The following is a 69861-nucleotide window of genomic DNA, read 5'->3' as shown; positions in this document are numbered from 1 at the left end:
CCCCCCCCCCGCCGTTAATTGGATCCGAGCTCGCAGACCCGGCTTTACGAGGGCCAATCGTGCCGAATTATCCGACCTGCATTTCCCGATCGCCTGCAAGCAGCGGCGCACACCGCTGCGGATGCACCACTCGAAAGTTAAAGCGCCGACCGCGAGCAACTTCCGACTCGAGACAAGGAGAGCTCGAGAGTAGCCTAACGGAGGATTAAGTTGGTCCGTTTCACGGAATGCAGAGGCCGGTCAATAATAGCAACGGCTTGAAATTGAAATCAGATGTAATATCAAAGGTATAAATTAAACATCGACCGTGTCTATATACCTATGTTTATACATAACCAAAAATTATTACTTGAAATAATTGCATAAAATCAATATAAGTCTTTCCGGTTTTATATACACAAATATTCTTGGATGTTTAAATATCTATCTATGGAATATCTTCTGAATTCATTGTAACATAATTATAATTTCATGATTATTCTTGGTTAATCATTAAGAAAAAAAGATAATTGACTATTATATAAATATTATAATAAACACAAAAAATCATTATTTCTTATTTTCTTTAATAGTTATGATTTTTGTTCAACATCAAACAAATATATTTGTGTGATTTTTATATATTTTACAGAAAAAAAATAGAATATTTTCATAAAGCAAAATTTTTTAATTAAAAAATCTGCTGCTTTTTATACCTATACACTTCCTCTGATTTTTTTATCATTGCTTTAAAGCTGTTATTGTATTTACTTTTATTTAGTTTATTAATATAATAAATTTATATTTATTTTTCACTTCCTATCAGCTTCTTTTGACTGTTTCAAATTCGTGAAATTGTATTACCTATACTAAACAAAAATAAAATTTCTAATAAAATTACATAATTAAGAAGATATAAAGATACATATATGATATTTTATATACGGAACTACATACAAGCAAAGATAGTTCCCTTTAAAGTAAGAACAAACTGATCTCTTTGCGCAGACATTTCACATACTTGAAATAATGATTAATCTTTAAAATCTCTAATAACTTAGGATACGATCATGTGGAAGATATAGCGGACTAGCATTACAAGTTGTGCGGATAGTCAGATAGGCAAATATTCCGTAAAAACCACGGAAATCGAACGGGAGTCCAAATTTCCGGTACAGTCTAAGCTAGTCGAAGGGGACGAAGTCTCATTTTATTTCTTCCGTAACGTATACGTATACATATACAACCCATTTCTATCCCGCCATCATCGTCCCCCGTAAAAATGCTTCCATCGTGCGAAGTATCCTTTTTGCAACGACCCTCCATTTCCGAAAACCTATAGAGCGACCTCTTCACCTTGACGAGCCGGGAGGGTACCAAGAAAAACGAGATACTACTCGAACGTCGTCGCTACCCTTTATTTGCCACTTAGCTTAAACCCTTTTACCCACCCAACAAACGTTCACACTGAAACACTAAACCTTCGGCGAACACACACAACGTCGTATGCGTGTGCATAAAAATCACGTATACTAACTTTGCAATTGCAAGCAACGTGTTTGCATAAATACATACTAAACTGAGAGATTACTTTCAAATCTGATTTTAAATATTTTAATGTACTAATAAACAATTTGAGTAAAAAATATGCATGCTTACACGTTCACGCAAAAGTCTATTGCTGTACAGTAAATAATAATAGAAAACTGTACACACGCCATATATGTATATTCTATGCATCCATAAGCGCAGACGTAATTTTATGGTTTCCGTATTGTATTCATCAAGAGAGGCGCGCACGCTAAGCTCGGCAATCTTGATTCAATTTACGATAGTAAGTATAGTGGATTCTGTAATAGAAGTACGATGAACACAATGCGTTCTGCGATCTCCGCGAAATGACGGCACAGTCGTTAAAAGTGACTTACAATTACAATTTGGAATCCTCTTGTGAGGAAAACTCCATAAATTCTGCAAAGACAATCTTAATCACGCGCATAATTATTTATTATATACATATACATATGTAATTTACGTGATTGAAAATTGTAGTTTTATAGTCATGTTTGCTAACCGACGTAACTTTTGGGAGAAAACATGAAAATAAAGAGATTTTTCTATTTATTGATATTGTTTTTTGGCTCCTTCGTCGTTTTTGTATTTTTCCAAAAATTCAATTTTTATAACGGAACTATAATTTTCATTACATGAAAATTTAATTCTCTCTTGTTTTTTTGTGACATATATAGGTAAATAACGTAAGAATATTAGTATTGATATCAGAATGATGAAAAATACAAATTAAAAAAAAAATAATTATAAATTATTAAAAGTATCATATACAAATTTTAAACTTCCAAATTAACTATGTTTCTATGTTTGCATCATTTTTTAATAAAGTGTTTCTTCTCTCTCTCTCTCTCTCTCCCCTGTCCCCTACTCATTCTTCCTCTCTCTCAATTAATACACAAATACAATCTAATTCTTCGTAAAGATTCATTGGCATATTGAATTAATCAGATCGGAAACTTTTATAAACATACAATATAGCAACTGCTAACGAGATTTTAAAAGAAATCGAATGAAATAAAAATGCAAAGCAGGTAAGGAAAAAGAGAAATATTTAAAAGCGGCAAAAGAAAAAAATATTAAAAAGCATAAAAAGGGATTAAATCTCAATAATAAGCTGAAAGCGGATTTCTTTCTACTGTTGCAATTATTGATTTATTTTCTACCTAGCAATATTTTATGAATTTCGCAGATTATCGGAATCGGCAAATCAAAGCTATTCATATAGATAACATCAAAATAGGATCAGTATTTTCTATATTCAAAAACTTCTTTTAATGATGTCACTATCAAGATCCTTTAGGGTAGCGATCATATAACTTTTTCCCTAGGGCGGAAACGTGAAAAGTGAAAATTCTTTGTACGTATGTGTGTATATGTACAAACATCATACATAAAAATTTGCACTCTTCACGTTTCCGCTTTAGTGAAAAAGTTACATGATCGCTATCCTGTTCTATAATAAAGACGACAAAATTACACAGAATAATCTCTTATTAAAATAATGAAAATATCTAGTTCTTAAAAAACTTATGATCGATAATATCGTAAAGAACCGAGTACTGCATGAAGGTGCAGGTTTTTCATGCGGAATTACTAATGATCATTCGTACAGGTTGCACGATGTCACAGATCCACAAACGCAAACTTCTTCGTAAAAGGTAAGGATGTTCCAAGAGCAGTCAGGGAGAGATTGCGAAGGTGGATCTCGGAGCAGAAGGGTGACAAATCAATGGCGGATGGTAGGGTAGGTAGCGGCATATGAGCGCTGGTCTCCTATCTTATCAACGCATTATTCAACGGCGGAGGCTGCTCGGGACTCTAACTGCCTGCATTTGCATAAATCCATAGATCTCCCGGACCTGCTCGGCTGCCCGGCCGTGTCTATCCATCTCTGGATGCATGCATACAGCAAATTACAGTGCCCGCAAGCGGAATTGTGGGTGGCGAATCAGTGTGTGTATGTGTATGTCTCTTTCTCTCTCTCTCTCTCCCTCCCTCCCCCCTCTCTCTCACCCTCTCTCTCCCTCCCTCTCGGTTACACCTCTTACCGATCTCCTCTCATCCCTTTCACGGAAGGGCTGAAGGGTGCACTACGGCGGTTGGGGTGACATCCACTCTAGTTACGGCTTTGTATTGGATCGTTAACGACATCCCTAGCTTTCTCTTATTGCCTTGCCTTGTCTTGCCTTGCTGAAGAACGTTAGCATAACAAAGAACATTTCATAGCTCTCAAAAAGTCAACAAATGGTAACGTCACAACGTAACGGAAACTTTACAACAGAACAGATTGCAGTGCACGATTTAGTACTTTTATATTGTTCTGAATTGATATAATTCGAAAAATATGAAATAGTACTACTAATAAGGAATATTAAAATAAATTAACATCTTATAACTTTCATGTTACAAAATATTTTTTAGCACACACACACACAATACGTGTCAACATAATATAATTAAAATATTATTTAGATCATTTTAAAAATGCATAAATATAATTTCCAAAAATAATTTTCACAAAACAATATGACAAATCTATGTTAACTAGAAAATAGTGATAAGATTTACTATAATAAATAAAAATTTCATCATTTATGAAGTTCACCATATGTAATTTCAAATTCAGATCTTGCTTTGGTGTGACGTATTCGAAGCACAATCGTTGTCAAATCACTAATCAGTAAGAGAAACAAAAGGATTGCTCCATTGTATTAAGGTACCACAGGGAAACCCGTTTCACCGTGTCAGGATTGCAGTTGAGCCTCTTGCCATAGCGGTTCGTTAGCAAAAGGAGACGAAACTATGAGTTCTGGTGCAAATACCGTCGATTACGTGCCAAGCAATAGTCTCGATCCTTAGTGGATTTTCGTGCACGGCGGATTATTGATTGTTACGTGAGCTCCATGAAATCAGAATCTACTGACTTATCATGTGTTATGTTCAGCTAACTCATTAAATAATTTCTCATACAATTACATAATTAATTTGTGCCGAGCTTTCCGGAGAACGCGACCCTTTGAAATGCGCCTCTTCGGAATATAAATTAATACATAACTTCACATGCATACACCTCTATCAATGTTTTGGTCGCCGTTAATTAGTAAATTTATACTCGATGAAAATTTTAATTATGTATCATTCTTGCATATAAAATTGTCGTAATTTTATTATTACGTTTACTAGAACGCTTTTTGTCTTCTAACGTGTTTAATAATGTTTTTAAAAAATTAGAAAAATGTTTATTAAAGATTAAAAATTAATATATATTAAAAACAGTAAAATTTTGAATTATTAAAAAATCAGCAAAACTTAATTCGGCGTTAAAACGCAGCAAAAGTTGCACTTCCTGATATACATATATAGAATCCGTTTCAACCGATTAAAAGTTCTCATTTTGTTATTCGACCATTGGATGATCACGCAGGTTTCGAGCACGGCTGAAACCGATTCCCGAGATTCTCGCGAGTAGGGTGCAACGGACGCGTAATAAATTCCAGGTTTACCTATTCTGCTTGCGACAGGAATTATTCGGTGAGCTCGTAGGTGTACGATCGATTAAACCAGGAGAGATGAAATACGGGGGACGCACCAATTCGTTGTGCCGGTTCAGTAGTTCTACGGTAATCTACGATTATCTCTCAATCCTCTCCTGATTGTTTCAACGGACCTTCTCCGTTCCGGCTTTACGCTTCGTCCGTTATGATTATACAATCAATTCAATCTCATAAGTTAAACGTGATATTTACTATGTATAACATTCTGTTTATGTTTATTGCAATGAAAGAATAAAAAATAATTTAGTTTTTATACTGAATAAAAGAAGAATCTAAACATTTCATCTTCAAATAGCTAGCTAACTAAATCAGATGATTGCTATCTAGAGTTATGCTACTCTACTGAAAAAAAAAAAATTTACTAAATCTTAATAAATATTTCTTTGAATAATCCTAGCAAAATATTTACTAAATATAAATATTTATTAAATACAAAATTATTAATTTGATTTAACTATTATTTTTTTTTTTATTTATCTTACGGTAAATATTTATTTACCGTAAGTAAATATTCAAAGAAATTATTTATTAAAATTTAATGAATTTTTTCTCAATGTAATAAAAATAATTAAATGGAATATATTTAATAAAATCTTGTAACATGTATCATGCCTATTTTTGAAAAAAATATTTCGAATTATCTTTTTCCTTTCGCGCAGTTGCATCGTTTCTCAAACGGCCAGGTGCAACACGGAAGATGATGAAATGGGCCGAGCAAGTAGTTCGCACTCTAATTTAACGCAGCACGCTTGAACTCGCTAGCAACTCGCGGGGAAAGCCGCATCGCGTTTTACCGAGCCCACGTATGCTACATCGCGCTCGAGGGAGCACTTCCACAGAGGGAAAACGTGGAAAGGGCCGACGGCGGAAGTTACGCTCCGTTGCTTAGCCTTAAAAACTTCGTTCAGCTTCATCCCCCCTATCTTTCTCTTTCCTCTCTCCCTCTCTCTCTCTCTCGTCGGTATCATCAACATGCTATCTTACGAGCATTTCAACGAGCGGCGAAATGACTGCGGAGTGGCCAACTTAAGTCGAGTCCTTCTCTCGAATGTCCCTGACGGCGGCGGGACGAGTAGTTAATTAACACCTCCGCTCCCTTCGGTGGCAGCCGCAGCAGACTGCCGGCGTTTTCCTCTCCTGGAGTGTACCGCCAGCCCTTCCCACTCTCCTGGAAAAGCTTCCTCCTTCCAGGGAAAAGCTCTACTCGACTCCTTCTCCACTCCCTTCGTCTATGCGCCCTTTTCTGGCAGCACTTATCGAGTCTCTCTTCCCTCAGCGGTATTTTCTTCGTCGCCTTCGCAAGATCGGTTGGTAATTAAGATGCTTCCACAGAGTAGAAAAAGTCACCGGCAAGCACGAGACAGGATCTCATGTATTTTTAATTTAGGTAGTGCCGTCTCCTCGCACCGCTGTTCGTGGCATAAAAACCAAGTAAGAGACCACTTATATCGCAGACAGATGACTCAGTACGAGAACGTACTCTCTGTTAATTTGACTTTTACGTGTATTCGGTGCCCTGGCAATTCTCCGCATTTATATAGTTTCTTATAATTTTACGACTTATTCGATAATAGATCCCTTCTTCTTAAATATACTTAAAGGATAATCTATTTTTTATGTAGAATGGCTTAATTAAACGATTTCTATTGCCGAAATATTTGTTTCGATATTATTCTTTCCAAGATAAAAAAAACGAAATTAATGCAAATGTCGCGTCCTTAAAAATGCTAATGTAACCGCTAGCCAGCGGCAAGAACTTACGCTTCTACATGTAATATCGACAAATAATCCGACGAAGCCGGATCCCTTCGTGGCGAATTTTAGATGTTCATGGCATAAATATTTCCAAGAGTATCCGTGCGCGGTTGGGCGCAAACAGACGTGACAAGAACGGTAATATTCGACGCCATGGCGTTGCCGCAGCTCGTTATCCGTGCGATGTTAATGGTTTTATAATATCGAGACGCCAGAGGCGCGCCAATGGCGAAGACCGGCATCGGATGTATTTAGCAAGAGACGGCGCAAAATCGCAAGAAGAGATCGGTAAGCTGCTAGAAGGGGATGGACGGGGGACACGGACTGTTCCTTTAATCCAGTAGCGACGCTAGACATCGTGGCGCTGAATAGCTCCTCGCCGCTATATCCAAACCGGTTATCGGTTTTCGATCTGTGCGACGAAGCATGAGAAACGTTGAGTGATAATGCGGCGGCTAATATCGTAAACGATAATTTAACGGCGTTCCGCCTGACGCCGACGCGGTCGGACCGATTCTTTCAACGTTAAAACATGACGCGAAGTGCGTCGTTGGTATTGGCTGGTGTTACACATTTTCAAAAAAAAAAAGAGTAAAGAAAAAAATATAAAAGTAGATTGAAACTATTCGAAAAAATAAAATTTTTATATGATGAGAATTAGGCACAAACAAGAAAATATGTTTAACAATATCTGTAATACATTTGGTAATAGGTATATACTGTCTTTTATGTTTTTATGCTCAACGATCTTACGGGTATTAATCTTCGATTAAGAATTTTTTTTTCAATGAAAAAGAAATTTTATTTAACAAATAAGAATTTAATAAAGCCTACAACGGGCGAAGCTGGATCTTAGATAATTTATATTTCTAAAATAATTTCCATGTGAATTTATGTACCACATATGTAGTCATTTGAACGCACCGAATTGATTTTTTAGACACATAAACACAATTAAATTACTATAGTACTATCACAAATTAAATTGATACATTGAAAAAAAAATCTTAAAGAAATATTTCTTTGAAATTAAAATTTTTTTTTTCAGTGCAAGTAAATTATTCTTAAAGAAATATTTCTTTGAAATTAAAATTTTATTTTTTTGTACAAGTAATTTAATAATATAATTCAATATAATTAAATTTTATTTAATTGTATAGTATTAATTATTATTTTCATTTTATTAAATATTATTTAATTAAATAAAATGTGCACAAAAAATGTCTAATCAATGTCTATGTCTAAAAAAAATATACATATATGAATATATGCAGATGGAATATAATGAGCAAACAGAGAGAGAGAAAGAGAGAGAGAGAAAAAAGGACGGATAATTCTCTTTAATTTAATATAGTAACGATGCATAAAAATATGTTTCTCTTTTTATTTATTTTTTAATATAACTTCATATCTCAGTTCCTTTGATGTATTCTCGATATTCCAACGCAATGGTACTTCTCTTAATCGCTGACGGACCTACAAAGCGTAAAGCCATTTATGCCAAATCGCTAATTGATGCAAACGGAAATCGTACGTAGGGTTTATATACACGAGTAACAAGCGACATCGCCATAAATAAACCATTGCGGTGCGCTTGCGCGTTATAATTATGTGTTAACTACTCGGTAAACAGCACTTCGTCCTAATGACGTCATATAGGTCCTGCTAACGACGGGACAGTAATATGCGCGTTGTGCACAATACCAAAACCAGAATGTTACAGATCACTTGCATTACCCTGTATCACGCTCAATCTAATCTTGGATTATCGTCCATAGTTCAAACTTAATTGCTTTCAAACAAGCGGATCAGATTTATAATTTGTCTATATTTGTTGTATTACACAAATATATATGTACATCATTTAATATTCTTTATCAATATGTCTTCCTATTACTTTAAATTTTACATCTCTCTAACTGTCTAATATCAAAGAACAAATTTCAATCAATTTTCAATATAACAAAAAAAATCATTAAACAAAGAATTTATTTTTAGCTAAATATATTAATAATGTATATAATTGTTTATTACTTTTAATCAAACAATATGATAAAATCTCAACTCATTAATAATTTAACTGAGACACCTGCGGTGATCACGTTACGAAAACGCATATTAAATGGCTCGAATCAACGTCCACTGAATGTAGAGACATTTAAATATACGACAACAAATATTAGTATTTACTGAATAAAAGTTTCACGTAAATAGCTTAATTCACCTTTTTTTGTTATCTGCCACGACAACAGAATGTAAACTGCAAGTTTCAAGTTTTACGAATCAGTCGATCCATTAGTCAATCGCGTATTCGGAGTACTTTTAAATACAACGTTCCCTTCACTCTCAAAATTGACATATCTCGACGTAAAGAATTTTCGCGTGACGTACTGCGAAATGCAATTTCCGCGTATACATGGCACGTCGATTTCCTACACTGCAACGCGCTTAAGTAATTACTACGCGCGCAACGTGCAACCCTCAAATCGGATTCGACGCAGCCGCTTTCGCGTCGCGTTTACGTCCCTTCGCAATCCTCTACCACCTTCATGTCTGTCTAACGAGGTACACAATGAAATTCTCCACTCAAATCTCTTAAATATAACAATTTTTTGGTCATCCAGGAAAGAACTTGCCGAAGATGTCGACAATCGCCAGATTGTCGATCGTAATCGCGGGTTAGTTGAATCGCGTTATTCTGCGGTGGTCAAGTATTTCACGTTTGCCCGATGCAATCATCCTTCCACAGCCTACCCACTGCTACCCTGTATAGCAGGGCCGGCGTTAATTGATCAAATTACAGGGCCGTGAGCCGCCATCGAAATTGCAGAACTGACGGACGCCACGTTTTCGGACCGCTCTACCCCGAAAGGGGGCCGTCATGGGGGTGCCCCGTGATACTACGTGAATTTCAACCCCTGCCTCTCCGGATACCCTTCTAACCGCCCTCGAACGACCCTTCGTCCATTGGCGGAAGGGGAAGGGGAAGGTTGGGGAGAGGATAGAGAATCACTTCAAACCGATCGGGATGATGTTCCGCGAGGCTGCTCGACCGGTCAAGTGTTCATTGCCGGTTCATTCGTGCGAATTCCGCTTTTAATTAATGACTACCCAAACTCGATGATTGATCGACAGTATCGCTGATTGGCAGCGTTGCCGTGTCGATCAGAATTTATCTCCTATTCGATAAACAATCTTATTATTGAAGTCTCTCTTGAAACGTGTCTTATCATTTATTGTATATTTTGTCAACGGAAAGAACGGTTTTGCTGAAATATCCAAAAATTTAGCTAGACATAGATCTGAAAATAATTGTGTTAGATCATCAAAAATTTATGTAAAACATTTAAGTATTGATGACAACATATGCAATAAAAAGTTTTAACATTTTAGCAATTAGTTTGTAGAATGTCCTACAATCTACATAATTATTTTGATGATGCCAACAAAATTATTTTCAGATCTGTATCTATCTAAACTTTCAGACACTTCAACAAAACTGTTCTTTTCGAGTAAGATAAAAAAATGTGTTCCTTCTTCTTCCTTCCCTTCTTCTCACTAATTCTTTAAAATTGCGCACACAAGCAAAATTTCGATATAGAACTGGATTAATAAATCGCTGTTGCAAAATAACAGACAAATTATATTTCTCAATACATATTCAAAAACTCCATTCTCCAAATTATGTACATTACAAGTATATATGTTTATTAATTGAATATAATAATATATATGAGATATAAATATCTTTTCTGAATAATTACACATGCAATTGCATATCTGCAATGTAACTGAATAAATTAAGAAACGTAATTTTTTCCGTAAAAATGTTTATAAAAGCCATCATCAATATTTATTGTTATTTATTTTCCATGCGAAAAAGATGCGTTGGCGCATCATTCATAATAAAATTATTGTATTTAGATTAATTAATATTGTGCCATCATGTTTAAAAAATATATACAATAAATATAAATTAACAAGTTTAGAACAAAATTCTAAAACCTTAAATTTCAATTTGTCTGGTATTTTGCAAATGGTAAGCAATTAGCCATATCAAAAGGTTTGACATGTCTCGGAGTACATTCGCTGCCGATCCTTCGGTCCGACAGGCCACCGGTCAACAACGACCGAAATTTGTTGTAACAGTGACGAGGGTCGACGTAGTTAAATATGATCGACGTGGAACGAGTGCCAACGCCCGTGCTTAGTTTGCTTTGTTTATGGTTGTTTTCAACCTGCCATGGCGAAGAGAGCGCGTAGGAGAAGCTTAAAGCGGATTATTATGCAACGGATTGTGTAATACTCGAATGCAGATTTAATAAAATATGATTCAACACCCCCCCAACGTCGGGCATTATTATTTTTATCTATCGCAATATAAAATTAACCTGAAACTGTACGAGAAATTTAATATGAGTTACATATAAAGCTTAGAATATATTTACGTACCACACACACAGAATTACAAGCGCGAGCATTGGGTTTTGCAGCGTTACATTTTGCGTAGTATAAAATAAATTTATAAATAGAAGTTGCAGTAGAAAAACAGTCACATACAATTTGCTATATGTTTTACAAAGCATTCAGATTTCAATAGAATTGAAGCTACAGTTCTCTCTAATATTATACTTTATAAATCGCAAGTTTCAACTGCATATTTTTCAAAAGATTAATGTTCCATATACGCGAATATTTACAATACGGGAACAGAGATCGAATGCATTTTCAAACTAAACTAGAAATTTTATTTTATTTTAAAAGCTTATTATGTTTTCTCGTCCTTTGTTTTTTAATTCCCCTCGCGTGATTTTATTCTCCTATACGAAATTGATCAAATACTCGTGCAAATCGATTCGCACCGTAAGGTGGTTTGCAAATTTCGTGAGGGTTGGACGCTCGAAACATTGATTCGTACTACTCGAAACTTCACGAAACCGTGAGATATAACTTCCGCGGATGTTCGGTGCACGCGCTTAGACGGTCAATAACGCTGAAAACTGGTCGAACGAAGGGAACGAAGGGAACGAGGGGAAAATTGACGTAATGAAATATGATCGACGTAGAACGCGCGAGTGCCATCGCGATGAAGTTATCCAGCTTGGTTTTCACACAATGGATGACTTCGTTGAAATCCGTACACGCGCCATACTGGCATACGGTGCGTATAACACGTCAAATGTGAAAATATTGATTCGGCCATTGTCGAACTTTTCGGCACGATATAGATTCGCGCGTGTGACACACGTTTTGCGAGCTGGATTGTTACGCCCGTATCAATGTAATCGATGATATCCAGATGACCCTCTCAAGTATAACAAGCCGGTGACAATTCCGAGGTCATCCGTGCAAATAGCTCGATCAAAGCAACAGCATTTAATTTCTTTTTAACAAAGCTTTGCTTTTGTAGTATTGTAAAATTGCGTTCGAAACTAAAAAAATTGCTTGGCCCATGGCGCATTGCATGCAATTGAATGTGACACCAGTGCGAATGTTATCGAACAATAAATAATTTTTGTATAAAATTCGACATGGCAATATAAGCAAGCCTGTTCATTTTTTATACACTATAGTTATTAATTCTCTACTTAATTATAAATGGTTACTTTTTTTTAACAGTATACATCGATACTTATTTGCAAAAAGAAAAAATAAAAAAACATATTCTTGTATAAACAACATTAAAAAAAATATTGAACATTTAACGTAGGCATATAGTCGATATTTCCAGCTGCATCGAATCGCGTTAAACAATTTACATGGCAAGCGGCCGAGGAATATACGAGTTCCATAACTCGATTCCTCGATTGCGATACAAACGAAATCATTCGCTTTTCGAAGTTTCCCAGGCCAATGCGACCGGAAGATCGCGCAATTCCGCGCCCGTTTATCTTCGCGAATGTACATAGAGAAACGCGGACGATTGAAGTCGAGGGGAAGAGCAAAGAGTAACAGGGCTCGTCAAGAACTAAATCGATTTACCGGCACGTAGAAGCCGCCGGCGCATCCATCCTCTTACCATCGTGCTACCGACTTTTATTTGCCGGTTTAAGTCAGTCGTTCTGTGCACATTCGTCGTCGTCGTCGTCATCGTCGTATGTACGCAAGTTTCTAAATTCAATGCACTGCACGCAGAGCGCAACGCGAAAAGGGCCACGCAAGAAAGGACGGCTGTGCGCGAAAAACGGTGAGCGAAGGGAAAACCGTAGACGCACAGGAACCGTGAGGCAAAAGGAATCAAAAGGGGAAAGGAAAAGGTTGCGGGGAAAAGAAGGGGCTAGCTGAAGGTAGAATTCTTGGGGAGAAATCGAAATTGCAGGTTTTCGTCGAAACGCTGGACTGGTCAGACGTGACCAAAGTGACGAAATAAGGGACACAGGCCGTGTCCCTCCGCACCCAGATAAATAGGATATTTTGAGATAAATGCTTACCTACGTGCTTTCAAATGGTATCGAGTGCTACCCTAAAGTTGCTGTACCCGAAGTACTCTCGATCATCCCCCTTCCCTTTTCCCTATACGGCAGAAATTTACTTACAGGAGAACCTGGAGACGCACGCACACATATACACACACACACACACACACATACATATATACCTTTACATCGTCACCGTCGTTCTCGCTGCAACGCGAACATTACTCAGTCGGCGTTCCGAGAATTAAATGAACCGAATAATTGCATAGAGCACCTCGACGCTCATGGTGCCCCGAATCTCTTTTGCCTCCCTTCCGCGCCTTTTCACCCTTTCATAGTTACTAAAGTAACCATTTTATCTCGCACGACCGACTTGCTCCGAATATCGATTCTCGAGGACGCGAACGTTTTCTTGAATAGAAGACTTTATTAATCTCTCTTGAAGTCTTGTAGATGTGTTTAATCAATTAACACTTCGTTCTCGAAATTTAAGAATAAAATTATTTGATTATTAAATGCAAGAATAAAGTTATGCAGTAAATGCTAAATTACGCGAATCTTTGATTATTCACTGTGAGAAAAGAACTTCAACCATAACAATTAATCAATGCAATAGCACATTGTGTGGCAGCAGAATCGATAATAAAATCTCTTGTAAATATCTGCGTTATTAAATGTATTACAGAGGTCGATGATAAACATTTTCACAAATAATTTCGAATATTTTCTATTATAAATACCGAACGTAAACTTGTCGAAGCGGCGGAACGCGCGTTGTTAAAGCTTACTCAAACATGAAGTATTGTATCTCCGTTAATGAATAAAATTTCAATACCGCAAAGCGATAGAATTTTTTGTTGACCCGGCGGGCGAATTGTCCCGAAGTTGACACCTACGTACACCAAGCCAATTCCCATCACTTAATCCAAAAATAACCAACGAGCTTGTAAGTAAAACTTTATATCTTTTATTTCAATACGCGTTATCATCTTTCAATAACGTACATAAGAATTATTAAAAACTCGCAAAGATTCTGGTATCTCTGATAAAATAATTTCTAATAAAATAGTTTAGGGAACGTAAAACACGTCAAACAAGAAATTTCGTGAATGCATTGTATGAAAAAATAATAGAATATTAATCTGATGAATACTTAAAAATATTCATAATCAATTTCTGAACGTAGCGAACAAAGCTCAAATTTCTCTGCAAACTTGACGTAAAGATCAGATATTAATCATCAGTTGAGTGTAACGATCGTATTGAATATCCGATAAAAAGTAAAACTTCTCTCGTTTATCATTTGACAATTACGCGTGAAGTTGACAGAAAATTTTCAGAGAATGTTCTAAAGCAATTAGTGCAGACTTGACAAAAAATTGAATAAAACTTAATAAAATCGTGGATTTCTTAATACCATATATTACAATATTTCCAAACAAAATTGCATTATTCTTTTCTTGAGATCTTTTAATTGCCATTGTCTTGTCATTCTTTTGCCAAGCAAAGGAGAGTACTCTTTTCGCGACCGTTCGTGAAGGATTGTTTCATTTTGATATTTTCTTATTTATTTTTTTCATAGAGACCGAATACTATCATAATGACGCTATACTAAAAAAATTGATACACTATGTGTGAGAAATAAAGTTAATAAAATCCTTATTGACATCATCATAAAATCGCTGTTCATCAGTTACATACACTTCAATCGTATAGTCGAAATGCATATATTAAATTATAGAATTAACATTAACTGCATTATAACATAAGTAATTATCTCAGGATTGTATGTTTAATTGCAAAAAAAAATACATAAAAGTTATGGAATATTTTAAATTCTCTCTGTTCCAATTTTATATAATATATAATAAAACACATTGAGTATATACATGTGTGCATGCACGTAAACAATTTTCTATGTTAAGAGCGTTTGAATATCTATATTACTTGCACATCCTATTGACGAGAATTACGATCTATTCGAAATGAGTTTGTAGAAGGGGTATGGGAGGAGGAGGAAGGCTAATTGCTTGATCGACAGCGACGTCGCTCGGACCGGAGGAGGAAAATTTCTCCCTCGATCCTTCAACGTCGTCGTCAACGTCACGTCAACAACATTCCATTACGAGGCTCGCGACGGCGACAATGTTGGTGTTCCCCTCGATCGATCTTCTTCCTAAAACGGTGCACTTTTAGTGTCGCGCCAAGCTGACGGGTAAATATGGATACCGCCAAAAATTCGGGCGAAGTACTCGAACGTAAGACGCGACGGACACATGATACAATCGAATGATCCGCGAACTTTTTACGGTCTTCAGTGGCAGTTCAAACGAAGAAAAGTCCATCTCGCGATCATTACGAACTACCATCGTACTTTACGCGCGTAACAGAACACTTTCCTTAGCGAAGCATCTGTAAACGCGACGTGCAGGCAGCTTGAAGAGGAATAAAAGTCGTACAAACACATTGAAAACTCCAAAGAGCATTTTCGGCGAATAGGTACTAGTATGGGTAGGAATTCTCGAGTATGATCGCGTTGCAATTTACGTTCGAGAGCGTCATGAGAAATCGCAAAATCATATAACTACATTTGAAGTCGGTGCGAAAATCAATATTTACGCGAATAACTTTCGATAGACGGATCTTAAATTTTACAGCTGCATCAATGCGAAATGACATACCACGCCGATTCTTTCGCGATGTACTTGAGACCTGATGTAGTCTAATAAAGTTTTGAATAACGATAAACGAATGACCGCTTTATTTCCTTTTTCTAATATAACTCTGTTATTACTATTTATATTTATTATGAATATTTCAATCTCTTCTAAGTATACACAAATACAAATAATATTCTACATTTTTATAATAATTCAGCAAATAACTTGTATCTGACCTCTGGTATATTAATTACACTAACAATAGTAATGAATAGTTTCGGAAATAATTGTTTGCTTCCATACTTTTTCCCCACCCTGTATATTATAATACGCACGTAATAAAATAATTTTACATACATCTTGCAAATATATTAATCCATATACATAATATTATTTTCATAATATTAATATTAAATTAACGAAAGGTCTGTTTTTTAGAATTTTTCTGAAAACTTTTTGTGATCAATAAGATTTTTGTAGAAAAAATGTTAAGATCCTTGAATATCTAATAGCACTTGCAACATATGGAGAATGTAGGTTAAATATGCTGCTGGAGTGGAAAGTTAAAATTTGAATATGATTGCCTGAAAAAGACCACGAGCTTTTATATGACATACATTTAATACTCATATATATGCATATGTATTTTATTTAATAATTAAAATAAAATGGTATTTGTTATGTTACTTATTCAAAGGAAATTATATATGAATAGAGAAAATTAAATTAAAACTAAATATAAATAGAGATGTATATAAAATTTAACAACTTTGATTTCATGATATTTAACAATTTTTATGCCACGATATTTTTTACAGCTACAGTAATTATATTGAAAATTAAGTTTTAAACAAAATAATAAAAAATGTATAATACGTTTAGACAAAAATAGTATACAAAAAGAAAAGAAAAATAATTGTTATAAATAGCAACATTAATAAAGATATTTTATCATCGAGAATAAATCATTGTAATTATATTCTCCATTGATTTACGGGCAATATTGATTTAAATCAACGCGCAAACTAATTACGCGACGTCATTCAAAAATCAAATCCATGCATGCTATGATCTCGCGCTGTCAATTTTATCGTTTATTTAAAGCACATTCGCATTATCTACCGCATTGTCGGTTCTATAGTTCTTTTATTTTTCATTATTATTATCATCTCGCTGCTCTCTCGACACATAGCGAGCAATTTCACCGAACGATTTAACGATACCTTAATTTGGTATTCATTCAAGCGCGCTCCATCAAACTTCACATCTTCCCAGAGCGAAACACTTTACGCCATCGTGGCCACGTCTTCGCCCGTCTTCGCCCGTCTTCGCTCTCGATCGTGATTTCGCGGGGGAATATTTGCAATTTAGATAGGGCCGCGTATATAGCGACGAGGACGACGCGGCATCCGGTGCATCCTCTGGTGTTCCGGGTGTGGACGAGGCGCGAAGGGGCACCAGGAGACAAATGTTTCGAGGGGAGAGGGTGGCCGGTCGTCGCTTGCTTGCTAGCATCGCGATGTTAAATAATCGCGTCGCCGGCACGTTTTCGCGTAACGAGGACGTTTATCAGGATCCAGCAACCGGGAACTGATTTACAAATAGGCCCCGAGAGAGGCAGCTCCTCCATCCTCCCCTTCGTCCCCTTTCTCCTCACCTACCGACACCTTCCCCGTTCGCTCACCCCCGCTTACTCTACAAACTTCTCCACATCCCTATCCTCAGCCTCCCTCTTCCTCACGCCATTTTCTACTCTACCTTCCTCTGACGGCAGAGACGAATCAACCTGAATTTTTGGTGCATCGTCGAAAAATATTTCTTATCTCAAGCTTACAATTAACCACGAGGATCAAATAAAAACAAAAAGTTTTTCGCCAATATTAATTTATGTATGATTCCATTGTCAAATGATGGAATACTTTAAAAATAATGCATATTGTAAAAATATTATTTTAAAATCTAATTATTTTATAGCACTAACTTCTATTATTAACATTTATTTAGATTTCAATATAAATGTGCAGGAAGAAACTTTTAAAATTGATTCCATTTACACTGAAAGAAAAGATTGGTTGCTGCAACAAATTAGATGGTTAAATATGGCATAGCATTTTTAATTGGCTGTAGACACCAATTTTTGGTTGCGTTAGCCAATCGAAATCCTATACTGACATTGCGGATAGGCTAACACAACCAACAATTGGCTGCAGCATCCAAAAATTGGCTGTTGCAACCAATTAAAAATGCTATGCCATATTTTACCATCTAATTTGCTGCAGCAGCCAATCTTTTCTTTCAGTGTAGGTAATAATAAAAGGAAGAAACGGTGCGTCATAGAACATAATTAATATTTGATCTAAAGTATCGTAGATATAAATATTATACATTTAAACGCTATTTTATTGTATAGTGATAAGTAATATGACCTATGCTGCTTAGACTGTTTCAAAATATCTCGTAAATTAATTCATGAAGAAGATACAAAAGCAATTTCTTCGAAATGAGACTTGAAGCGAAGGTCCATCAGACTCTTCCATCAAGAAATGAAATGGTATGAGTTCGTTTCACGGATAACCGCAAGTAGAATAGCATTAATTCGTAAGAGTTTATATTCCTCTCGTATTTTCGAAGAGAGATGAATGATAAAGTGGATGCGGTTCTTTCGGGATCTAGGGGTTAACCTAAGACGTTCTCCCTTCCCTAGCTCTCTCCTGTCCCTTCGTCGCGCGGCCCTTCCCAGCTTTTCCTCTCCAGGGAAATCATTTTCATTTAAGATCGTACACTACGACACCATCCACAACCAACCGCCACAGATGAGCTCTCTCACTCTCGCTTGGAATAAATTATTTGCCGCGCTCGTCCTTAGAAGTGCGAACACTTTCTTCCTTCCACAGTTTGCAAAGAATACTCGCGCCGCGATAAAAATAAACGTCGGAGCTGTCTAGTCAAACGTGAATCGCTTTCAACATCGTCGAATGTTGCAGTTGTTCAATGTTCACGTTCAATGGAACGTCAAACAAAAGTCTCTTCTTCTCTTTCATAAATTTATTATTACATGTTCCCTTATAAATGATAGTAATCGAAACTAAACATACACAATAACGGATAATATGCGCTCGTTTATACATAGACGACACATCAAGCAAACGTATTTCAATTATATTCTGAGGCATCGAATAACAATAGTATAAGAGTTAAATAGTGCAAATAAAAATAAAACTATTAAACTTGTTTAATCTCAGAAGCAAACAGCCTACACACGATATGCATTGGAGTCCTCTCTGTCTATTGTGATTAGAATACATCACAAAAAATTTAACGGTGTTCTCGTGAGCGAAAATTCAGTTTGACACAATCGGACGGCGCGGCGTTTCGTTTTAACGAAGTCATGTTGCATAGAATGAAGCGAGGTGGCGCGGTTTTGTACGAAGGATCAAAAAATACACCTGTCATGGTGTGAAATCGGAAAAAAATCGGCACAATGATCCGAAACAACAGAAAACAGTAAGCCTGCGTGACTGAATGCCACAGATTGCCAACAAATCCCTGCAAAACTGTGTCATGTAAAACTTTTGCAGTTTCGTCATTGTCCAGAAAATATACGATGTACGAAGACGCATTGGTGCGTTACGATATGTAACCATTCGGACAAAACTGCATTTAAATAAGCTTCCTGTAATAGTCTGTAAATAAAGAAACTTCAACGAAGTTTTTCAAATATATAAATCAATCTTTTAAATATCACACCGAAATAATAAAAATAAGTTAGTTTTATCTACGTTACATTATAAGAAAATCAATCAAATTTTAAAAATAATATAACACTATATATATATATATATATACATATACATACATATATATACACACATAATAAAATGTTTTGCTGAATCTAAAAAATTGTGTACAGATCTGAAAATAATCATGTTGGGCCAAATAATTATGTAGAACATGCAAAGCATGATAACAAAGTTACAACAAATTTTGACATTTAACAATTAATTTAAGTGTCCAATATAATTATTTAATATGTCCAACATAATTATTTTCAAATCTGTACCTAAATTTTTAGATGCTTCAGCAAACAATTCTTTCTGTGTTCATATATCTATATAATTATTATTAAATGTCAAATTATGTAAATGATGACTCACTTCTAAAATATTTTTCATACAAACTATTTTTAAATTGCATGTATATATTTTAAATTATGCAGAATATATTCTTACATATAAGTCTTCATTGACAGTTTCTTTATTTTTATGTGGTACCAGCAACAAGCAACGTTATAGTTTTACTATATTATTTCTTATATCACGTTTTTTCTTGTTGAGAGAATTCACAGTCTTTTTCGCTCTTTGAAGATGAACCAAGATAGGCAACATAACTATTGAAACGATCAATATTCCCGAATAATAATTCGCTTGTCCCCGAAGATTCAACGGTTTCCCGACGTACAGTTCCGACAAATCGGTGCGGTTGAGCCTCCGGGAGTACTGGGACGACCATAAAGCTCCTTGCCACGGGGTGAATCGAAGCGCGGCGCGGCGTCCGCGATGTAAATCTATGCATAGCTTTTGTTCCCCCATCTACGCACATTGCCCCGTTCGCAAAAGTTTTCTTATTGCTGTATTCGAATACGCCAAAGGTGTATAACGAAAGAGATAGTATGCTTTATCGCTTTGCTTTTCACTTCCGTATAATTTGGGAATCATTCAATTTAGATAAGATAGAGTTCTCGAAATAAGTGAAGTTGTCATTCAAATAGACAACTTTGATTTAATTTCTATTAATTTTTGTATTTTCTTCAAGAATCAGATACAATTTTCCATAATTTTACTTTAACGAGTGAAATATTTTGTAATGTTGCTAATTATTTAAATATTTAAAGTTTGTATTTCGTCCACTTCATCAATTATTACTGCTATATGAATTAACGGTAAACAAATTCAGTATGCAATAACATTCATATTTTGCATGAATGTATATATATAGTTACCTTTTTTCATCTATAATTTCGGTATTGTTACATTATTTTTAATATAATATCAAACATAAGTTTTTAACTACTGATAAATACAAATTCGTAATTTATAAATACATACATTATACTCTATTTAAGATTTTTTATTAAGTTTATTATATAGAGAGACCAGTCAATAAACCCATTTATAAACAAAATGTGATGTGTGAAAAAGTAAAATCGGGATATTTTATAAATTTATAAATTTGAACGGATAGAATAACTCGATGCCTATTGATCATGCATACGAACTATGAACGCAACTTTTCTCTCAACACGATAAAATAACAGATCATAGCACCTTTTTGAAGCGTGAATGAATTACCGGTTAAATCATCGAGCGCTTTCCAATTGCCACGCTGACTGCAGTCTGACCGCCGTTTAGTGGAGCGGGAACATTTAACGCATAAAAATACGCTTCACTTTTGACATCGTAATGAGATTGAGCGTCATTACAAGCGCATAAACACGTTCGACGCTCAAAAGGATAAAACGCGGCTTAATTATATGCAATTAAACCTGGATGGCACCAATAGATAACAGAGTCCCAATGAAAACGATTTAACGTACCCGCTAATGGATTAAAGTCCAATTTTCTTTTGGTACAAACGACCTAACAATTACTGCCGAGAGTATCATTGACAAATACATTGACGATACAATCATCATCATTGAAAAATGAATGGGAGAGGCTTTAAAGCCATTAATATCACAAAGAAATAATTGGGATTATTTTGCGCATATTCACGCGTAAAATTAATAAAAAGCTAATAATCTGATAAAAACGCAATGTAACAAATTATAATTGCATGATGTAATGTTGATAATGCATTGTCATCATATTATCAGAAAATATAATATATTTCTACAAACTGATGAAAAGCAAAATATTATCTCTTAATACTTTTGTACGGTTAATATCTATATGGAACGCGAAATAAATAAATGTCTCTCAGGAGATCGTTCTGAATATCCAATACAATTATAAAATATTTCATTGCGTGGAACTTTTTTTACAAGACTCTTTTGCAATGATCTTGTTGTAAAAGCTTCAACCGGTATTTGAAATTACGTGTGCAGTTCCTGAAGACTCAACTGAAGAAACACCGAGGCGGAGTCGTTAAACTTATCGTCGCCGTTAATGAGTAGGGACTTGTAAAGAGACAGCCAACAGCATTTATCTCTCGTCGCGGGTCTTTGTGACGCGGACTGCAATCAACGGTGTAAAGGAGTTCGGTCTACAAACCCCTTACACGACTAACTTCGTTGCATCGAGACTTTCCTCCTTTATCTCCCACGCGCAAGAAATCCCGAAAGACATTCGGCATTCCGCGCTTAAGAAACTTACGTCTTCTTCTATACAGGCCACGTATTCTCTTTTGTTCTTTCATGCATTTCGTTCATTGCTTCAGTCACGTCACGTCTTTAATCATCGAGCGTGTACCGGGCAGCCGAGGAGAACAAACTTTAGTTCTTCGGTTAAAACCTTCGAAGGACGGTGTGGAATTGTCTAAAAGACGATTATTGCACAATTGTGCTTTTGATTGACAAAGTTGATATTGGAGAAAGAGAGGCTTCAGTTCATATATAATTAAACGAATAGACAAAAACAGGATTTAATCATTTACGTACGAGACATCATATATTTTATAATGTATTATGGAGATTAATTATAAAACCGAAAACCCTAATGCGAAAGTGTCTAGAGTGCAGTTTTCTAGTTATAAATGATCAAAGTTATCGAATGGTATCAAAAGTTTGCAAACTCAGATTCGTATCTACGTTTAAATTCACCGTAATCTATTAAATGCTATAAATTCTCATAATACAGGTGATACCCAACTAATTTTATCATTTGACTTACACGCAAATACTATATGCTATGTATACAACTAGCAGCAATTAGATGATAATGATTATTGACAATGAGTTTTAACTTTAACATAAACTGCTAATTCTATATATCACATATCTATCGCAGAAAAATGCTTTTTTACTGTTCCTGTATCTTTTAAAATAAATTTAATGAAAATGTAATTATTTTTAATATCTTATAAAAATTTTTGGATTTTAGTAACAAGTTGAATTATGATTCAATTTATTATCAAAATTTAAGAATTTATACAATAAAGATAATCGAAGATACCGAATATTGTTTATATTGCCTCTCGCATAAAATATATAGGAAATATAAGTTCAAATCCTGATCGAGGTAATATTTTTCGCAATAAGTTTTTTACAGATTTTAAGTTAATAATAAAAAATCAACGATCTAATTAAATTTGGGTAATTAGAAATATTAAATATTTTAAATTGATTAGTCAAAAGTCCGAAATCAGCGTGGTCATTTTTCTGAGATAAATTTAATTAAAAAACATATCTATCACGGAGAGAATTTTTTCTTAGAATTTACCCTGAAAATATGACAATCGTGGGACAACATTGTATTTCGAAGAATTTTGATATAAATCTCTCTCATTCATTAATAAAACTACAATAAAGTATAAAATAAGTTTGATCAATTTTACTGAAGTGCATGGTAAAAATCTTTAAAACATTGTATTGTACCACAATCACCATATTTTCAGGGTAAATTTTAAAAGAAAATTCTCTCCGTGTATGTATTAATCTAACATACAACTTTCACCATAATTAGCTCTTTTCGTATTTAGTTTATATATTCATATAAACGGTCTTGTTTCTAATCTTAATATTATTATATTTAATTTTTTTTTTTTTTCTTTAAGTGACATATAAAGTCATAAATCTATGATGTAGGGGAGACCGGGACCGATTGTCACAGTTTTTGATTATTGATTTTTAGAAAAAAGTGGATGCCTGATTTTGAAATATTATATACGTTACAATATACCTATATCCTTTAAGTATTAAAAAAAATATTACTCGTGAATTCATTATAACATAAAAATAAGTTATTTAATTTTTTAAAAAATTTACTTACCAACTTTATTTTCTCAAAAATCGCTATAAATAATATATACAATGCTTGTGGTGCAAACCATTTTACACAACAAATTAATATTATATCAATTATCTAAAGTCAAAAAAAGAGATTTTTCTGCCGTGTCTTGTTTGAGTTATAAGCATTTTGACAATCAACCCTGGTCTCCCCTATTATGTTTATCCGTAATAATTTTATGCTCTAAACCTGATTTTTTAATTATATACATATTGTTCATTATTTTCTTTCATAAATTTTATTACCTCAAATAAAAATCAATTTAACACTCACCGATACGATGCGCAGCAGCGGAGTTTTAACTACGTTGATCTGTAAAATACAAATATACCTGGATTATTTCAAAGCGGCCCCAAAATAATTAATATTTCAAAATATAGCCTTGCAAATATTTATTTTTTTATTGAATTTTTTTTTATTTTTTTTTAAATGGAATTATTCAATAAAATATCATTTAAAAAAATTAATTCCATATATTTACAAATAACAAATAATTAATTAAGTTAATAAAATAAATTATTTAAATAAATAATAAACTCACCCATGGGTTGCTCCGCTGACGCCCGATGCCTCCCTAGCCTCCTCCTCCTCTCAGTTTCTTCGTCTTGCATAGGGTAAACTAAGGTATTATGGCCATACGAAAAAGATGGCCATACGCCATAATTTCTCCAATAATTGATAAATAGTGCATTTTTATAGTCATTCTTAAAGATAATCAGTATTTACAGTGGTTCATGTGAGTACACTTTAAAATAACAATATTATAAATATTATCTAATATTTTTTCTTTCGACTATCTGCAAAGTTTTGCATGTGTCTGCTAAAAACTGTTATAATGTCTAATAAATTACAGTTAAGCTGCCATAATCATTACATATACAATAAAGATACGTAAATTGCAACGTGACCTATTATTTTATTAATACTTAATTAATACTTTTATTTTCACTATATATTTATAAATACTATGGCTATCTTTCTTAATGTCATGGCCATCTTTTCCCTAAAAATCAGATAAGATGGCCAATAAATACTTTGTAATATTTTGATAAAATTAAAGTTCTGTTAAGTATTTTCTCTTTAATTTCGATAGTATTTGTTACTTTAAGCTTCAGTGAAAGTAATATCACAAATATTATTAAAAAGTAACAGAATAAATATATGTTTTTTGCATTTTAAAAAACTATGGCCATCATACCCGAGTTTACCCTAATCACTTGTGAAAACACTAAATCACGTGACACTTCTGAAATAAATCATAAAGTCTATATCATTATATTGCCACGAATGAAAATTACATAAGACTATATTAATTGTCCATAGTATAATCTGAATTTTGGCAAATCTCAAAACGGGGGACAGTTTTAACAATTAAGTCATTAGCATACAAGCGCCAAGTGCTATGTAATTTATGAATATTAAAATGCGAACATAATTGCAATTGTAGTTACTAATTAAACTAAACTCGCGTTGCAATATCGATAAACTTAGAGTCAATCCGTTCCATGATCGTAATATTAAAGTTGATAAATAAAAAATTTGTAAATAGTGTCAATAATTTCACATCCTATATAATGTACAATTAATGAAATCAAGTTAATGGCTAATTAAAACCCGATAGACTGTACAAAAATATACAATCAAAATTCAGTATTATGCAACACATTTAAAACGCGTAAATCTCACTAAATAAATGTATTACTATAACAAATGGTCAATGTATCATGGCTTTCTGACGCTTGACTCATTCGATCTGATGATTCGCTTTCAATCTAAAAACGATTACGTTTTCAATCTAAAAACGAAGAACAAATTACATTTATAATTTAAAAAAATTTAATGTGCGAGAATGAGATACAATCGAATGCAAATATTATTAAAGAAATAATTATTGACCGTAAATATCGCAACAAAGCCATAATTTCCATCTTCCATCGCTTTGATTCTCGTGCTATAAATAATTAACTTCAAACAACTCGTAAAATATTTACCTCGACATTATTTTCGTCATCTTAATACGCTTATGTGTTGTTAATTATAAGTACTAGTTAATTAGCGCAAGTGGATAAACGTAAAATATTCAGAGAGAATAATCGGATATTCCTGTCGCCCGTCGCAATCGCTTTTAAAAAGTAATATAACGATACGCAGAGCAACACGTACCGCTACCCGCCTGCTCGACTGTTACCGCATGAATGATAGCGTGACGACCTTGTTTACGCAGCACGAACTGTGTGCCGCGACGCACCGTAAACATCTGGGTGTAACGGCCATCCGAAAATATTCTCGGAAATATTGTAACGTTTCACAAAATACTCGTGCCAAATATTCTATTTCTTCTTGCGAACCAATTATATTATTAATACATGCTCGATGTTCCATGGCTATTAATTATTTTGAAATTACTTGATACGATATTCTCTGCGATAATTTGAAAGGCCGATAAACAAATTATATTGAAATTTACCGAAAGTTCACAGATTTTGTATACACAATGTATACCAAATTCGATATACCGTTTGCAAAAACAAGTCGAAAATTGTGTAGCAGCCGTTACAAAATACCTATATGACGTGATACAAAATAAATCCAAAATAAATATTCGGTTTCTTATATTAAATTAATTGTACGGTTTTACAATTATCAGTTGATCACGTTTTAATTTAAGAAATGATAACGAAATTGTAGATCAGAGCTTTCACGCATCAGTACCTTTCCACTCGCGCGTCTCTGCCTGAATGATCGCTCGGAATCCTTGCGGCTTGCGGGTTCCGCACGACACAATGACGCGCGAGCGCGGTATGGTGGGGCGTGCTATACGTTACGATTCATACGACAAACGATTATTTTTTGCGATTTTTAAGACGAATGTGATCTCTCTTGTATCCGCGAATATTATCACAACTGGGTATCAAAATTTTGATACAGTGTGTAGTTTTTTAAAAGACAATACAAAAAAGTAGGGCATATAAAAGAGTCAACGTAATTAATTATAAAGTGTGTTCGAATCGAATGAACTAGCGAGCCTATTATTTTGAGCAATTAAATGTGATTGAATTTATAAGTAAGAATTGTAATTAAACAAGAATAAATTTATAAAGTTTTAAATTTTTAAGTAATTCCTTTTTTTCTAATTATTATTTTTAAATCATTGTAAAATAAAATAATTTAAGAATATGTAAAAAAAAAGTTAATTTTACATAAGTAAAAAATGATATTTACCACAAGGTTGCTCCACCGGTGCCCGATGTCTCTCCCAGACCTCCTCCTCCTCTCAGAATTAGGTTATCTTCTCGCGAACAGGACACTCGCGTAAAACACTCGCGAATAATACATTATAAACGCGCGCGGACTATTCATTTACAAAAGTCTTTCGCGCAACACTGCGGCACTCCACGTTTACAAAACCCATGATAAGATTTCCATTTCGATCAGTGGAATCAATATCACATGTCGACGAGTACTTGCGAAACACACGATAAGTGCCGAACAAGGGTTAAGCCCCACACGAAAGAAGAAAATCGATCGTATCGAGTCCGTCACCTCTGTTTTACGCAAAATCACGTTTAAAATTGACTCAAACATACGCCCTAACTGCTAGTTCAAGTGGGCCACAAGTGGTGCTGTACCACGAGCTCCCAAGAGACTGGTAGACGTGACAAGCGTCTCTAATAAGAGAAATGTTGGTACCATTGCCGATTGTCTAACAATCTAGACAATGCAGGAAATGGGATCCAACCCCTCGTCGAGCTAGTCCTTTTACAGACTACTAGAGCTAGGCTCTGACCAAGTCAGATTAAACGCGATTTAGGCTGGTAGATAATGACAGAGAAATGAGCGCCCTGACCAGAGTTATACAACTCCTTTTTGGGCGACCCACCAGGACGTAATTCTGTAACTCGTTATGCAATCGTTACGTGCTCATAACGACTGCATAACTCGAGTTACCGAATATAGGCCCAGAGAATAATCCGAGTGGATCGATTGTTTCTTATCGCTAAGGACCGAACCATTGGCCGACAGACAGAGGCGTCCTCAATTAGCCGACAGCAACAGTAGTTGCTAAACCGTGCGAACACGCACTACGAAGTGCGTGACATTATGCGGTCGGCATCACCTCGTGCCCGGAGCACTTAGCGTGAGAGCGTTGCAGTGACCGTGACCACCTAAGCAACGTCCCAAAGAGAGTTCCGCCTTCCTGTCGAAACATCGAAGATATGATTTCATTGTCGAAATAGAATTCAATCGAATGGGTTTTGTTAAAAGTTCATTAGTCCGATAACTAGCGGCACTCCCGAAGCAAACGCGCGACGCGACGAACCGGCTGCGGTTCGTTTATTTTCAAATAAATCGGCGACGAGGGTACGTTAGCTTCCCCATCATTGGATTTTTACACGAAGAGAACGATTTTACTCAATATCTAAAAATTTATCTAGATATATCATTCAGATAGATAGAAAAATTTTTAGATATTTAAGAAAAACCGTTCTTTTCGTGCATCCTCCGGGTACTGAGCCCTCCCACCACGTCAAGGTGTACCCGTGAGAGGGGGAAAATATCATCTGAAAAATGTAAGATACAGCTATTATCTATATTACTTTGCAATTATAGGTATCAGTTTTAGAAATGAATATCAAGCACATGTCAATTCATCACTATTGCGAAATAAATTCAGTGCAGATAAAAGGGCTGAATCTCTTATTACGATGTCTGTAAGATATGATTAGAGATGGAATGAGCTAGAGATTAATAAAAAAAGAGGAATATTTCTTTTATTATCGACAAATAGTTCTAAAGTTACGCTTAATTGTTTATACGGATAAAGATGCACAAAACGAAAAATTAATTAAATTATTAATTACATAAAATATATTGATTGTAAAAGTAAAAATCGCATAAATTACGTTATTTGCATGAAAGTATTTATTAACATTGCTTTTTTATGACTCGTGTTATACCGTTCGAAGAATAATCGAGAGTTACATTAGACAAAAATTTTACGTTAAACAAAAATAATTATTGTCCGTAATTATCGCGAAATAGTAATAAATTTTCCATCGCGTTTTGATACCAAATGATTTTTTTCCTTACGAAATATCTGTTCCGTGATACATGATTGTCATCTCAATTCTTTTATAAATAATTAAAATTTAACGTGCAAGGTATAGTAATCGTATACTCAGTATTCATAAAGTACAACGTTTCATATTATATTTGGTATTTTCTGCAATAAGATTTCAAAAAGAAAATACGAAGAAGAACACGCGACACGGCTACCTGCCTGTACGAGCATCGGGAGAAGAATGACTGCGTGATAACTATACGCGTAAACGTGACGCGCCGCCGCCCCGTGCCACCCCATACCGCCCGACCACCCTTCCGCGCCAAAACAAACCCCAAGGCCGCGCGCCAACCGTCTAAATGTTAACGCATATTACGAAATAGATCAAATAATTTATTCGTTACATTTTTAACATTCTCTGATGAGTAGTCTGTATTGCACCGCTTTTACTTTATTTCTTAGATTCGTTACGCACACAACTCATCTATATCGTAGATATTTCAATTGTGTTAAATATTAATTCTACTCATGATTCTATCATTCACGTCTTATCTTGCGTTCTTAATCCGGGAAAAGTAATAGGTAAATTATATTCAAATTTGCAATGCAATGCGAGATTTGTTGAATTCTAAACACCAAGTTAAGAAAATAATTTTGATCGTAATAAAACGATGCGAAATGTTTGCTTTAATACATTATCGTTGTTGCCTCGACAGCTAGCTTATATGCAGTGAGTGCAAAAAATATTCACACAGAGAAAATGTTTTTTAAAAAAATTTTATTTTTAGAAAGTAAACATTATCCGGCAAGAAATCAATCATCGAATTGATGTCGAATGAATATCGATACGATGATTTCAACATCAATTTGATGTCGATTCGACATTTAATTGACGACCATTTCTTGTTGGATAATTAACAATTTATTCATAAAGAATAAAATAGATTGTATGTTTCTCGAAATTATATATACCAAAAAGATGTGTATTAATTTTATAGAAAATATATCACCTGAAAAATAAACGAAAATTAAAATTGTATTGTTTGGATCAAAAAGTATTCGTATTACAGTCGAGAAATTTAGCTTCTGAAATCAGAAATACATGCGAAGCTCGGTCGTTTATGTTAGAACAGAATGTATTCATTGTATAAAATTGCTAATTAATGTTTATTTTCTACAAATAAAATTTTTTTTATAAAAAATTTTCTTATACGAATACTTTTTACTCTCACTGTATATATATATCGTTAATTTCAAAAATTAATTAATTAGAAAGAATACGGGCGTTAGGAGTCAGGCGCAGAAGACGTCGCGCAAATAATACACTTCTGAAGCTTCTTTATTTAACTTCTTGAAACTTCTTTATTTAACAAACGCGCTTACATGTTTCGACTCATTTTTTAGCCTTCCTCAGAGCAAACGCAACTAACATATATAAAGTAAAAGTTATCCTGTCATGGTGAACTCCCCTACATCGAGAATTTAAATGCCAGAATTAAATAAAAAGAAAGAAAAGAAAAATGAAAAAGAAGGGAAATATTAAAAATGTCGAATTAAAGAATATAGAAACTAATTTATCAAAAAACTTTAATAATATAATTAATCATCCCGAAAATAAGGACGCTCACCACGATTACAAAGCACTGTATCGCAAACATTATCATGAATAATTCAAGAACCGGTTCCTGATATGTTGGCCAGTCAGTATCAGACACAATGAGTCACTTTTTAGTTATTAGCTAGTATTAATGTGAAAATTGTAAAGTAATAAAAAATCTCGTCAGAAGGACTTATTACTGTGTACGAACAACACCGATTCAAAAATTAATTACACATGCAGGCTGCTAAATATTAATTATTAGCAATCGTATTTCTAAAGAAAAATCCGAATTGATTGTAGGTTGCTCGCCGTAGTGCGTATGGCTGCGTTCAGCAAGGGAATGCAGCTTTGTAACTGTTGTACTTCAATATAGTTGGTTCTTGCATAAAGTCTCTTTGTATAAATCAATCATACTAAAAAATTTTACATTTGCAAAGCTGCTTTCTCTGCTGAACGCTGCAAGACAAAAATAACAGTAGGCAACATCGATAGTGGTCGATTGTTTAATTTATTAACACCTTTCTTTTACAAAATTATTTTGAAAATTTAAAGATTTATTGTGTATCTTAAAACAAAGTTAAAATTATACAAAAGTGAATACGCACAAGTTTACCGGAATATTTATAATTATATTAGTACCTAATAAACAATATAAAAATATAAATAAAGTAGGCTAATGAGAGTCAGCAATGATAAACGGCGTAATTATTTAGTTAGCCTACTTTATTTATATTTTTATATTGTTTAAAATTTGAGAGTCCTAATATAATTATTGTTATTGAGTACCTAATAAATTTACTCGTTTCTGTAACTTTCATACGTTTCAAGATACACAAAACCGAGCACAAAACTAAGATGTGTACTAAGAGTTAAATAAAGTTATATTTAAAAGTCAATTAATACTAACTAAAATATTCAATCGCTCGGCAAGAAGGCTAACACGGATTTATCAGTATTTAAACCAGATAAAGTAACTATAGTCTACTTTGATTTTTAGTTAGCATTAATTAACTTTTAATTATAATTCTTACTTTTAAATCCAATTACGTTCAACTGTTCGAAATAGCACACTAGCTATTTGGTTTGATTTGAACACGGCCACTGTATCAGAATTTTAAGTGTGATAATACGATATATACGCATGCAGATACAAGTGAGAAGTCCATTATATATCCGTCCTAAATTTGAAAACATCATTTTGTGCTTTGGCTCGTAAACTTTGTTAGTAGTGTGTAGAAAAATGATTAATTTCGGACAATTGTGAACCTTTTATTTAAAAGAATTAAATGATTTTTGCACATATAACAGCTAATGTTCTAATATAAATTATATATCATGTAACATGGATTTAATTGATTTTAAGAACACGCTATTGAAAGATTGTACAGGCATTCTCTGTAAACTATAAGTTCCATAGACAGTGAAGGGACCAAATGTCGCGATTCGTCACAAAACCCAATAACAACGTCGATACGTTGCAACCGAATACTTTCCGCCATTGCGACGTTTTTTAACCACGGAGACGGAAACAAAATCTTTTTATTTCTTTCATAAACTGGTGCGCCGACGTGGTGAAGTATAAAAGGGCGAAGTAACGGAAGAAGCCGTCGTTGAAGACGAAGAAAGACAAACCACTCGGTCGTGACGACTCGTAAGTTTCCGCAGCCGGTAGTACCGGGACTCGGGAACGAAACTAATCGAAGAGCATGACGCAGAAGCCTCTTATCCGTAGAGGGTCGCCGCTATTGACTTAGCAAAGTTTGGATTGCTGTGCGGATAAGACGCACAGCAGAGTCAGCAGGCGAGCCGCGAAAGCTTTAGCGAGCTTCAGCCTCGTCTTCACGCGTATTCGGTACTGAAACTTTTAGTCGCACAGTCTAAGCGGTCCGCGGCGAATCGCGACGATGGTCAGACATGAACCTGCATTAAATCGACTTTAATACTTGTTCTGTCGAGGCTCGCGAAAATACCGGAGAGATTCGTTGTATACAAGCATTTGCTTTGGAACGGCCGAACGTCTTGTGTGTTCAAACATGGTAAAACATTCGTAGTACATTAAAAGATTAAATTTGAAAAAGTAATTATCGATAAAATGCACAAGTATTTTTTAAAGTACTCATAGAAGAATTTAATATATATTTATTTCTCATTGCGTGTATAATAAAAAATAATTATTTTATAAAAATATATATTTTTTTTATTGACGTAACGTTTTCTTTTATTAATAATTTTATATATCGTATCGTATAATATGAAAGTCAATTTTAGATTGTATTATAAACAGTATTATCTAGAAAATTGAGGTGTTGAAAATACAAATTTATATAGAATAGACGAAGCAGTTTATTGTAAACAATTTAAGTAGCAATAAGTTGTTATAAATACACTAATATTATACGTTTTATCATTTTCCTTAACTTATAGAAACAATATATTATAGAAATATCAAATAAAATATACACTTTGTAATGCTCATGGAAATTCGAAAGGAGCAAATTAATCATCTGCGTGCTTCGCCCGAGGAAAGAGTTCCTGGCAAATGTCAGGAAAAGTCAAGTTAAAGACGGAATCGAAGAATGCGTTATATCGTTCGCGAAAGACAACGCGGTGCTCGTTGTCTCGTTAAGTCGACAGAGATCGAGCGTTCGTTCCTTTGGTCTGCGAGAAAGAGCATCGCCCCTTTTCAATACGTCAACCCCATTCAACCTCCGGGGACCCTGGAATCTTTTCTCTGAGCTAGGTAACTCACGACGACGTCCTTTGCATAAGGGAACACGGTCTTTGATAAAAGAGAAAAAGACAAGGATCTGAGAAATAACGATGCTGTGGTACGCATAGATAATTCTCATACGTGAAAAATATTCTTCGAACGTGATTAACGATTTCCAAGTATGCGATACCGATACAAAACATGAAACAGCTTCCACTGTTTTTTATCAGATTTAATTCATAAGAATAAATTCGATAAATTAATCGTTCGATAAATTAATATTATAGATAATATAGATATAATTATACAAAATTCGTATCTCAGGTCTTATTAGATTATTTACTTTTATAAATATCTATTTAGCTACAAATAGATAAAGAGAGAGCGAGTGAGAGAGAGGAAGAGAGATACATTGAAAAAAATTAGATTAACAAATCTATTAAGTGAAACGTAGATAGTAATAAGATACAAAGAAAATAATACTTAGATATACAAAATTTTATATTTGTTTAAAAAATACAAAACAATATGAAAGCTTAGTAACTTGTAAGCCTCAAATATCTCACTTTATTAGTATAAAGTTTCTTGGAAAGTTGTTGATGCATTAATAGACTTCTTACTAAAGATAATCTTCATGGTAACTCCCCGGTATGCTGGATAGTAATCTGCGTAATCTGCAATTAAGTAATGCGTAAAATAATTGTTCTATTTATTAAGAAGAAAGTACATTAACTATCATTTGAACCTGAACTTCTGGTCGTGTTCCCAGAGCATAAATGAGCGCATCCGCTATGTCTTTCGATTGAAGACTTGGTGCTTTCTCCAAAAAGTCATTTACTGCATCCATAGCTATGTTCGTGCTTACAATACCAGGACTAATGCCCTGAAAAGATTAGATAAGTAAGAATTATATGCATTAATAAAAAGAAGAGTGTCTAGCAACGTTTTATACAAAAATAATATTATAAACTTCATGATAACATCTGACATTACACTGTTATACAGAAACAATAATCACTGTTTATGTCCAGTCACATGAGTATTTTTGGTATTTTATTGTTACCAAGTGTCTATTATTAGAAATAAGTTTCGTCTGCAGTTTTTATTCTCTTATCGCAGAACTTCGTCGTCAATATATCAATATTATAAATATATAATAATACTGCTCAATAAATAGTCTCTTCTAACATATTTTGACTACTGAATATGAATCTGTTATTCAAAATTGGATATATATATACACACATATATGTATACACATGTGGACCGAATCTGAGAAAAATAATCGATAAGGCCAAAAACAATGGTTTTTATAACATTACAATTGCAGCAAATTTTTTTTTAATTTCATTAATGTTACACAAAAGTATCAATTTTTAACTTCAAAATGCATTAAATAGTTATTTTTCATATTGTTTATATTTCATATCGTTTTTTTTATTTAGTATGATTCGATTATATGTGAACAAAAAAAAAGAACACTTACTTTCTATATATTGCAGTGAATAAAATGCCTTTCCCACATATTACACAGAAAAAGAGCTATTTTTTCAAATTGCTATATTTTTAAAATATACCATCATTCCGAAATAAAACAAAATGTATTTTAAAGTTAAAAGTTGACAATAAATGGCATTAACAAAATTCAGAAAAAAAAATGTGTATAACTCTCAACTTTGCTGTTTTTTTCCTCCTTTAATGACATTTTTCTCAAAATTCTGTCTTGATAGCTAGATTTGAATAACGGATTCGTGTTCAGCGAGCAAAAATACATCGAAATGAGTATTCATACCCTAGGAAAAAAGTTAAATTTTGTCGCACGACGTAGTACATTAAGGGGATGCTGGAGTGACGGTCGAAGTTAATCAAGGTCGATAGTACAGACTTTTTTAAATTCCAAATTTGACAGTAGTGACATCTTTCATTCACTTCTTATACTTATTATATATCGTTGTGTTTCGCTCAAACGCATTCATGTCCTTATCTAACATATTACAATCTCTTAGAAAGAGATCAACTAAAATACTGCTCGGTTTCATGGCTAAACAGTCTAAACTGTCGTACACACACACACATCGTCGATTTCTCACGCGCTAGATACACAATTTCGTAGAATGCAATTATCTTTTTATTTAATCGTCAAACTCAATTCTAAAGATATGACTGTATTCGTCTTTTTATTCTACATATGCTCCTGCCCTAATTTCGAGTATATAACGTGCATATAATTTTTTCACGAAGTAAATGTTTGGTGAGCTAATAGCACATGGATACAGAAATCTGTAATTTATTATTTTTCTCAGCTTTGGACACAAAACACACCAGGAGCAGGTACATTAGTACGGATATTTTAATCGTGGAGAAGGAATTTTTATTTTGTGCAACTAATTCGTAGAATATTGCATTTAACATAAACGCTTGCTTTATCGATAAAAAAGAAGACTCCAGCATCCCCTTAATGCGTTTGTTATTAATTAAAAGTTATAATTTACATAACACAAAAAAAATAACAAGAAAAAAGCTCAAAATATAATTGCATCTTACGGTAATTCGAATAGGAGCCTTAATTTTCGCTATTTCTCCTCGTACTGTATTAGTCAGAGCAAGAGATGCATGCTTAGTAGTGGGATATAAATTAAAGTCAGGCATATCATCCAGTGGTAAATAATGGCTCAAAACACTATACATCAAAGATATCAATATTAAACATAAATTGCACATTAAGTAAGAATTACTTATAATAATAATATATATAATATTACTTATAAGCTTTCTAAAAAAGTTTTTTGCAATTTTTGTCGTATGATTTATGGAAAATTTGAAAAATGTTTGTTTTTCACAAACTTATTTATTCTAGAAATTTATGGCGATTTATTCAATCATTGTTAACGTAAGAATCGGTACCTGTTGATATTGAAAATATGTCCTTCAACGTTTCGTTTGAGCATCAAATGCACTGCTTTGTTCGTACACACGGCGACTGCGAGGACATTAATATTTAACAGTCTTTCAAATGTCTTCCTGTTACTCTCTGCAAATGTAATTTATGGAATTTTTTTTAATAAACCAACATAATAGAGGAGATCGAAGGCTTTTATAATGCTGTCAGTGAAAGTCCCAATTCGCTGTCGAGAGACGCATGCAGTGTTAAATAAAAGTGAAAATATCTTTTTTTTCTAGCGCAATAATTAATATCTTTAGCTTAAAAAGCTGCCATGTTTTGAGTGAACTTATATAATAGCACTTGATGCACGTATATTTATCTATCCTTTAAACAAAAATTACCATATTTGTTATTTTCTTAAACGTTATTTTTGTAAACGTATGTATACTGATTGCGTAATATTATGATAAAATGTATAACACATATTATATTTCTGTAGCTAGCCATAAAATACTCATCACTGATAAGAACATACAAACAATGTTTATTTAAACGATTCTTTGTGTGATAAATAATATATGTATAATACGTGATATCAATCATCATACCTATTACTCGTGATAATGCAACGATGCCAGCATTGTTAACCATAATATCCACACCACCCAACGTCTCGATATGCGAGAATGCTGCATCGATTTCATCCTCGTGAGTTATATCACAGCATATGGTATATAACTTGCCCGGGAAACCTTCCCGCTTACATTCCGCATCGAGTTTTGCTAATCTTCCTTTCTGGACTTCCAGAGCAACCACGTTTATTCCGTTTTGCAGAAGAGCATGTGTAATTGCTTCACCGATGCCGGATCCAGCACCAGTAACGACTGCGGTTTTACCAAGCCAACGATCCATAATTGCCTGTCTGCAAGTACGACCCCATGTAACATCAATTGTTGCAAAAAGAGAGCTTTCAGAAAAGCTTAAAATATTTCGATCTTTCATATTTCGTGTGCAACAACTCTGAAAAAATTCTGCAATATGTTATATGAAATGTCGCAATAGAAATATTTCTGAATCATGTAATAAACTTGAAGATTATAGTACTTATCTGTACTTATAGATACACTATCGTTAGATGGACTGAGTTTTTTTCTCGTAAATAAAAAACCGTACAAGATAGAATAAAAACGCAACATGAGATTTTTTATCAGTGTTCGAGTGAGATAATTTTTTTTAGAGCGAGTCTCCAAGACAGTCCAAAATAAAAGTAAATAAAATATTTTTTTGAAAATACAGTTTCGTTCAGCTTAGTGTAAAAATTTATTTAAGTATCATTCCGATATTCCTGGGATTTCAAAATTATTTTAATAAACTTTTAGCAACATTTCTGATATATTTTAGAAATATTTCAGATCTTTAATAATTTTTTAGCAATCTATCCATAAGATTTTAAATGCAAGAATAACATTTTGTTATTTCAGAATTATCTCAATGTCAGAGCTATCACAAAATTTTTTGTAATATTTATGAGATATTTTAATCTAACAGATAAAATATTTCTCAAACATCTCTGAAAAATTTTTGTGCTGCGTTGAACATAACTGGCGGTTGTCACTAATAGTTGCTAAGCCAAAAATAATATCAAGCCTCTAAAAAGCGTAAAGCATTAGCATGCACAATCGCGGCGACATTAAACTCAATCATGAATTTGTAGAAATAACATTTCGATTAACACAATACTAACGTATATACTTACTTGCTTATCTTCTACGCAATAGTCAGCTGTACTAGGTTATTACAAAATAAATTCTAATAAAAACATGATATTCCGATATATGTAGATATGAGTGATAAAAAATTATCTGTCGCAGTAGATTAAATACGTTACATCAACGTTGGTAGTTTCATACGAACTGCTAGTGGAAAAACTAAACGCTATCATAATCAGAGCAGTTCCAGCATGACCTAAATCATTCTTTCGCTAGGAGTGGGGCTCTAAACTCAACGAGATTACACATGATTACACAGATATATACAGGATGGATGGAGTAATAACTTTGCCCACTTGGAATATCTTAAATATCTCTCTTAATACTATACAACTTTCGTATAAATAAATAATTTCATATTTCTAAAAAAGCGGACATATTATATATACACACACACATACACAAACACATACATATATGTATGTATATGTATATCTAATAATTCTTTATAAGTATTATTAGAAATTATATTTTTTTGCTTTGTTCACTACAGGAAGGTAAACAAAGAAGGTTATAAGAAAAACAGAAATGGAAGTTTTAAACAACAAAATTGCAACAACTGCGAAAAACACGGACATTGGAAACGAGAACGTTGCGCGAAGAAGACTTGAAGAAGGAAGTGTCTGAAAAATCTGAGAAAAAAGAAATAAGTGGAAAAGAATAATGAACATGAAGATGCATTAGTTGCAATAGAGCAAAAAAATATTTTGATTGCAAACTTATCAAAAAAGAGTGCTTGAATTTAGGTGCGAAAAGTCATATGACAAATAAGAAATATTAGTTTTATATACAAGGAGTTCAATGAATCTTTAATACTATAAATAGAAAGCGCGAAAATTTTAACTGCTTTAGAATGAGAGAGAGGTACAAAAAATATTATGAAATTCAACGGTAATACTTGAGAGCCTATAAATATTTGAAATAGATCTTATATGTATCGAAAACTAAAGATAAGATAACCGAATCATATATGTCCTACTCGCTATTTATAAATAATATAGTAAAGTTAACAGCGAGAGATAGCATTAGTATAGTGCAAGCTATTCGTTGACTATTAATGAATCAAAAATTTTGCTAATTTTTCTTTCAGGACTTTCAAAGCAACCACATTCATTTCATTTTACAGAAGAGCATGTGTAAAGAGTATGCTTCACTCAAGCCGTACCATTTCGGATCCAAGTACATCGGTAACGACTGCGGTTTTACCAAGCCAACGATCTATAATTGTCTGTCTGTAAGTACGACGCACAGCTCGCAGCTTTGGCGTTCCAAAAATAACTACCAAGCTAAAAATAATATTAAGCTTATAAAAGCATGATCATGCATGAGCATTCACAATTACAGCGATATTAAATTTAGCCATAAATTTGTGAAAATGGTATTTCAATTAAAACATATACTTATTGGCGTATCTTCAATTCGCAACCATCATTTGCACTAGTTTGCTACAAAATGAGCTGTGAAATCACAGCTTTATTTTATTTCAAGACAAACACATAAAAATATTTAAAAAATGCAAAGGTGAAACCGCAAAAGGTGAAACCGGTCATATTAACTGAGTCATTTATGAATTATAAATGGAAAAACATTAAAAAAATAAAAAGGTAATTATAGCGATTCTGATAAGAACTGACTCATCCTTCACTAGGAGTAGAGGCTATTTATAGGTAAGGTTGTCCGGAAAATTCCAATAGATAGAAAAACCGCGACAAATTCCGAATTTCACGGTCTTGGAATTTATCCGATAGAGTATAAACGAATAAAAACTATAAAAATGATTAATATGTATGTGAAATAAAAAATTTTTGTTTTAATTATTATAATAAACTATACTAATCACGATAGTTGAAAGGAAAACGAAACAAATCACAGTATTAATAAAACATCGTATAATAAAGTTTTCTTTCCAATTCAAATTAATATGTGAAATACATTTTTGAAACAAAAACTTTAAAGATGACACAAATGTTATTACATTTTATCTTAATTTTTAATTTTATGAGAAAAACATAATAGCAACAAAACTAAAAATTTTTCCAATTTAAATATGGTTCGTGTTTACTATGCAATATTTTGTGACAATTACAACTAATTTATTTGTTACGTCGATTCGATTTATTGCGTTGATTATCTATTATGCATTTTTTTTTATTTTGAATAAAGCTTAAGTTTAATACATTCTCAATTAACGCTAAACTAGAATAGTGATACTAGACTATCAAATTAGAGTACAAAATTGACGAATTCATAAAAAAATTTATTTTATTACTTTTAATAGAAAAGATCAATTTTACCGATTTGTTTTTTTTTTCTAAAAAATAGTTTTTATTACTGACATAAACTTTGACCAAAAAAAAGTGGAATTTTGGCAACTTTGGCTGCTAGGCTTGAAAATTACATATAATTACACAGACAAGTAGATATCTATGTAATTATATATAATTTTCAAGTTTAGTATGCATGTATAATAATAGTTCTCTATATGCGATTGTACTCTAGCAAATAGCACATATGCACACACATACATGCACTGAGAAAAATTTCCAGACTTTATCCGTTCAAAATATAACAAACAGATATTTCCGATAGATTTTGATCGTATTTATAGGACTATTCGATGAAATTTTAGGACTATCCGATAAAATATTAAGAAAATTTTATCCCATAGTCCTAAATAGGATCAAAATTTTATCGGATAGTTCTAAATACGATCAAAATCTATCGGAAAATATCCGTTTGTTACATTTTGAACGGATAAAGTCTGGAAATTTTTCTTAGTGTGTTTATTAATTTCTATGTGAAGGTATAAGTTATATTATAATAATATAACAGCTAAATTTTTAAATTAAAGAACAAAATAATGATCTGTATGGAAAGGCATTTCAGATATTTTATAATTTTTTTTACGTAATGACATCCTTTTCAAGATTTTGAAATCCAACCAAGAAAGATTGTGACAAAAAATCTAAAAGAACAAGAGAAAAAGTCAAATATCCTTACAAATGTGACAAGAGAGTTTAGTGTATCAACATTTTAATCATTAAGACAATTTTTCTTAAGCAATAAGGTTTGCTACTTTTAACTGTATAATCACTTATAATGTATACCATAAGAATATACGAGTATCAAGTTAAGATATATCTTGTTGCAATGGAGCAACACCTATTAAATACATCCTCTAATTATTAAAATTAGCATTTCTTCAATTCTACTTGTCAGAAAAATATTTTTGTGATAATTTTAATGATTAGACAAACTGTGTAGCAACGAAAGAGGATACGAAAGTTTAAACCGATCAATCGAAAAATTGCGAGATCGTTCCCCATGGATTGTGTTGAGTAGAAACAGACGGATCTGTCCAGACGCCATTTATGTTGAGATTCCCTAATAAAGCGTTCACTATAACTTGATTTTCGCGACTGAGTCGAGGCTTGATGGCAAGTGAGCACGTGAAAACGTGGGAAGGAGCGGGATGGATGCTATCATTCCGCGATAATGGCCGTAATGACGACGATAATGCCTCGACACACGCGTCGCGGAACCAGCGATTTGATATATCGTTTAAATCACGACCGGCGTCATTACGTACGGATACGCCTCGTCGTAACAACGATTCCGACAACAGAGAGTGCCGGAGTTAAGCACACCCTATGGAGAAGACGCTCGTGCGATGTCGTTAACAGTGTCATCTCCTTGTCGTCCACGTATGCGAACGGGTGAATATGAAGTAAGCGAGAGCCACACGATGAGTCGTTTGCGGCAATAACGATAGTCTGGTCATAATAACTCTCTTCGTCCATACACATTGATGGAGTTCTACCGTTGCCAACGAGGAAGTATCATACGGAATTACGAGCGTTCGCTTTGTCCCCATTCAATTGCGGATGGAAATTTCAGCGTTATTTCTTACATAATACAATGATATAAGTTCTACGGGTAAATTGATCGTTACGTGGTTCTCCTTATGTGCATACAGAATGGTTTAATTACCTCTTATTTTAATATGCAAATAATTATTATGATTCAACAGTAATAACATAACAATTCAATCAATATAACAATATAAGACATAATTAAAGCTTCCTGGTATCTCTTGGAGTGTTGATTCTTCATTAAAAAACAAGGAAACTTGTTTATATATATCCCAAAATTAGAAGAGACAAATAGTAATTTTAAATCATAAAGATGTTATAAAAGATTGTTCCAAAATTCGCGAATTAAAATAGCAAGAAATTGAAGAAATAAGTTACAAAAATAATAAAATAAAAATATAGGTTAAAAAAGTATTTGCCATTTTCCGAGCATTTTTGAGATATAGGTTTACAATTGGTTAATTACACCTACGATTAAATAGCTGCCCGTTCATGGTAGCTACGATTACTAACTATCGATGCATGATTTATGGACAGGCAACCATTTAACTGTAATATGTAATTAGCCAGTTGTAAACCTTTATCTTAAAAATTACTGCTCGGAAAATGGTAAATATATTTTTGTAACTTATTATACTGTATAATATATTGTATATCTTTAAATTTTTTACTGTTTGTTATTATGACTCTGATTAACAATTTTTAATGTTGAACACAGCAAAAATTGTTTAAATAGGCCATATTGTTATCTTATATTATACAGTGTTTTTTCACTATATGCATATTGAGAAATTTATCATTTTTTCCACAGATAAAACAATGAATATCTATAAGAGAAAGAAAAATTAATATTTTTATAAATTCTCTTTTTCTTCTTTTTTGCATAAATTTATAAACTTTTTTATTTTAAATCATACATCAATTTGTATAAACGCTATTTAGATATTGATAGAATAAAAGAAGCACAACTGTTAAATTTCCACTTGAACCAATCTACAATGATTCAAGTGGAAATATATCTATCTATAAAATTGTACGCTGCAAATCAGAATAATTAAAGCAACATAACATAAAAAGAATTAAAGAGAAATAAAAAAAGAAGAAATAGAAAGAAAAAGAAAAAAAAGAAATCAGTACTGCACAAATATTACAACAGTTATCAATTTCCATTTATTTATAGTGTTAGTGTAAATACTTTGTCAACGTATGTAACCATCACTCCGATATCCTGATGGGCAAACTGTCTCTTCTTCAATTTGAAACTATTATTAATCAAACAGGTCACGTTTGCGATTGTTAGTATTTTCGCAATTTCGAAAACCACGACCGTTTGTTACACGATAGAAAATTCTCGGATGATCCTTAGGGATTATCGTCAGATTTAAATCATACGCATCCGCGTGGGTAAATAGTTTCAGTCGTGTATTCGTTTGCAAAGTCAAATTAATTCGTATAATCTTCGTTATCGCATAAAGCGGAGTACATAAACCTCTGGTGCTTGCTAACCAATAATAGAATTTCTCTTCTCCGCCCATGTTATTTCCGAATGAAATGGATAATACCAATTTCCACAATACACATTGCAAATGCATCGCGCTCAATAGATTTGACGCTCTCTAATGTTTAACGTTGCCGGTTTATTCATTGACTTCAAAAGCGCGACCATCCGCTTAAGCAGCGAAGCTCCACCCGGAGATACATAAATGCAAAATAATTGGTGTAACGCATCATCATAATTTATGATCTTTTTCCGCTCTATAATTCGCATTGTACAATCGGGCTTTATCTTCACTGCATATTTATTTTGGTCTCTTTAAACAGCATTATACAAACTATAATCTTATGTAAAATTGTACATTGTTTTTCAAAGCCAGTAGAAATAGAAATAGACGTATTTTTAACTGTATAAATGTTCGTTATATATTTGCTGTTTTAATTTAAAACAACGCGTTTCGCGAAGCAAATCCTCTCGATTTAATATTTCGCCAGATTGCGTTTCCGCGATAGACAGTATTTTCTTAACGGACTAAAATCATGGCGCGCGCATGTTTTCTCTGGGAGAAATCGCGATCTTTCTTGTTTCTGTATTTTCCAAGTGAAGTAAACTTATCTACATTATTCAAATGATCCTTCAGAGTTCTCGTTTTAGCCTCGTCCAATATTACTCGCAACCGCTACGATGAGGAGACGGAATTCATCCTGTACCGCGGGGATCAGCGTCGCAGTGGATTAAACTATGCACGGCCATGTCGGGAATGCGTTGATAACATTATGCGCATCTTTTTCCCTCATGAATGTCGCCGAGATGCAGACGGATGGAACGAGTGGATTTATAACGGAGGCGAAAGATTCCCGCGCTCACCTCGACAAGACCACCGTGCGTAATATTCATTCTGCGAGATACGCCCCTTGTAATACAAAATGGAAAATCAAGGTCCCACCGCGCGAGTTGCAATCCTCCCCCGCGGACTTCGTTCTTTTCGTCAACTTATTATTTCATATATTGTATCAATCGCTTCACAACGTTCTAATTTATGCTTCAGCATCGCGCGTGAATTGCATCGAATTGGACGCATATCGCGCGGACACGATTAAATCCATTCGGAAGAGAAAGAGAGAAAACTATTCTGCAACTTCTCCGCTTCGCAGATTCACAACTGCGAATTAAGCGAGAAGTACGACAACAGTAGCAATGACAATGTTAAGGAAGAAGCGTATACTCTGGGGGATGTCGGAGCGCGAGATAACGTGCATGGTTTAGGCCGTATATATACTAAGCCGGTCGCCGAACAAGAATACGCGCTCCAGCTACTGCAGCTGCGGCGTTCTAACTGCTACATGTACGTGCCATATTGTATACATTAGCTCGTGCATAAAAAGAACATTCTTAGTAAAAAGGCAATTAAGACGAGACATGGCCGCAACGTCCTTAATTTAATCTTTCTTATGTAATCAGATATGTTATCAATGTGGTTCACAGTCATGTATTTCTAAAAATCAAGCTTTTTAAAAATTAGAATAATTTTAAAAATATCCAAATTTTGTAGCAAAGTTCTTATAAATTTTTTTAATAAAGTAAGATATTCAGCAAAATACAAAATTTGGATATTTTTAAAATTATTCTGTAATTTTTAAAAAGCTTGATTTTTTTAAATTAATTACCAGATAGACTTGTTAAAATGTGTTTTAATATTCTCTAATAATTATAAAATAATATTTTGAATAATATATATCCGATTTTTCGCTATTAAGAAAAAAAAACATTATACATATGCATGTTTTTTCTTTCTCGCAAATAATCAAATCTTGTAGCAATGATACCTTTGCAAAAATTTTGTCATTGCCTAAGTCTATCAGGAATATGTTCGGGTACGCTTGAGAGAAACCGCACAATATATAGTTGTTCCGGGAAAATAGCTTTCATTCGTGGCAGAATAATTGAGGTCACCGCACCACTCCGATGAACGCGGAAATCGGCCGAAATCCCGAAAATCGAATTTTCCGCCTTCGCTCCAATTTCAGTCGGCTTTTAATAAGTCAACAGACAGGCTCGCTCGATATTCAGCCCAACGTGCGGTACTATGGCACAGGCCAATACCGAACAGTCGTGCTCCCTCAGCGTCGTAGGCGAAGGCGCGCAGTTCGCGTTTCGTTCCAACGCGTCACGTGCACGCCGTCACCGCGAACCACTTCAAATCTGACACCGCATCGGCGCACGTACGCAGCCGGTTTAAGCGGGCATGTTTGCACTGCCAGTGTTCCGCTAACGAACCTATCCAACTACCCCCCGAGCCTCTCTCGCGAACCCTTAGCGACCCGGCTGACTCCTCGTCGTTGCTGTATTCAGCTGCCATATTCGTTCCCCGCTTCGCATATTCGCTTTAATGACATAAGTCGAAACGCTGCGAAACTTTTGACACGTCGAAATCGTTTTTCTAATTCTCAATCGCGGCACGTCAGTTGCGCCCCAATTTCAGAGAAAGTGTATTCCTTTTATTTGCATACACAAAGACCGAAGTTTTTTGCCAGAATATATTAGTAATCAAATTATTTAAATTTTCCTGTACTCCTCTTTCTTCTAAAAGAAACTAAGTACAAAAACATTATATAAAACTATAAATATATATATAATTTTCCGCTGCATTTATATTTTAATCTATTTCGGTTATTTTCAATTTCTAAAACTTTTATAATAATGCCATATAATAATAAAAAAAAAAACAGATTCGGTAATCATGCGGTAGTCATTTTTTGGATTTAAAGTCAGCAAATAAAGAAACAAGCAAAGAATGTAGAATTCTCAACATCCTGAAAGCGTTAAATGTACTCATCAATTGTTTAGATTTACCAAAGATATACTCTGAGACTAATTCAAATACGAGAACTAGAGAAACACGGTCAAACAACTGTTAGCGTACGAGTCAGTAGGGAAGAGAAGGTGAGTTGTTCCCTGTCAGAAACAGTTACGAACGCATTTAAGGAAGTTAAATCGGGATGTTTGTTCCTCAACATTTGGTGGCTCTGGTAAATTCAGGCATTTGTGAGATTAGTTTCAATTTTGAAGGAAATATAGCAGCCAATATACAATATATAAATGTTTGCAGGCCAAATTGCTATTAATTCCAATTTATAAGCTTGTTTTAAATCTCTGTGCCGATTAGAACAGCTTGGCTTAATGTAAAATACTTAATTTCTCATTTGCACTGCGCAGACAAGTACCTGACAGTGTTAACTTGCGAGATAAACTCATCATTGCAAAATGTAAACGAACTAAACGAAGCGACAGAATTTGGAAGCATCAGGTGTTATTATTTGAGGAAGACGCTAAAGGCACGGAAAAACAATGGTAGCGCGAACGCTAGCCATCCCGCGTAAATAAAGAGATAATTTATGATCGTTACACAATGATCGTCATAAATCGCATTTCTACTGGTCGACAGAACGTGCCGTTATGCGAGGAACTCCGCTTCCGCCTGTTAGCCTCAATCTCTCCCCGCACCACCACGCCGCAGTGTCGATATTTTACCGCGGGAACGCAATACACGGCCGGCATAATTTATCTGTTTTCAAATATGCCCGCGCCGATAGATTTACATATTTTAATATAAATTCCTAAATGCCGGCCCCCGTCCATACAGACAGCCCCATGAACCAAGTACATCTTTATCGATCATCACTCTACCGTTTTACATCTTGCTTCTTATATACCCCCGCCTTTCCTTAATGTAACAGCTAAGACCACCTCAAAATGAGAAATAAAAGCAACGGATTCTTTGCGTGTCTTCGCGTTATTAATTGTATCGTAGCAAGTAAAGTAATAGCGGGCGACTATCATAACTTAAAACTGCTTGCAACTTATTTTTTGACAAATGTTCAGAAGAAATACACTAATTATATAACAATATTAAATACAGTTATATGTATATATGCAGGCTGAATCGAAATACCACAGCAAAAAGATAAAAAAAGTTAAAAAAGTATTTGCCATTTTTATTCCGAGCAATAATTTTTGAAGCATAAAGGTTTAAAACTGACTAATTACAGAATGTTCCATGGGAAGTTGTTGAAATTAATCAATTGTCATTTTTAAACGCGCATACAGAGAATAAGAAAAATATAATATTTTTTTAATAGAAGACATTGGTAGTTTTATTCATTCATGTATAAAATAGACGGTCGAAAATTTAAAAAACATTATTTAACATCTTTTTGTCAAAAGAGATGTTAAATAGTTTCTTAAATTTCCGAAATATATATCATTAATATAGACGATTTTTTATATTTTTATAAACATGTAATTGAATAATACAAATATTTCAAAAATCGTATGTTTACTTTATATGTAAATAAAACTGCCAAATGTCCTCTATTTAAAAAATATTTTATATTTTTTCTATTCCCTATACGTTTAAAAATCATAGTTGTTAGTATATGTATTAGTTTCAGTAACTTTCTATAGGACACTCTGTACAAATTACGATTAAACCTGTCTGTGAATCACGCATGGATGTTAATGATCGCACAAGGCGACTTAACCGTTTAACCGTAATCTGTAATTAACTACTCTTAAATTTTTATGTATTAAAAACTGTTACTCAGAACAAAAAATTGCAAATATTTTTTTAACTTATTTTTTTCAAAAACTTTCTTAAAGTATTTTAGTTTGTAAATGTCAGAATATCTTATATAGTTTCCATTAAGTTTATAATAATCATTACGATATATTTTATTATAAGCTCTATTAAAAATAAATATTGATTGAATTATATTATATGTCAATTTTCAAAATCACCTATGAATAGCATATAGTATCTGACTATAACGGTGTGAGAAGAGATCTAATCGCAGAGCTAGAATACGAGGCATACACTTAGATTTTGACAGGACCCGACACTCGATGCATGCCGCGAAAATCGATTTTCCTGATAACGCTACGCGATTCCTTCGAACTGCGCGAAGCACGACGGAACTTGTTTGACACCTTAACTATCGCTCGCACTCGAATGCCTCCATAGTTGTCAGTCGAGCTCGGTACGGTATAAGCTGCTATTGTCGGAAATGCATGTTTAGAAGCACGCATACGGATGCACAACGTAGATATGGGAGACGCACATTTGTGTATAGGAAACGCGCATTTCAATCGTTCACGTATAAATGCCAAATGACGCTGTATTTGTCATACGACAAGCAGGATGTAACTACTGGGTGTGTGTAGCAGCCACTTCGTCGAAATTTGAATGCAACGATTACACGCGAACGCATTGCCGATAACGTTGCTTCGCGATAAGCTGAATTTGTCACAAATCGGAATGTCGTGTATATCTTTTTAGAATGACATGTACAAGTACAAGGCATCGTAGGAGATAAACAACAGCGATATCTGATAGTCAGTATTTCGTTTCCTGATAGTATATTGACCATAAATTTCGAGTATGCAATGTAAAATAAACGATAAATATCCTTACAATGTCATTTTTCATATATTTCTCATAAAATAAATATAGATACACAAAATCCTTATTTTAGATTTTACTGTATCATTTATTTTTCTCTCTGTTTAACTAAAAATAGAAAATACATTGAAAAAGATTAGATTAGCAAAATTATTATTGAAACGTAGACAGTATTATAGAAAGAAAACAACTTAAATATAAAATATTAATAATGTAATCTTCTTACGGACTCTCCCAAATTCAACAACAAACATTAAATATAAAAAATTTGATATTTATATAAAAAATGTAAAGCGACATGAAATTTAGTCTTTACCAGCCTCTAACTTTCTTACTTTATCGTAAGCGTAAAGTTGTTTGTTATAAAGTTGTTGATGCATTAATAGACAGGCCTCTTACTGAAAATATTCCTCACATTAATTCTCCAGTAGGTTGAATAGACAGTTCCGTAATCTGCAATTAATTAACGCGTAAAATAATTTTTCTATATTTATTATTTATTAGAAAGAGAGAGTACGTTAATGATTTTTTGAACCTGCACAATCGGTCGTGTTCCAAGAGCATAAATGATCGCATCCGCTACGTCCTCCGGTAGAATATGCTGTTCTTTCTCAAAAAAGTTTTTCAAACCTTCCTCATGCGCAATTATATTTGTTTTTACAACACCAGGACTAATGCCCTGAAAAAACCAGACAAGGAAGTAATAATACCTACATAATAAACGGAAGCATAGTTCGCAATACTTTGCATAAAAATAATATCATAAACATCATGATAATATATCTGCTATAATATTATGCTGATAAACATAAGCACTCAATCACTGTTTTGATAAAATATATGAATATTTTATTATAGAGTATTTTGTTTACGGCTTCTATTATCTCATTGTAAAACGGTTTGCCATCAATATACCAATAAAGTAATATTATAATTATTATAATGCGTTTCTTGTTAATTAAAAGTTATAATTTTACATAACATTATAAAAATATTATCTTACGGTAACTCGAATAGGTGCCTTAATTTTTCCTACTTCACGTCGCACTGTGTTAGTCGGAGCAAGAGATGCATGTTTACTAGAGAAATATACATTACATTCAAACAACTCGTTCGGTATTCTGTGATGGCTCGCAATACTGTGGATAAAAAATATCAATATTAAACGTACATTATACAGTAAATAAGCATTACAATAAACTTTTTTCAAAAAATCTTTCACAATCGTTCATAGTTTATATGGAAAACCAAGGAAATTTTTTTATTAAACTTATTTCTAAAGGTTTATTTATTTATTTAATCATTGTTAATGTACTAATCATAGATAACATTACCTGTTGATATTGAAAATATGTCCCTCACCGTTTCGTTTGCGCATCGAACAAACTGCTTTATTCATACATACTGCGACTGCGAGAACATTAGTATTTAATATCTTTTCAAATGTCTTTCTGTTGCTATCTGCAAACGTAATTTATGGAATTATATTTAATGAACTAATATGATCGAGGAAGCTGAATTTTATTGTATATTGTTAGTATAAGAGTCACAATTGGCTGCAGGATGTACGTAGCAAAATAAAGTAAATAAAAGTAAAAATCTCCTTTTTTTAGCAACATAACATTTTTCGCTTAAAACATCATTCCATATCCCTACTAAATAGGCTATTTTTTAATGACTTTAATAATATTTTGCGATCAAAATTAGATTTTTAAATAAGACATTTCGTCGGTTCTCAAATTTTTCAAGTATTCCGGGATTAAATGTATTAACAGTCACGAATACTTTGCAGCTGCATATCAATGTATCCTTTGATTGAAAAAAAAAATTACAATATTTGTTATTTCCCGAAACAATTACATAAATATATAAGTTCAAATTAATATCGAATTAACTCGATTGCACAATACTGAGATAATATGTACAACACATATTGTATTTCTACAGTGGCCATAAAGAAAAATTCATTACCGATATCGGCATATAAATAATATTTATTTAAATAATTCTTTAAAAATTTCTTATTTGTGTACACAGAGAGAATCTTCTTTTAAAATTTACCCTGAAAATATGGTGATTGTAGTACAATACAATGTTTTAAAGATTTTTACCATGCACTTCAGTAAAATTGATCAAACTTATTTTATACTTTATTGTAGTTTTATTAATGAATGAGAAAGATTTATATCAAAATTCTTCGAAATACAATGTTGTCCCACGATTGTCATATTTTCAGGGTAAATTCTAAGAAAAAATTCTCTCCGTGTAATATTCTACATAATCAGCATACCTATTATTCGTGATGTTTCAATAATGCCAGCATTGTTGACCATAATATCCACACCACCTAACGTCTCAATTTGCAAAAATGCTGCATTGATCTCGTCCTCGCGAGTTACGTCGCAGCATATAGTATATAATTTGCCCGGGAAACGTTCTCGCTTACAATCTGCATCAAGTTTTGCTAATCTTTCTTTCAGGACTTCCAGAGCAACCACATTCACTCCGTTTCGCAGAAGAGCACGTGTGATTGCTTCGCCCAAGCCGGATCCAGCGCCGGTAACGACTGCGGTTTTACCAAGCCAACGATCCATAATTGACTGTCTGCAAATACGACGTAGCTCGTGGTTGACATGCCACTAATAACTATCGAGCCGAAAATAATATCAAACTCATAAAAAGCGTAATTATGAATGTTCACAATCGCGCAGCGACATTAAATTTAGCCGTGAATTTGTGGAAATTTCGATTAACAATACTAGCACATATACTTACCTTTATATCTTCTATTCGCAGCCGTCAGATATACTAGCTTGTAACAAAATGAATTGTAAAATCACGATATTCCAGTTTCCGGAAGAGTTAAAAAAATGTCTAATGCAGCAGGATAATAAACCGAGAAGATCGCTTCAGTAGTTTCATACGAATTGTAAATGGGACGTCACTGAAAATTCACTCAAATTTATATAAACAGAACGATTCTGATACTATCGAGACAGTATTATCTTTTGGTAGGAGTGAGGATACCGCATGTAAAGATTATATAAGTGTAAAGTAAATATAAGTATTACATAATAATTTTTCTATAAACAAATTATATAATAGGTTTTTTAGAGAGATAAATGTAGATAAATGTGTAATTTAGATGTATAGTGTGAGATAAATGTGTAATTTAGAGACAGATAAATGTATAACGAATACATCTACATGCACACATACATTCACCTATTTCTTTATGAAAGTATAAGTTACATTGTAATAATATAAGAAATTTATCAGTCTTAAATTTCCAAATTAAAAGATGTAATAAAGAATTGTATATGGAGATGTATATTATTTTATACTTTTTAAAATAATACGTATTTTCCATATACAAATCTTTATTACATTTTTAATTTGGAAATTTAAGGCTGATAAATTTCTTATATTATTACAACAGCAAAGATTAATACATCAGTTATTTTTAAGGCTGAAATTTCTTATATTATTATTTTTTCTGGAGAAACTGATGTATTAATCTTTGCTGTTATTCAAAGCAACGAAAAACATTTCTTAAGATAAGAAGCAGATACACGGAGAGAATTTTTCGTTATTTTTTACCGCAAAATTCATTACAAATTTCATCATGGTTGGTAATAAGCTTGGGACAACTTGACAATAATGAAATATTATCAGTAACAATAGATTTTTTGAAATATACAAGAGACTTTTTGAGACACACTCGACAACGAAAATAACCGATAAATATCGATTACAGTCGATTAATTACTATGTTACGTGTATGTTACTATTGAAACGTGGACAGTATTATAGGAAGAAAACAACTTAAATATAAAATAATAATAATGTAATCTTCTTACGGACTCTCCCAAATTCAACAACAAACATTAAATATAAAAAATTTGATATTTATATTGTATAACAAATGCAAAGCGACATGAAACTTAATCTTTACCAGCCTCTAACTTTCTAACTTTATCGTAAGCGTAAAGTTGTTTGTTGTAAAGTTCTTGATGCATTAATAGACAGGCCTCTTACTGAAAATATTCCTCACATTAATTCTCCAGTAGGTTGAATAGACAGTTCCGTAATCTGCAATTAATTAACGCGTAAAATAATTTTTCTATATTTATTATTTATTAGAAAGAGAGAGTACGTTAATGATTTTTTGAACCTGCACAATCGGTCGTGTTCCAAGAGCATAAATGATCGCATCCGCTATGTCCTCCGGTAGAATATGCTGTGCTTTCTCAAAAAAGTTTTTCAAACCATCGTCATGCGCAACTATATTTGTTTTTACAGTACCAGGACTAATGCCCTGGAAAAACCAGACAAGGAAGTAATAATTATCTACATAATAAACGCAGCATAGTTGCAGTACACTGCATAAAAATATCATAAACATCATGATAATATATCTGCTATAATATTATGCTGATAAACATAAGTACTCCATCATTGTTTACATTTGATAAAATATATGAATATTTGATTATAGAGTATTTTGTTTGTGGCTTCTATTATCTCATTGTAGAACAGTTTGCTATCAATATACCAATAAAGTAATATAATTATTATAATGCGTTTCTTGTTAATTTTAAAAGTTATAATTTATACATAACATTATAAAAATATTATCTTACGGTAACTCGAATAGGTGCCTTAATTTTTCCTACTTCACGTCGCACTGTGTTAGTAAGAGCAAGAGATGCATGTTTACTAGAGAAATACATATTACATTCAAACAACTCGTTCGGTATTCTGTGATGGCTCACAATACTGTGGATAAAAAATATCAATATTAAACGTACATTATACAGTAAATAAGCATCACAATAAAATTTTTCCAAAAAATCTTTCACAATCGTTCATAGTTTATGGAAAACCAAAGAAATTTTTTTGTTAAACTTATTTCTAAAGGCTTATTTATTTATTCAATCATTGTTAATGTACTAATCATAGATAACATTACCTGTTGATATTGAAAATATGTCCCTCACCGTTTCGTTTGCGCATCGAACAAACTGCTTTATTCATACATACTGCGACTGCGAGAACATTAGTATTTAATATCTTTTCAAATGTCTTTCTGTTGCTATCTGCAAACGTAATTTATGGAATTATATTTAATGAACTAATATGATCGAGGAAGCTGAATTTTATTGTATATTGTCAGTATAAGTGTTACAATTAGCTGCAGGATGTACATAGCAAAATAAAGTAAATAAAAGTAAAGATCTCCTTTTTTTAGCAACATAACATTTTTCGCTTAAAACATCATTCCATATCTCTACTGGTTAGGCTATTTTTTAATAATATTTTACGATCAAAATTAGATTTTTAAATAAGATATTTAGTCGGTTCTCGAATTTTTCAAGTATTCTGAGATTAAATGTATTGACAGTCACGAATACTTTGCAGCTGCATATCAATGTATCCTTTGATTGAATTACAATATTTGTTATTTCCCGAAACAATTACATAAATATATAAGTTCAAATTAATATCGAATTAAGTCGATTGCACAATACTAAGATAATATGTACAATACATATATATTATATTTCTACAGTGGCCATAAAGAAAAATTCATTACCGATATCGGCATATAAATAATATTTATTTAAATAATTCTTTAAAAATTTCGTATTTGTAATATTCTACATAATCATCATACCTATTATTCGTGATGTTTCAATAATGCCAGCATTGTTGACCATAATATCCACACCACCTAACGTCTCAATTTGCAAAAATGCTGCATTGATCTCGTCCTCGCGAGTTACGTCGCAGCATATAGTATATAATTTGCCCGGAAAACGTTCTCGCTTACAATCTGCATCAAGTTTTACTAATCTTTCTTTTAGGACTTCCAGAGCAACCACATTCACTCCGTTTCGCAGAAGAGCACGTGTAATTGCTTCGCCCATGCCGGATCCAGCGCCGGTAACGACTGCGGTTTTACCAAGCCAACGATCCATAATTGCCTGTCTGCAAATACGACGTAGCTCGTGGTTGACATGCCACTAATAACTACCGAGCCGAAAATAATATCAAACTCATAAAAAGCGTAATTATGAATGTTCACAATCGCGCAGCGACATTAAATTTAGCCGTGAATTTGTGGAAATGGCATTTCGATTAACAATACTAGCACATATACTTACCTTTATATCTTCTATTCGCAGCCGTCAGATGTACTAGCTTGTCACAAAATAAATTATAAAATCGAGATATTCCAGTTTCCGAAAGAGTTAAAAAAATGTCTGATGCAGCAGGATAATAAACCGAGAAGATCGCTTCAGTGTCAGTAGTTTCATACGAACTGTAAATGGAACTTCACTGAAAATTCACTTAAATTTATATAAACAGAACGATTCTGATATCGGGATAGTTTATCTTTTGATAGGAGTGGATATGGTATGTGAAGATTATATAAGTGTGAAGTAAATATAAGTATTACATAATAGTTTCTCTATAAACAAATTATATAATAGGTTTTAGAGAGATAAATGTAGATAAATGTAGATAAATGTGTAATTTAGATGTATAGTGTAGATAAATGTGTAATAAATATAGATAAATGTGTGAGATAAATGTGTAATTTAGAGAGAGATAAATGTATAACGAATACATCTACACATGCACACATACATTCACCTATTTCTTTATGAAAGTATAAGTTACATTGTAATAATATAAGAAATTTATCAGCCTTAAATTTCCAAATTAAAAGATGTAATAAAGATTTGTATATAGAGATGCATATTATATTTTATACTTTTTAAAATAATATGTATTATTTTTCTCAAATATTTGTTTGTTATTAATTAGAAATCAGAAACTGATGTATTAATACATCTTTGCTGTTATTCAAAGCAACGAAAAACATTTCTTAAGATAAGAAGCAGATACGAACGAGCCATTAATTTTCTTATAACCCACAGCCAGCGAACCGCTATGTTAAAAGTTTTTGCACTCATATCACAACTCTAATAGAGAATATTCTGTGAAACACGGAGACCATTTTTCGTTGCAGACATGTCCTGAACGTTGAGCACGTATAGGCCAGACGCATCATGGAGAAGGACAGAGATCCTTCGGCTTAGGTTTATCCGTTTACCCACTGGTTCCATCCTACGGTTTTGCCACGGCCTTTACTTGTTTTAAGTGAAGCGCGACGTGACCTGCCGCAATCCCCTTCGTATCCACGTACAATCACATTGGCTTCTGCGTACCGTCTTTGAACCAATCTCTTCCGCGGAGACATCGGGCAGAATATCAGGATATTTCGAAATCCTGAAGATTCCAGCAGATGACTTCTAGAGACCTATCTCGTTTCGTAAGAGAAGGATCTTATTGTCAAAATATACAATACAAATATCTCAATTTATGACTGTCGGAAGTTTAAGTTTCGAGACCTTGGTAAAAAATATTCATCTACATATATTTAAAATAAAAGAAATAATTTGAGATACTCCAAAAACAAAATTAATGCATCCTGCATGCATAGTCTACATCAATATAGCGAGCAAAGGACTGCAAATATCGATTACTACCTAATTTGTTCAATTGATTACCGCTTTATGAATATAGAACATTTATAGAGAGAAGCAGGAAGGACGAGAAACTTTACAATTACATCTAACCACAGATGTAATAAGAATAGACTGCGTATTTAAGTAGACTATACTCTATAAAATTATCACTGTTTAGAAAGATTGAAATAGCTTGAATCTATCGTTCTGTCCCTTTTTGAAATATCAAGTTGAAGAAAAATGTCGACATACAATTCAATTCTTTTTAATAGAATACAGAAGCTAACAAGATCAGAGAATACGCAGTTCATATCTGTTATGTCTATGCTTATGTGTCTAATAAGTTAAATAAGCAATCGGCAAAATTTTGCTGGCGTGTCTCAGCACTGAAACTGCGCTCGCTTTGAGCGCTCACGGAGTAAGCTTCATTCTATCTTCCTTTTACATATGTATAATGAACGATAAAAATAAAATGAAACTTACAATACCAAAAACAAATATAGCCTGAATATTACAATTTTTATTTATTTAAAGCAAAAGATACTTAGATAAGATTGAACGAATGTAGATTTTTATATTTTTATTGCAGCGTGAATTTATTTTTTCTATCGATAATTTTGTTATTTTCAATCTTTAATAATCTCGAGATTCGGAATAGAAACCGCTGCCACTTCCTCCTCTCGCTCCCACTCACCCCTTCTTCGCAGATAAACGATACTCGTTTCCGGACGCAATAACAACGGCGTGTATCGATCTTCGTGAGCCGGCATCTGGTACCGGGTCCGGTGCCAGGCCGAGAGCATTATTCTTGTTCACGCAGGACGACGAGGAAATCAACAAGAAAACCAGAAGAGGCTTCTCTCTCGCTTCCTGGCCCGGTCCGGCCCGCCAGATGCTACTACTACTCGACCATTTCTCAATGTTGCCGTGATTACGCGCATCGTTCCTCACTTACTACCATGGATTCATGTTTTTTTCATAGACGACAAATTATATAACGACGTGCAGATATGTGATCTCGTTGAACTCGAGCGAAATTACGAGAGATATAGTATAAAAGATCCGTTTCTGCGAGATGAACAGTATCATATTACACTTACATATATATGTGAGCAAGAAGAGAGCTATATGCTTTCCTTTTAGAAAATTATTCGTTATAAAATTTTTCTCGAACTAAATGTTTCCTTTAGAAAAAATTTACGACGTATTGCATAAATATGGAATGATTTAATATTAAAAACTAAACAATTTTAAGATCAAATAAATCTTTCTAAACCAAATATTTATCTTTTAGTTCAAAAAGTTTTAAGCAAAATGGCGAGTATGTTTCGACACAGAACATAATGTATGCGCGCGTGCTCTCTCTCTCTCTCTCTCTCTCTCTCTCTCTCTCTCTCTCTCTCTGATTTTCTTAAATATTTTATAGTATTTACTCCGCGAGAGTGCTTTGAAGTCGATGAAAGGCGACCGTATTTCTTCAGATATCAGAAATGTTCGAGCACACGACTTAAGAAGTAACGACCTTCGAACCAAAAATATTATTATACTCTGCGCCAGCTGACGAGGAAATCAAAAAGAAAGGTGGAGGAAAGCTGTGTTCCCCGATTCCAAAGCGCCATATGCTTCTGCCGCTTGGCTATTTTTCAATGGATCGTGATTACATATACCAATCCGTATTGCTACAAACCCTATAAGCTTTCCTTCCTGCAGTATATGTAACCATGAATTGCACGTATTAAACGCGAAACAAAATAAACTTCAACAGATTGAAAGTTGATTATCACGAGAAAGCTTCAGAATAAACTGCGACACAGATGTATACATCTTTAAACGAGTCCATACACATATGTGATCTTTTCTAAGCGATTGATAAACAATTATTTTATAGGAAAATAAAAAAGACTCTAATCACTACAATCTTACAACAACAAAAAATCACTATGCAATCTCCACGAAAAGTTTTTTTATTTATTTGCTCCTTATGTACGTTACATGTATCCTCGCCGTTTCCAATAGCTTCTGTGATAATATATAACCAGCCGACTTCTGTCCAGAATCTTCGATTCTACAAAAGTTTGGCTTTACACGTCGTTTCCGCTGGCCAGATGTGGAGAAACGACCATTGGGCACCCATAATTTTCGAGTTATCGAAAAAACTTCGGATCTGAAGCGAAGCGGGTGCCCGCCGAGAATTTCCAAAACTTTCTTTCTCGCCAGGTGCAAACGAGATGCAAACAACCTGGTGCCAGACCATTTTGAAAATTCCGAACAGGTCATCCAAGTAGCTCCGCGTGCGGGAAATGCGAAATCAGCCGCTTACGCATTTCAGGCAAGCATTCCCCACGGCTTCCAATAACTCTAAAACTATGACGGCTCGCGATTGGAGGCTTTTAAAATCTTAGCGTGATAAATAAGGTAGAAAAGAAACGTGAAAGAAAATTTCGAAAATCCAGACTCGTTGACCCATTTCAACTCTCTGAGTTGAAGTAGTTACTTTATACTAGCACGATAAGACGCAAACGAAGTGCGGCGACTTTGTCCAACAAAAACTCGGAAACTTAGGAGCAAGTCCATCGCAAAGTTCTCCATTACCGGCCCTGCTCGGAAAACTGTTTGCGTAATATGTAGGACACAAATGGGGACAAAATTTAAGAAAATTGCTGCAAAGTTACGTCGCGCGAGTCACGAGTTTCTTTTGTCCATCCGCTTAATTATTCCTCCATTTCTCAGAGATTCATATTTATCTGGTGTGAAAATAAACTCGAAAATCTATGATGTTCGCGGCAAGAAAACGCTAACTAGAAAGCGTATCGTCCCGAGCAGGGATGAGAAAAATGAGGGAAGATTTGCCCGTTTTCCGCTTCAAAGCGCCAGATGTTCCCGCTAGTCGACCATTTCTCAACGACGCCGTGATTACACGCATCACTTTGTATTGCCGCAACATCGCGTGTTTCTTTTTCTAGTAACAGCAAAATGTGCATAATATAAGCGAACGTGGTGGAAACTTATTCTAAGCTGTATCTTCCTTACGATTAATGAATAGATATTCCTTCACAATTTTGCTATAATCGTGATAAAAGATTACTTAGTTTTTATTTTAACTTAACTTTCATTCCTCACTAAAAAAGAATAAATTATCAATTTATTGAATTGTTACTAAAAATTTACTTAATAGTAGCGAGATGTAATAAGCCAAGCCAAAGAATTATTCAGAATGTTTTCCAAACTTCAATAACGAATATATTTTATAAAAAATATTAGTTGAAATACAATAGGTACAAGCCATGCAAAAAAAAGACATTAGTAAGAAAAATCGATTCTTGATTTCCGAGAGTACTTCTGATTCCACTTGACGAGAACGGAGATTTCTATGACAGCTTTACAAAGAGCTCATCTATAACGGAGGTTGCCTGGAAGTTATTTGGAAGCCTATTCGGTGGTTTAAAGGAACTATCGAAGAATAGCTGAGAACATAGAGCGAGAGACGGCATTCAACTTCGTTTCCGAAGCAATAAACGGTAACGGACGGTATCGACGTTCTTTCAAGCTATCGAACTAATCTATAAACGTGAAGTAACTGGTTCCGCGTTCTTATGATGTGTGTCAATTCCACATCTTCGTTCATCAATCTCGTTTATACAGATATATATTTAAATAAAAAAATTTTTTTTTAAATAGATGGTATACATCTACAAAATAACAGAAAGTACTTATAAAATGCAAAAGTAATTATTTCACTAACAAAAGAGAGAGAGAGAGAGAGAGAGAGAGAGAGAGAGAGAGAGATATTAAGTAGTTACATTTAAATATCTCTATTATGACAATAGCGAACAATTTTTCGTTTAAATGATGTTTAACAAAAAAGATAAATCGGTATAAATCTTATTCTAATGCGACAACGAATAACTACTGAAATCAAACTGTTTCGTTTACTATTAAAGCATTAATAAATGGCATCGGTACTTCATTTCAATAGTTTCCTATAAAATATCTTCCAGACATTTAATGATTGCCACCGACATCTCAACAATGTTGAATACATCCAGTATTGGACGTATTTTATAAGAAAAAAAGAAGCGTTTTTCTCTCGAGATTTTAATGAAAAATAAACAAATTCAAAGTACGCAGTGGCGTGGCTCTATCTGACAATTCAACGTCTTCATAATTTATGTCATCATCAAATTCTTTGTATATTTCATCGTTTGCACTGAAAAAATTACATCTATATTTTATATTGTCAACAAAATCATGTGTTATAATGTTTTACAAAAAAATTATATATTTTTACAAAAGAATTTTATGTTTTAATTTGCGATGTAATACAGTATGTACATGTGCAAATATCTACACGTTCATAATAAATATATAATTATTGTAACTAAAGATATAAAGTACACAATCATGACATTTCTCTTATGATAATTGAAACATTAAGATAATAAATGCCATATCTCACCCTAGAATTAACATGACTCTATAATAACTGAAATATTCTGCGATTAATGCTAAATACTTCAACGACTGCGTACCCATGTTTTTCTGCCATCATCAAAATACCTCTTCGGCTGATTACTCCATGGGTAAAAAACAAAAGGGGAAATAAAGTGACCGTGCAAACCCGTAGTCAGTTTTACTCAACGCCTCGGTCATTTCCATGATCTGCATTCTGATGCACGGGTCTTTCGCCAGCGCTTCTATCTGTTTCCAGATCCTCTGTTTATTCCCGTGTATAATTTTAGCCGACCAGTGACTCGTTAATTTCTCGGTGCCTCGTTCGCGGTCATTCCTATCCTCTCGAGCCCCTCTGTGCCTATCCCGAGCTCGTATTCGCCATTGGTACGTCTAACGACCGGGCGTCACTGTACGGTACAGCCCTGAGACCGATCTCACCTATACATATTCATGAGGCAATAAGCCCGCCGCTGATCTTCCGGGGAATGGAACAACAAGGGAAGAATGGAAAGTAGGGACGGTGATGCTGGGCCTGAGCAGACATCGTCGGCTCTCGCTCACTGGGGAAACACTCGTCAACCCTCTTTCGACTGTTTTGGCATTCCCGCACGTTTACGTGGTAACTCGGCCACGTTTTATTCCACGAGCACCTAAGAAGAGAGGGCGCATAGATGAGGGACCGTACGATATTATTTTACAGACCATTTATGTCGCACGTGTGTGATAGCCTTCTGCTACAATTTTCCCTTTGGATCGTCAAATGTAATGCTCGAACTATTGCATCAAACATGACGAAAAGGTCGGATTGACAAGAATTGCTTTTACCTGTGGCAGTTACAATCTCTCAAAGCCATGAAATGCGCGTGTGTGTAGATACACGAGTGCGAAATTGCTTGAATTCGAAATGTCGCCCAAAGAAAATTTAATATTTTACGAACATACAACTATAGTTAATGTATATAAATCAGGACACGTATAAAACTGAAAGTTGTTTAAAATATAATATTGATTTGGATATTACTCATACGTAAATATCTACTATTTGTCTCTCAGAACGATAACAGTTATTTTCAAATTTATGCATTCATAAACGCTGTTAATTCTGTGGGGAGACCATGAGATACAAACCACGGGCATCGTGAAACCACACGGTAGTTTTACGATGCGCGTACTCAAAGGGTTGATACCGACGCCACGTTAATAACAAATAGTAAATAAATAAGAAGAGTGTATATACGAGCAAAGACTAAGCTCTAAATATCAGAAAATGCGTATTATAGCAAAACATCAAAACAGTTATGACCAGAATTTAAGTCAAACATATCAAGTATAATTTATTTGACAAAATTGAATATAATATCTCATGCATACTTTTTCCTGGACATTTTAAATTCCTATGAGAAATACATCTATGGTGCAGATTGCATAGAAATCTCGAGATATTTCGTACGTTTGTATACCAATACAAATCGAATAAAAGCCACGCCAACGTATATCTCAATTTTGAATTCGAATTTTGCGCATCGATCGTTCTGCATTAACAACAGCCGACTCAAAGAATCCGCATGGCGGAAGTATTTGCGTAGCAAACATCGTGTTTGTCAGAGGCTGCGACGCCTCCATCTAACTATTCGTCCCCTCACCGCGTCTATTCCACCCTTTTTCAACATTCTCCATCTCGGGTTGTCCTTCTGCCTCCCACACTCGCGAAATGTCGTGGTGTGAATACGAAACCGTTTGGCACCTCTGAGCTGAATTCGAAATTCACTCGACGACAATGCGGCGATCAATAGAGATAGTACGGTTCTAATCTCGCCTTCTCATTAGTCGCGTTTGTTATTCACAGCAGCCATGTCAGCCAAAAATTATTAGAGAGCGAATGCAGTTCCACAATGGAAGGAAGGAAACATGAATCTGCGATCTGTACTCGAAATTAAAGATTCAGCTGAGATGCGATTGTGCGTTTTAAAAACAAAGAAATTAAAAACGTTATGTAAACTATTAATGATTATCACGCGAGTTGGATACGGAGATGTAATAATTGATTGTCTCTGTCGCATGCCAATTAAGTTTGCCGAAAAACTCTGAAGGATTTTTCATGACACGCAATTTATTCCGCCCACGTTACTCACGGACTTATAATTAATTTTGTGTTTTAACTGTAAGAGACAAAGTTTAAAATAACTCATCCGATATTGTCAATAGCAAGCAACAGCCTGTCGTTGACAACTCCTCGTCGCTTCTCGTCGTAGCCAAAGGGCACTCGACTCGAACAAAGAACGGCTGTTACCGGGTGTCTGCGACTTAAAGCTTCAGAAAATGTCCCGCCCAGAAAAATGCATCGTTTACCATTTTCGAAGCGTTACATCGAAGCGCCGTACACAAAGACCTGATACTGTTGACTCTATCAACTACTGAGGGATGAGAGGAATTCCATTCAATTCCAAGTTAATTAGAACTGTGCCAATTTTCCTGTTTATCTCGATTTTCTGCGCTCTTATCTCTTAAACCATTTGCATAATACGGCTCGGCCGCGCGGTTTAACGCCAAGTGCTCTCACAGAGCTCAATTTTGTTTGAATCAATAGGAGTGTATTTCCCGAGCACGTTCATTCGCCGTGGTCTCCGCGGGCAAGGCACGTTACGTGCATACGATTTTCAATCAGCAACTTCCCCGCGCTAGCATGTCGCACAATACAACGTCACTCATCCAAGAGGGACAATATATCCCGTAATCCATTGATAAAACGCACAATACTCGCATTCGAAAGCTTCCCCTCCCTAACATGCAAATGCTCCTGCATTCTCAGATGGCTGCGTATCGCTTCTATTTTACCATAAATGAGTTAGTATTGCAGCGCTACACATACTCTCAATATCTTGATATTGTGATTGTAGCTTATTGTCTTTGATATTTTAAATAATCAATGGCGAATTAACAATAATTTAGCGGAATGACTAAACTATTTATAAAATCCTTTTTTTACGTTCGTTTATATTTAAAGCTGTGTAAGTAATATGTTAACTCAATTAATATCGAAATATATGTAAATCTTAGATTTAAACTATAAAATTTCTTAATAATTTTGGATCGATTAAGTTTGCATTGGTCATAAAAAACGCAAATCTCACATTCGGCAGGCACTTGACGTCCCGTCTGAAGGACTTTGAAAGTCCCTCTTTCAAGTCAAAAAAGGTCGCCATCTGGGATCCCGACTTTTATCCAGTAGCACCCATGGCAACGTTTCTACTATAATGACGCTCTCAACGAAACATCGTTCGATTCTCGCATCCCCAAGTGACGCTATTTCATTGCCCGTGATTCCTCGCTACGCAGGATAGTCCACTGTGGTTTCGGGTGAAGGCTAAGTACAGCCCTGCGGCATTTTCGCACAGTAATTGGTCCTCGGCGAGTGCGGTCTCACTGCTTCATTACGTAAATTGACTAGCCGAGTAAGTGGCATGAGCATCTCAAAAGCTACTACCGTTTATGATTCTGAACTCTACCTAATGTGTTACCTGAACGAGATTCTGAGAGCCCGTACTGTAAATCCTTAATAAAGTAAATCTTCCTCCTTTCGTACTAGCGTACCAATTACGAACTCTGCTAGAAGTGTCTTATTACTTTTGCTAAAAGTACACGAAACCACAAAACCACTTCCTCTTCCTTTACCATATAAGTCTCTTAGACATTTTCAAGCGACTTACGAATATTGATATAATCGTGCAGCTTTGAATCTTCAAGATCTTCAATAAGATCACACGTCACAAGAGAGATAGATTTAAGAGAGTAGAATGCAAACTCTCTTTTGTCGAGATATTTTAATATCGCTTAAACTGTCTATTAAAATATATTTTTTAAAACAAAATTCAACGACTAATTGAATTTTGTTTTAAAAAACAAAATGTCTAACATAACTCGATGTTGTCAACGCAGCTTTTACATACATATATTATGTAAATGCAAAATTAACTAGCGGATCGCGCTGTTTAAAACATTTATGATCTGAAAGTTTCCGAGATAAATGTACTTTCACACTTCCTGATGGGATGTTAAAAAATTAATGAGATACCTCGTGATTAACGTAAGCGACTGCATAAACTAGGCAGGCCTGCCGTCGTCATTGGACGAAACGAAAGGCATGACCAGGAAGCGGGGGAGCAGAGCACTTAGAATATCATAAATTCGCGGCCGCGATGGAAAAAAAAAAGGCAACTTACTCCGTAAACGCGATTTTGCATTAACCACTCGAGGGATGGGGTTCGCAGCGCGTCAGACGGGAAAGGGCTGGCATGGGCGGACAGGTATCTCAACTTTTCTCATATCGTTTCACGTTCGTTATTACGCGCCGAGTTGCCGCGAGGCGGATGAGTAAAATTAATGGCTCCCATTTGGAACTATTCCCACGGACTTTCGCCTTTTTTTCCTCTCGTTACCTCTCGCACTCCTTCCAGCATGTTCACTCTACGTCTATTCGTTTCTCTTTCCTCGTTATCGTTACACCGCCGGGATTTATAATTAACGTTAGCATTCCTCGGCCCGGTCGCCAATCGTGAGGCGTCGACGCAAACTTTTATCAAATTATTGGAACACAATGCTCTCTTTATTTTGACGCTCGGTATTTTACCAAACGAAATGGGAGCTAAATGATTTATTCTACGGAACTGTTAATGCGCGCCACATTGTAACACGTTTGTAAAATGATTACCGACACTCTATCCGTTTTATTTCATTTATTTTGATAACTCACTCGCCAAACTGTCATTCTTTTAACTAATCAAGATAGCAGCTAGTTTGACATTTCAAAATACAATACAATCTACATTAATATAACCATGTCATAGTTCAAATATTACACTTTTTTAGAATAATAAATTAAAATTATACACAAAAATATGCAAGATAATAAACGATTTTTATGAAAAAATTTATTTAAAAAAAAGATTCTCATTATAACATATATAACTCTAAAATGTATATAACTCTATTTACAAACCTATCACTGTATTAAATCGTCAAATTGTCTTAAGCGTGTTTTTAAAAATAATTTCTTTCTGTATCGTATCTATCCATCTGAAAGAAAACACAAATGCATCTCGAATTAATCGGAACGTAATCACGGTAACACGTTTACCGCGCGCCTCGTGTATCTCTCTCATCCGACGCAATTACGAGATATACGTGACAAATTGCTCGCATTGCCGATAAGTTATTTACATTTCATTACCGGCGTCCGAGTAATTTGTACTCTCTGCCGGCGTATTGGAAATTTTTTGCTATCGCGCCGCGTTGCCGTGGAAAAAGTGCGAGTGGTTGGAGAACAGGTACAGGTAAGGGATGGACAGACGAAGGGGTTGGACAGGGGAAGGAGCGGCGGGGTACAGAAAGAGAGGAGGAGAATTACATCGATGCGGATGGAGACGCGACACGTTTTTATTAATACCTTCTCGCACACCCTTGTCCGTAGGCACGTGACGCGTCGAAGGAAAAAGTTAACGAACTTCTCGAAGCGTCGCGACGAAGGAACCTGCCTGATAAATAGCGGAGGATGATGGGGAAACGGGCTGCAGGACCGCGCATAGCCGCATCTATCGGGCGAACCAAGAATGTCTCCGATGATATATGGGACAGATAACTCCGAAGGGTGACTGGGTAATTCATTCGTAAGTCATAAGTCCGCGCGATAAGGGTTATTTATCGATCTTTCCCCTTTCTTGTTCTTTTTTTTTTTTAACTCTCCCGTAGGCGTGTGTCGAACGAGGGTTAACGGAAACCATCAGTTGATATTGAGTTTGTTAGAGGAGATGAAAAAAATGGAGTAACTTATAGACAGCCGGGATTAATCGGAAAGCAATATCAAGAGCATTGCCTCTTTTTCAAGATATAAAAGATGTAATTAGATGAAAGATATAATTGAATAATTGTCGATAAAAATACGAAGTGTAGATGTAATTCACATATCTAATATAGGTATATATAATTAATTTAACTTTATATATTAATATTATCGGTTTTTAAATGTAAAAAATACGGCATTTAAAAACGTAAAACTACATCAAATTGTTTTGTTTTTATTTTGAATCGCATCGTTTAAGTAATATAATGTTGTAATTAGAGCAAAATAGATAAGAAGCGCTTGACAGTAATCCAAGCAGTTAGAAAGAGAGAAAGAAAGAGAGTTAAAGAGAGAGAGTTGGAAGGTTAATGCACACCGTAAACAGACGTAAACACTGTGTTCGTGCTTGTTTGCGAACGTATACCAGTAATAAATCTAAATTTAGCGCTGGTACGAAAAACTAAATCCTCTGCAATTTCTGCTCCGACTAGAAGCAAAAACCTGGAGAGCGCCGCTTGCCCCGGCGATGTGTCATAATAACGTTTCTGCAGCCATGGTTCCTCTGGCATGATAACCATGGGTCACGATCTCAGGATGGTGACTCGTCGCCCTTTCACCATGGAAACCCTTAAGCCTTAAACCGTACCGAGACTAAGGAATTTGTGGCTCCACTATGAAACTGTAGCGACGTTGTTGTTCTCTGTCTTCCTCACCCTTCCTCATCCTTAACTCTAATTGTCCTTCCCTGCATCGTACACACATTTACGTAAGTGTATGCGTGAAGAGACGTGCTTCACAAACGCAAATAGCGACTTTAAAGCAATATAGGTGGAGCCTAGCTTATTCAACCGAGAGAGAGAGAGAGAGAGAGAGAGAGAGAGAGAGAGAGAAACAGGGAGAGTCGTCTGGAAGAGAACTTAAGAGCTTTTTATAACGGAAATCTTACAATTTCTAACGCTTTAACCCTTAAAGAACAGCTTTTTAAGCACATTATTTGTTAAGCAATTAGAATTTTTTTTTAATTGATCAAGTTTAGGTATATGTTAATAGAAAAATAATTCCCCAAAAGAAATTAATGACAAAGATGATTCTTAATCAAGAATCGCTCAGAATAGAAAACCGCTCTGGAGCGTAAATTGATTGGTTCTGGGATGAGGTGGCAAGGTGGTAGATCTGATCGATTGATTTGCCTACCAGGAGTGCCTGTGGTACCTGTGGTACCAGCGGAGAGTGCCTTAATTAATCCTGGAGTGGGGAGATATAGTATCCTGCGGTGCGCGGCTGGTTTCCAATAGATGAGATTTCTATTTCCGAAGTGGCTCGCTGATTCCCTACCACGGAATGACATGTAGTACGAGATTGGACATTCCTCACATGGTATGAAGATGTCTAGAACATGCGCGATATTTTCAACCATTTTGACCTACTTATTAAAAAGTATTTTTAACATTTAAACAAACTGTAAAACACGTGTAGTAAGGCCATAAATTCTATATCAACATATCTAAGCGATGGTATAATTAATTTGATATAATAAAACTCTGATAATACGAGTTTTTAATTTAGGAGATCAACATTTTTAATTTACTTAATAGAAGAATTAACGTTATTATAGATTATTTTGATTTTTAATTAAAATAAAATGGAATATAGTAATATTAGTAAGGGCTTCAAGAATAAACGTAATACAAGTACAATGCCTATGTCAGCCTCCGCAAATGTTGGTGCATAAATTAAACATTCATAACGTAATACATACAATTTGCAACCAATAGAGATGTACTTACTAAACGAATTTAAAATAAACGCAAAATATTGAGCGTTTATTTTAAATTCGTTTAGTAAGTACATTCCTATTGGTTGCAAATTGTATCTATCGCGTTATGAATATTTAATTTATACGCCAATATCCGTAAAAGCTCACATAGACATTTTACTTGTGTTAGATTGTGATTTTTATTTTTATATTCAGGACAATCGATATAAAACTCTTCTATCTATTCCGAAATCCGAAATTGCATTTATCTTTGAAGCGTTATTTCGGGGAATATTCGCTGCTCCTTTTTCTCTTCTTGAATCGCATATCCAGCCGAAACGAAATCACCAACTAAGTTACTTTTGACATTCAAATAACGCCGATTTAATATGCACGATGCAGCTCGGAGCCAATCGAATTGCGGAGAGCTCGTTTACTTGAGTCAAGGTCTTTACGCTAAGAATCTTCTATCCACTTTTGTCTGTCCTGCTGACAGCTTTCTCGTTGCCTACCCAACTATTCTGCCAGACTACCAAGAGCTCTACAGATTTACGTATTCATTTTTCATTCAATGGCAGAGCTTTGGCCGCCAATCTTTTCACAAGATAAAATTTTTTACGTTTCTTTTTTTGTATTATTTTGTATATTTAACTCAGTTTTAAATTATATTATTCAAAAACTTAACGTCATATTTTATATTATATATAAAATATGACGTTAAGTTTTGCCGTTATCAATATTATTTATTATAATCAGTTTTAAAGCCATCACTATATTTTGCAACTTGCACTCTGTAATAAGTTTGAAATTGGTATACTAAAAGAAACGTCAAAGGCTTCAAACACAACGCTTTTTACCGTCATTAGGTCTTACTCCGAGCGATGCCATGATCGTATTCGGGTTCTAGTTTCATTGAGAAGAGGGAGAAGCACAAAATTTGTTCACCGATGAACTGAAAGTGGTCCTTCTCGTCCTCGTTCTAGTCGATAGAGACTCTCCCGGCAAATCGAGCGGCAAATCTGCCCTTTAATCTCGACCCTCCCTGCATAAAGGGTTAAAAATGACTGCCGTTACCCCCGATGGCCGATCCTCCCCTACCGGGACCCCTTTGCTTCACGTAACCATCGTACCGCCGTGAATGCGTGTACGTGAGTGCACGTACGCTCATGCGAGCACTCGCATCGCTTTGCTCTCGTGCATGTAAATGAGTAATAAAGTGGGCCAGAGTGATGCACAAAATTTCATTCTTCGCTGGTAGCGAACCACCACAAACGCCGGAGAATATCGCAGACGAATTATTAGCTGGCCGTGCTTTAAGCTCATTCGCATCATCGTTTGACGCGCGTACATGTGCTTCAAGAATTGCTAAATGGCACATAAATTATTGCAATTGATTTGTAATTAGTAATGCCAATCGAACTACATCAAGTTAAAATTTAATGTTTCGTCTGGCAATAATGGTCCACGCGTTGTAAATAACCAAATGTAAT

General features: G+C 34.3%; 3 protein-coding genes across 4 annotated transcripts; all 3 read right to left on the bottom strand.

Moving 5' to 3' along the window:
* Positions 1–33889: 33889 nt before the first annotated feature.
* Positions 33890–38217, bottom strand: LOC108759808 (farnesol dehydrogenase-like). The gene is made up of 6 exons (XM_018505447.1): positions 37952–38217; positions 36804–37117; positions 36216–36342; positions 35856–35991; positions 34057–34194; positions 33890–33985 (listed from the first exon to the last, which is right to left on the bottom strand). The coding sequence occupies exons 2-6, from the start codon at positions 37105–37107 to the stop codon at positions 33944–33946; spliced, it is 747 nt and encodes a 248-aa protein (XP_018360949.1). The 5' UTR covers positions 37108–37117; positions 37952–38217; the 3' UTR covers positions 33890–33943.
* Positions 38218–49065: 10848 nt separating this feature from the next.
* Positions 49066–51743, bottom strand: LOC108759807 (farnesol dehydrogenase-like). Its single transcript, XM_018505446.1, has 6 exons — positions 51565–51743; positions 51080–51393; positions 50124–50250; positions 49793–49928; positions 49325–49468; positions 49066–49242 (listed from the first exon to the last, which is right to left on the bottom strand). The coding sequence occupies exons 2-6, from the start codon at positions 51381–51383 to the stop codon at positions 49201–49203; spliced, it is 753 nt and encodes a 250-aa protein (XP_018360948.1). The 5' UTR covers positions 51384–51393; positions 51565–51743; the 3' UTR covers positions 49066–49200.
* A 902-nt stretch (positions 51744–52645) lies between these two features.
* LOC108759774 (farnesol dehydrogenase) lies at positions 52646–55128 on the bottom strand. Of its 2 annotated transcripts, none has more exons than XM_018505388.1 (6): positions 54960–55128; positions 54467–54783; positions 53762–53888; positions 53433–53568; positions 52964–53107; positions 52646–52881 (listed from the first exon to the last, which is right to left on the bottom strand). In XM_018505388.1, exons 2-6 carry the CDS (start codon positions 54768–54770, stop codon positions 52840–52842), a joined length of 753 nt encoding a protein of 250 aa, XP_018360890.1. In that variant the 5' UTR covers positions 54771–54783; positions 54960–55128; the 3' UTR covers positions 52646–52839. The 2 variants fall into 2 exon arrangements, with proteins under 2 accessions (XP_018360890.1, XP_018360889.1); XM_018505387.1 differs by having other exon boundaries at positions 52650–52881; positions 54467–54780; positions 54957–55127.
* Between the last annotated feature and the right edge of the window lie 14733 nt (positions 55129–69861).

The sequence above is a fragment of the Trachymyrmex cornetzi genome, unplaced genomic scaffold (genome assembly GCF_001594075.2).
Source record: "Trachymyrmex cornetzi isolate Tcor2-1 unplaced genomic scaffold, Tcor1.1 scaffold205, whole genome shotgun sequence".
Lineage (NCBI taxonomy): Eukaryota > Metazoa > Arthropoda > Insecta > Hymenoptera > Formicidae > Trachymyrmex > Trachymyrmex cornetzi.
Note: the sequence above shows the minus strand (reverse complement) of the source record. Positions and strands in the feature narration are given on the sequence as shown.

Bases quoted from the DNA above. Each gene is read 5' to 3' on its own strand.
- LOC108759808 (XM_018505447.1), bottom strand. From the start codon at position 37,107: ATGGATCGTTGGCTTGGTAAAACCGCAGTCGTTACTGGTGCTGGATCC. The intron at 36,343-36,803 runs GTATGATGATTG...TTACATTTGCAG, and splicing joins TGCATTATCACGAGTAATAG to AGAGTAACAGGAAGACATTT. The intron at 35,992-36,215 runs GTACCGATTCTT...TTTGATGTATAG, and splicing joins CATATTTTCAATATCAACAG to TGTTTTGAGCCATTATTTAC.
- LOC108759807 (XM_018505446.1), bottom strand. From the start codon at position 51,383: ATGGATCGTTGGCTTGGTAAAACCGCAGTCGTTACCGGCGCTGGATCC. The intron at 50,251-51,079 runs GTATGCTGATTA...TTACGTTTGCAG, and splicing joins TGAAACATCACGAATAATAG to ATAGCAACAGAAAGACATTT. The intron at 49,929-50,123 runs GTAATGTTATCT...TTTTATCCACAG, and splicing joins CATATTTTCAATATCAACAG to TATTGCGAGCCATCACAGAA.
- LOC108759774 (XM_018505388.1), bottom strand. From the start codon at position 54,770: ATGGATCGTTGGCTTGGTAAAACCGCAGTCGTTACCGGCGCTGGATCC. The intron at 53,569-53,761 runs GTAATGTTATCT...TTTTATCCACAG, and splicing joins CATATTTTCAATATCAACAG to TATTGTGAGCCATCACAGAA. The intron at 53,108-53,432 runs GTAAGATAATAT...TGGTTTTTCCAG, and splicing joins AGGCACCTATTCGAGTTACC to GGCATTAGTCCTGGTACTGT.